Below are 72,089 nucleotides of genomic sequence, written 5' to 3' on the forward strand. Positions count from 1 at the left end.
GGTATTTCTGGAATTTACCCATAATAATGGAACATTTTTCGGTTTCACTGTATGTCCCATAAAATCTCTGTCAATATCAAAGCTTAGTTTAAGACATTCCAGTTTTAAACATTCTTAGTTTTAAACATTCCAGATAATTAGATATTTGGAGGGAAGTATTTTTATACTTTTAAAAAACATTTTCATACTGTACTGAAACTTCATTTAGAAGATTCTTAAAACAGGTAACAAAAGTTAGGTAATGTGGTTTTAAGACAGTAAAATAGTTTTAAGGCCAGTTAAGACATAGGCTGGAGGGCCAGACACTGGTGCAAATTTAGATTCTGATGATGTGTAACTATGTGACCTGGGACAAATTATTTAACACTAGGTGCTTCAGTCTCCTCTGTAAAATGAGGACAAAAATAGTGGCTACTTCACAGGGTGATTAGGAGAATTAAATGGGTTAATATTTGTAAGTAACTCAGAATAGTGCCATGGTAAGAGCTATGTAAGTGTATGTTAGAGGAAATAATCATCTTTTAAGAAATTAAAAGCACACGATGAATACCATATTATTCCAAATGTGGTGGAATTGAGGGACAGTAAGAATGGGGAACAGTATACTTTTAAAACACTGTTTCTCTGCACATCAAAAATTTTCATCGAAATCAGCTGGTGTTTCAAAAATGCAATTTCTTAGACCCATCTGCACTCCCAATCTTACTAACTTGAATCTCTCAGTGAGCCACACTTGTCTACACGTGGAGCAAGCTTCTCAGGTGATTCTTATGCCTAGTAGAGTTTTGAGGAACTTTACAATAAACAGCATGGTAGGCTGAAAAATGGCTTCCCCCTCAAAGATATTTACATCCTAATCTTGAAACCAGTGACTGTTAACTTATGTGGCAAAGAAAAAAGCCAGGGAAAGGGGTCTTTGCAGATGTAATTAATATAAGATTCTTGAAATGGGGAGATGTTCTTCGATGGTCTGCATGGGCCCTGATGCGATCACTTGTGTTCTTATTAGAAGGAGGTGGGGGGAGGGATGTTCCTTTTTCTTAATTTTTATTTTTATTTTAAGTTCCGGGGTACATGTGCCAGGTGTGCATGTTTGTTACATTGATAATCGTGTGCCATGGTGGGAGATTTTCACACACGCTGAGAAGGAGAGAGAAGATGCAGCAGAGGGAAATTTAAAGATGCTAGCCTTGAAGATTGGAGGGATGCAGCGACAAGCCAAGAAATGCCACCAACGGCTGAAAGAGGCAAGGGCAGTTCTCCCCAAAGCCTCTGGAGGGAGCAAGTTCTTGCCAACACCTTGATTTTGGAATGGTGATACTGATTTTGCATTTCTGGCCTTTAGAACTGTGAGAGAATAAATTTCTGTTGTTTAATATCACTAAATAATGGTAATTTGTTACAGCAGCCACAGGAAAATAATACAAGCAGCATCCTTTGTTCGGTTTACACCTATAAATAAAATATTTTGAGCACATGATCCAAAATATGTTGAATCATAAATATTTTTATATTTATTTATATATTATATATAATATAACGCTTATATATAAGCGATATATAATATATAATATATACTGTATAAATTATATATCACTATTATATATAATTTATACATTATATATTAATATATACATTATATAATATATACATTATATATAACATATAATATATAATGTATAAATTATATATCAATATATAAATATATAAATAAAGCTATATATAAATATATACAAATATATACATATATTTTAATTATGTGAACCCGCTTAGCTTTCCTTCAGAAAACTTCCTTGTTCCTCTTCCAGCCTAGGTTTCATGTATTCTCATATTCTTATAATGTATAAATGTACCAATTTATACAATGTATAAATGTACCAATTTATACAATGTATAAATGTACCAATTTATACAATGTATAAATGTACCAATTTATACAATGTATAAATGTACCAATTTATACAATGTATAAATGTACCAATTTATACAATGTATAAATGTACCAATTTATACATTATAAGACACACAGAATAAAAATTGTAAATGAGGCACTAAGAAGGGAAGTTAATATCTAAAAGTAATTTTATATTACTAATGATATTAAAAATCTTTTACTCCTAAAAATTATTGTTTTACAGTGAAAGCAATGTGATAGAATGTGCTACATTCATTTGAAAAATCTTAGTTTAACACTTTCTTAAAGATAGCTTCAAAGTTTGGCTTATCTAGATATTTCATTCTAATGATTATATGGCTTAAAAAGATACATTATGAGGCCATGCAGATTCAAAATAAGTAGTACATCCTTGACTATCCTTACTAAATCAGGAAGTTATTTTATTTTCCAATTCCATTTGCAAATTATACAAATAATTTTTTAAATCACAATCAGTGAATACATTTCTACCTTAACCATCTTGTCAATCAGTTGCTTTTATGAACTAATCAGATGATACAAAGTCAATATACTTTTTTTTTTTGAGACAGGGTCTCACTCTGTTGCCCAGGCTGGAGTGCAGTGGCATGGTCATGGCTCACTGCAGCCTCCACCTCCCAGGCTCAGGTGATCCTCCTACCTCAGCCCTGGCTGAGTAGCTGGGATGATGGGTGCATGTCACCATGCCTAGCTAATTTTTAATCTTTTGTTGAGATAGTCTCACCATGTTGCCCAGGCTAAGTCCATATGTTTTTAACAAATAGATTCAAACCCCATTGAATGTCTTTATTTGAAATATTTAAAAATAGCTCCAAGTTTCTAAAGGAAGCAGATAAGAGAATATTTTAAGTGAGACATAGTGTTTTCTGGCAACAAGATCACGTAATCATGGAAATATTTCCAGACATCTGTTTTCAGAGTGTTCTCTTTTTTAAGTGATTTTTTTGATTCATTGTAAAAACACTCCTCTCTCATGGAAGGAAATACTAAAAAGGGGGAAAAAAGAATTAAATCTTTAGAAAGTTAATTGGTGGATTTATTTTTTCAAAAAATATCTTCTAGATATCTTCCAGGGTTGGTAATCTCTTGTATTATATAAAGCTTTATAAAATTTGAATGTTTGTATTTTTCTAAAAGAATATGAAACTCATCTTTAAGTTTAACAACTCTTCAATACTGTCAAGAGATAGCTGATGAAACTCTTTGGAGTACATGAGTTTCATATTTCATATTTCATACAACCATTCCATTGCAAAATACTGTAAGTATTCTACTACTTAAGATAAAATAATTTATAAATCTACTTAATGAGATAGATACTTGCACTATGTTGAAAGCAAATCAGTGGTTAAGGATGGCACTGCCAGCTCCTCTGAGCCTGAGACTTCCATGATTCTCGGGGTCCCTCATTCACCATGCCCCATATTTAACTTTTGGATATACAGCCAATTGTGAGAATGTGCCACTGTCATTCTGTATATACGATATTAGTCAAGCTTAATTTCTTTTTTAGTGTTTGGATAAAAAAAAAAATAGAAATTCCAATATTTTTTCTGTCATGAAGTGATGAATACTTTTCAGACTTTCTGGGATGCTGACGACTTTGAAGACTATAGCTTCAAAATGAGAAGAGTTTGCTGTATAGATTATAGAGAACAGAATGGGATTTGTCAAGATGGTACAGAAAAGAAGGACCTGAGACAAAAATGGGAAAGGCTCAGGAGAATGGGTGACAGAAAGGGATAAGAACCAACATGGGAAAATAGAAGTAGTTGTGCAAATGTCCTGGTAAGGTTTCCCCCAAAATAGACTGAGATAGAGATTGGTATGCAGCAAGTTTATTAGGGAGTGCTCTGGAAGTCAAAACCTTGGACAGAGGGAGAAGTTGGGTGGTTATTTGGCCTCAGCAAACTACACGGGTTACTTTGAAAATGGGATAGCTTTTGTGAGTTGTTTCATGTTCGGGTGGCAGGGGGTGAGCTTTTAGAGCCCACATTGACTAGTCATTGGATACAGACTGGCTTGGAAAGAATGTGGCCTTGGGTGAGGCAGCAGTTCCCTGTGAGTGTTGGGAGCTGAAGGCGTCCAGAGCCAAGGACATCAATGAACACCCTTCCCTGTTGGTAGGACAGTGAGCTAGAGCTACTTCTCTAGCACAGGCCTTCCTGCAGCAAACGTTCATTGCTACCACAAAGACTCTGAGTCTGAGGGAACTGAATAGCATTCTTATAAATCAAATAAACATTGAATTAAGATATGCAGAAAGTAAAATTTAGTTTTAAAATATTACATTGATTAATTGCCCTCTCTAGGCCACAAAATCTCACCAAGGGCCACATCACCTTCTAGAGGCTGAAAATTGTTTCTTGGGGGTAAAACACACACACACACACACACACACATATGTGTATATACACATATATATATACACACATATGTATGCATAAAACACAGACATATAGTACATAACAGTACCACCATGTATTTGTGGAGTTAAAATGGCTGAGAAACAATGCTTTAGACAATTGATGGATAGTAATTGTGTGAGTATGTGTGTTGGAGAAGGAGGAGGGCAGTCTGAGTATTTTAAACAAAATATAGAGAACTCAGTTCAAGAAAGACATATGTAAGAAGTGGAGGATCCTTCTTTCCCCACAGAAAACCAAGAGGTCTTTAAATAAAAGCCATTTTTTCTCTCATAATCTTTAGATCCTGTCAAAGTCTGGGCATTTCTAAACCAAGCCCTTGAATCTTCTTCCTGATGCAGGTGATCAGTGTAAAGGGCAGGTGGCCTCTTGTTTGTAGCCCTGGGGTGGGAATATCAATTACTTATTAGGGAGAAGGAACTCAAGGCCCAAAGGAGACACTGGATCCACCAAAGGTCACAGGAGTCCATGACAGCTTAGGACCTAGAACATTAACTGAAGCTTTATTCACTTGAAAACCCAGTTTTCCAGGACAGAAAGCCAGCTGGTTTTCCCTCAGAGATGGATATTTCTCTGTGGCATCTGACACTCCATTTTTCTTAATTACATAGTTGTGGTGCTCAGGAAGATATGAGTGTCTTTGTGGGACTGAAACAGAAAAGTCAGACTGTTCAAATATGAAGCATTGCATAAACTGAAAGGGATACATTATGATCAACAAACTGTTAGAAGAAATAACGAGGAAAAATTCCATTCAAAGAAAACTAATTCTTTACCGAAAAGAACCAGAGTTTCCAAATACAGTGCTGTGCTGTGTGTAAACAAGACTGAGCCTTAACCCACATCTTTCACAGGGGTATGAATGGCACCTCTTGATCTGTACAGTACAGAAGTCCTGATCCCCTGTGAGGGCAGTGCCAGGTGCATAGTAGATGTTAAATAAATATTTTCTGGATGGGTAAATGTGCTGTCAGCTCCCTTCAGCTTCCATAATCATTTTCCTACTAGACTCTAGCAAACCTTCCTCTAGTTGTCCTGGTTGTGACATTGAAACAGGGGTGGAGATGTGTGACATGTGTAACGTGATTGGTGCAATTATTATCCTCCTTTTACAGAGAGTGTATGAATAAACAGTACATAGAGGCTTTAGGAACCATATATCTCAGGTTTAGTTTTTGCCCTCTGGCCTGATTTGCTCAGTTGTCAAAATATAGGGAATTGCCCTGGACCTACAGAATGCGTAGTGGCCATCCAAGTAGCCGTTCAAGAAGCATTTTTTGAAAGCCTCCTTACATGCCAGGCCCTGAGCGATATTGGAGAGGTACAAAGATAAATGATATAGACTGTACCCTTAATTAGTTCATTATTTAGTAGATGGCAGCCCCTAGAAGATTGGGGTTGTGAGAAGAGGGCAAATTCACTAGTATACAAGTTGCCCAAGGTATTTGTACTTGAGAGAAGGCTGTGCTGTTGGCATATTTTGTGGGCCTTTTGGGATACCCCACCCCAGGGCCTATGCTTGGGGATACCCCCACCCCTGTTCCCCAAGCGTAGGCCTTGGGCAGCACCCAATTTCCCTACATAGGGATGCTCCTAGACAGATCACAGTGGCAGCAATCTGAGAACAACAAGAAGGAGGGTGCAGCTGAAGTTTGAATTTTAAAAGATGGGCTTGGAGGCAATGGAGTAGTGGTAGTGAGGCTGGGGAGGAAAGTCTGTGTGTGAATGATGCAATTCATAGTAACCAATGTTTATTGAGTGCTCACAATTTGTTAGGCACCGTTCTCAGCACTCTGCATGTGCCGATTTCATTGAACCTTCACAATCATATGTGGTTGATATCATTAATTATTATTACTGTGTTTTTCAGATGAAGAAACTGTGGCATAGAGTAATTAAGCTACTTGCCCAAGGACACACAGTTAGTAAGTGGCAGAGACAGGTTTTGAATTCTTAACCACCACTCTGTCATGCACTGGACTTGATAGATTGGAAGTGAGAAGTGCGTTGAAGGGAGGGCATAAACCACTCCTTATGATGTCCTCACTATGATGGGGAACACCAGAGGGAAAAAAGATTTGGGATGCCAGGAAGAGTGTGGTTTGGGACAATCTGGGAACTGTAGGTAGAGATGCTCAGTTAACTGATGGTATATGGTTCTGGAATTCAGGAGAGAAATTTGAGCCTAAAGGAAATTGAACTATATCAAAACCAGTCAATCCACATGTAGCAGAGAACTAAACAGTTTACATAACATTTGAAAATCTGATCTTGTACTTTGAGAAGCTGATCTCCAGAGTCACCAGATATCCTCTTCCCTAGCATTTATACAAAATAAGATTTTATACATAAAGTTGATTTCTCTGGCCTTTCTCATTGGGAGGCCAAACTCTCAGTGGCAGCAGTGATGGATTTACAACTATTCATTTGCAGTCTTTCACCCAGCATTTGTGACATCACTGACTGGCATTGTTGGTTTAGTTTGTGTCCATGGAACAATTTCTGTGTGAAACTAATTGACATATATGGACATCGGATGCACGACATTGGTCCCATTGGCACCATGTACCAATCAAAGGAGCTGACTGATAGCAACATCAAGAAAGAGGGGAGATGCTGCTGACATTTTTATGAGTCTACAGAAAATGTTTCAGGGCTTATGTATTCAATAAATCTACTTGCAGAACTGATGGGGAAGATAAATTATGCCTGTGCAGTTCTTTGTTCCTTGTTCACCAAAATGGGGCTGCCCACGTGCAGCTGTTCGAAAACAGGAAATTGCTTTTCAATCTTTAATGAAGCATGTTCTTCAAGTGCAACAAGTACACCCTCTCCAACCCCAAATCAGAATATGCCCCCGTTTTTTGCCCTTTGCGGAATGCCTATCATGGAATCCATTATATGGAGATCTTAGGTGATGAGTGGTTTAAAACCAAAGATCTTCAGCTTTAGTGTAGTGATGGCTTCCTGGGGCAGAAGTTATTCACGTAAATTCACAAAGCTTCTTCTCTCTGTCCTTCCCTTCTGGGGATGGGAGTAGGGAAGGACGCTGGCGCTGCTGAACGGGAGAACTCGGAGCACGCTGCGTTCTCACTAGTCAGAAAATGGACAGAAACTTGAAAAGGAGAAAGAAAATAGCAACCAATGCACAGTCACTCTGAAGAAAATCTGGGCCTGCGGTTTTTCTGAATAAACAGGATGATTGGTGCCTCTAATTTTCTGTCTTTAATAGCAGTTGACTAAAGGACCATTCCTTCTCTGTGTAGCCAGGACGGGGTTGCTAAGTGAGTCCCCCTATGTGAGAAATAAGTGTTTCTTGAAAGGAGTTAGCATGATTCTCACGCTCTCTTGTTAAACCACTAGTCTTTAAACTTTCACAATTGTCTTCCCCTACCAATACTGGAAACGTCAGTAAAGACTCTTAATAAATGTATGTATTCTTAAATTATGTGTGTGCACATGTGTGTAATACTCTACTTATAACATGAACATTATAAAATTCTATCCCTTGCCATGCAATTTAAGCATACTGGAATGCACTTGCTTGAAAATAGCATTATTTCAGTTATTGGTTATTAGTAATTATTGGTAAAAAGAAAAATTCCTTATCCTACAATAGGCCCACATGTGTCTCAATATCCAAGCCGAAGAAAGCCTGAGTTAGAAAGAGAAAAAGATTGAAGAGAATTCTGCTAGAACCTAGCAGGGAAGGGATTATAAAAGGATGTTTGTTCAGCAAATATCCGCTGAAGGCCTATTTTGTGCCTTTGAACAAGACAGGCCCCTGCCCTAACAAGCCTGTGTTCTTCTGAGAGAGTCCAGCTGCCCCATTACATGACTCAAGAGGGTGCATTTACATAGACTTCGTGGCTACCCTGTGAGGGGACGTGTTGATGAGGGAAACCAGCGAACATATGCTGTGTCAGATAGAGGTAAATGCAATGAGGAAGAACATGCAGGGTGAAGGGGTGGAGTATGAGAGAGGCTGATCTTTCCCAGGGGGAAATCTGAGAAGGGGGATTTGGGGCTTGACCTGATGCTGGGAGGCAGCTAGTCCTGTGAGTATTGGAGGAAGAGCATTCTGGGTATTTATTTTGGGTCTCATCCTTGCATCCTTGGTTATAGGTGACTCAAGCTCAGCAGGCCCGAGAATGACCTCCTGAAGGGCTGGCTGGCTCCTGGGGAACAGGAGGGCCCATCCTCGGCAGCTGTGAGCTGCCACATAAATAAGGCCCAGGGCTTTGTTACAGCCAGTCTGCTCCCTGTCAGGCCTGACAAGGCAGCACCCTTTGTGTTTGCTAATAATGGATATCCTTTCTGAGGCACCATCAGGCTCTGAAAACAGTAACTGGGTTGGTAAGCTGGGCTCCTTTTTTCCTACTTCTCCCTGTAGAAGACTGCATCCTCAGAAGCTCTTGCAGCCATTTATGAACATAGATTGCCATTGTCTTGTACAAAATGAGTTTCTAAACCATGCAAGCAGTTAAATCACCAGCTGGCTAGACCCTAGACTGTAGTTACCAAGTATTTTAGAAAAATGGTCTTTTATGACACTGCTAGTAAGGAAGTATGAAGTTTTGCTGTAAGGGTAATGGGGAGTTTTGGGAGTCTCTTTCCCCACATATTTCTACTGAACTTCTTTTTAATTATAGAAATAACACATTTTTAAAACAAGTCCAACAAGGCAATGGTTTAAAAAAAATTAACAATCTCCAACCCTGTTCTTTTCTAGTAACATACATGGCAGAGGCCAAGAGTGTAAGCTCTATGCCAGGCTGCCGGGTATAAATCCTGCTTTCCACTTGCTAGCTGTGTGATCTTGCACGAGTTCTTTCACCAGTTTTGTTCTCAATTTCCTTATCTGTAAAATGAGACTGTAAAATGGAACATTCTTTTACTCGTCTTATGCAGTTGTTATAGTGAATGCGTAGTACATAATGCACTTAAAATAATACCTGGTACAAAGTAAGTACCATTCTCATATTAGCTCTTACTAACATAGCTATAGTGAGATGCTATTTTTTTTCTTTGTTTTGTCTTATATCATTATATAGAACTTGGCAACTCATTTTTTTTTTTCACTGAATCCATCAATAGGCATCCTTCTAGATTCAAATCCAAGCATATATAGATATTATTAATTTTTAACAGCTGCCTAATGCTGCTTAATAGGGATCACCAGTTGTTTGAACACTACATTTTTAGTAGGCATTCAGTTGTTTCTAGGCTTTTACTCTTACAAATAATACAGCAATAGACTATTGTACATATATACTTTTTATGTTGCTTTGTTTCTAAGTGATAAATTCTTTAAAGTGGGATTGCTGGATCAAAAGTCATGAGATTTTAAAATGGTAATAGATATCCCAAAATATCATAGCAATTTGCACTCATACCAGAAATATATGAGTGCTCATTTCCCCATGTGCTTACCAGCAGTGGATATTTTTAATCTTTAATTTTTTTCCAGTCCAGCAGGCAAAAAATAGAATCTCATTGTCCTTTCAATTGACATTTCTCTGACTGCCAGCGAGGTTGGGTACATTGAAAGGTTCTAAGTGGGGGCATTAAATAGTAAAATTTCCAGTTCGAAAGATTGGTAGGGTTATAATATGGAAAACTAAGAAGGGTGGGAGTGGGAAAGGTTGATCTGGACTAGGGAGGATCGTTAGGAGGCTGTTTCTGTTCTTCTACCTTTACCACTATTTTGACAATAACCTCTATTCCCAAATGTCAACCTCTAACCCTTGATCTTTGTTCTGGATTTCAGCATCATGTTTCTTTTTCTGTCTCAGAAATGGAATGCTAGTTGTGGAGGCCTCTCAAACTCCACATACCCTGAACACATTCCTATTTTTTATGTCCTGTCTCTCCCAAATCTACCCTTTCTCTTATTTACTGGATTTATCTAATGACCTCACTATCCCTTTCACTAAATATAGGGGTGTTTAGTTTATCTTGCCTACACTACAAAACTTGGGGTTACTGTTCAGTCCTTATCCTTTGCCTCCCACAACCAATCAATCCCTAAATCCTGTGATTTTACTGCTTGTCATTCAAGTCCCCCCTGCCTGTCATTCTTTCTTTTGTTGCTATTGATCACAGCCTCATCTTTTTCTAGATTATTGTAGTAGCTTTGTGGGTTCTAGCCTGATCCTGTTCCTTTATTCTATTCTCTCTCTCGAAATTTTCTTCCCTCTTTTGCCCCCGATAGTGAAATGAAACTTTCTCCTAAGCTCAGCTTGAGTGTTCCTTTTTCGGGGAAGTCTCTTGTTATTCACATTCTTGCTCCAGGCAGAGCTAACACTTCCTTCTCTCCTGCTCCTGTTGCATTTTGTACATTCTTAGGTTTCAAAACATATTGCATATTATCATAATTTGAATCATAGCACTTCTTTTTCCTTTGAATATCTGTGACTTCCTTGTGAACATGGCCCATTTTTTTCATATTTACAAATATTTTAATTGGCACATAATAATTGTACGTATTTATAGAGTACAGCATGATATTTTGATATATTGATATTTAATATATACAATGTACACATGATCAAATCAAAGTAATTAACATATCTATTACCTCAAACATTTATCACTTTTTTGGGATGTTGGGAACATTCGAAATCCCTCGTCTTTTTATCCAGCACAGTACCTGCTGAAAGGTAATATTTAACAGTTTGTTGAAACAAGAAAACCAGACTGGTTTAAATTTTTGCTGCTAAGAATTAAATTAATTAAAAAGGTATTTTCTTTTAAATTTTAAAAATTGTAAAGTAGCGCCGGCTCCTATTTATAAAAAATTTGGGAAAAAATTGAAAAGTAGAAACCAAAAAAATAATAAAAACTCATCCATGTTCCCATTTATAATTTTATCTTGATTTTTCCTTCTTAGTTTAATGAACACATAATAACCTGTAGTGGGATGAGTTTATTGCCCTCTTCTACAAGTCCCCATTCCTATAATTTGGGAACCCTGTACTAAACTAAAAAGAAAGGAGCCCGAGGCCGGGCGCGGTGGCTCAAGCCTGTAATCCCAGCACTTTGGGAGGCCGAGACGGGCGGATCACGAGGTCAGGAGATCGAGACCATCCTGGTTAACACGGTGAAACCCCGTCTCTACTAAAAAAATACAAAAAACTAGCCGGCCGAGGTGGCGGACGCCTGTAGTCCCAGCTACTCGGGAGGCGGAGGCAGGAGAATGGCGTGAACCCGGGAGGCGGAGCTTGCAGTGAGCTGAGATCCGGCCACTGCACTCCAGCCTGGGTGACAGCGCGAGACTCCGTCTCAAAAAAAAAAAAAAAGAAAGGAGCCCGCTGTAATGTCAATTAATAGTGGGAAAGAGAAGGGTAATCCGTTAATATAAGAAAACATAAAAATATCTTAACAGAAGGTTGTCCTTCACTGTGTTTTGATAGATGTAATATTTTTTCACACTGAAGCCAGTATGGGGCCCCAGGGGTCTAGAGTTAAGTCCTTGTGGGAGTTGAATTTGGGGGTGAATTGAATTTGGGGGTGAATTGAATAGACTGTGAGCACCCATCTTGAATCCCACCACTTGATGTGTGTGATTTGTTACTCTCTCATCAGCATATATTTTTTGTCTTAATAGTAAAGTTTCTCTCGTGAGATTCTGCTTCTCTACCTTACTCATTTTCACTGACCCCTAAAGCAATCAACAAACCAGTATTCTGGTCTACTTTGCGTTAGAGCTTGAAAAAGATGAGGTGGGATAAATCTTATCCCAGTGAATCTTTATATCATTAGATCATTTATATCACAAACTTCCTTTGGGATTTCAGATGTGTGCCTGCTTCATCAACTAGGACAGTAAATCTGTTTTGCATACTGACTCTTCTTCTCTCTTCTATGATGAGATGTGGTTACAATTTTTATTTGTTATTTATAATGGCATAATTTACATACTCAGTCCTATATTGAGTTTATGTATTGAACATTTAAGTTTTTAAAATGTTTAACTATTATAATTGTTGTAATTAATAAATACTTGCAGCATTAAGCATCTTTCCTCGTCCTTTTGGACAAAGTGTGAAAAAAAGAAAAAAAAGCCAACATTTTCCCTGTATTTTAGTCCTATGTCCTTAAACCATTTCTAGATGTAGAATTACTGAATCAAAGTATAGTAATAATTGGAAGCTCTTCAAACATTTTGCCAAGAGTTTTTCAAATTTACACTCTTTCCTGTTATATATGAAAGTGACCATTTTGTTACACCATTTCCAACAGTGAAGATTAACAAAAAATAAGTCCCCACAATTTGCTAGGTGATAGGCAGTTATAGAATTTTTACAAATTGTTTCCTCACATCTTCAGGAAATCAAGATTGACAGAGACTATTCATCTGTCTGGAAAGGTTTTAACTGTACTAAAGTCTGTTATGGATGACTTTAAGTGTTCTGATAGTTCTGTAATTCTAGGCTACTCTGTGTATTATTCCCGTCTACAAGGTGCAGGATTGTGTTTCAAAAATAGACAGTTATAAATAATACGTGCTGTGTCATCTTTATGTAGGAGGAATGACAGACATCTTACAAGAGATATAGCAGTTGGGGGCCCCTGGGAGAAAGGAAAGGAAAGATTTAATTAAGAAGTAGGATGGGTGGTCTGGAGAGGGAGGAGCTCACTAAAATTTGCTAACTATGCATTATAGTTTTATGAGCAAAGGACTGTTAGAGAATGTTACATGGAGCTTACTCTCTTTTTCAGTTAAAACACACACATACACACACACACACACGTGCATACTCATCTAGGTTAAGGCAGAAGATGGGAAACAGATGGAAAGGCACAACAAAAACTTTAGGAGTCTCAGCTACCTTTAAATCAGAACATTCTGCTTATTGAGAGTTCCTGTCTTTCATGACATTTGGTTGCCTTTGTATAGCCATCTGCCTTTCTTGAACTTATAAGCTGCAAAAGGCAAGACTTGGATTTCAAATCACTGTTTGGAAATCATAACTTCAAAGTCCCCAGAGTAGGAAGTGCTATTTGTAGCAAATGCTCCTCAAAGTATTTTAGAACTTCACAGATATTTTCTCACTAGTCATCATATATTTTTATTGTTGTTGTTCCTTAATAGAGAAATGGGACTGGTGATATGAGCTTCTGCCACTCATCCTTATTCATTCTCAATGCTCAACTAAAGAAACTGACAAATATATATTTGTCATCTACTTCATATAGAGCTTTGAAAAAGACAAAGAAAGCTAGTTAAATCTCATCCCACCAAATATTTCTGTTTAGAAAAAAAAGACTTTAGGTGATGAGTGATGAAATGAAGATCTGTTTTCAAATGTATCGCAGTCAAGTTTGGTGGAGATACATGTCTTTCAGTAGTAGAATGGTTTCAGTAGGTAGTGATTGGGGTAAATGCAAAACCAAGGTTAAAAAATAACTGAACTTCTATAGAGTCTAACAATTTAGAAAGAACTTGCAAATGAATTATTCTTCCTTGAGCCTCACCAAAGCCCCATTTAGGACCAGAGTCTTCATTTTACAGCTATGGAAATTGAGGTTCCTAAATGTTAAATAAATAACTTAAGCAGAACCCCATGAGTCCAAACATAAACAGTGATAGACATCACAAGTTCACGATTGAGTGAGGAGATTCGCCTGCTTGGATCCGAAGATTCTACAAAGTAATTTGCAAGGAATAAGATTTCAGAGGTAGGGTAGAGCCTTTGGAACTAAATTAGATAAATTGATTTTTTAAAATTGTGAGCAGGAATGTGATACATTAAAAATGATGCCTGGCCTAGGATGGAGGTTAAACTGGGATGGGGAGAAGTTTAGAGAGGCTGACTAAATTGTGTTGTAATAGCCAGTGTGTGAATTTAAATGTTGGATAAGAGGACCATGTAAAATGGAGAGGTAAAGGTCCAAACGAAGGACATATCAATAATCCCAGCAAGTTGGGGGGCTGAGGCAGGAGGATCGCTTGACCCAGGAATTGAAGACCAGCCTGGGCAAGATGACAAAACCCCATTCCTACAGAATAATCTTTTAAAATGTAGCTGAGCATGGTGGTGCATGCCTGTAGTCCTAGCTACTCAAGAAGCTAAGGCAGGAGAATCACTTCAGCTCAGGAATTTGAGGCTGCAGTGAGCTATGATCATGCCATTGCACTCCAGCCTAGGAGACAGAGTGAGACCCCATCTCTAACAAAAACAAAAACAAAAACAAAAAAACCCCCACGGAGGTCTTAGTAATTAAGTGGACATGGTTGATAATAAACAAGGGGATAATACAAAGTGATCGGTTTTGAGACTGGATGGCAGTTTAGTTGACACAGACTTGGCTCCTTGAATTCTCAGACAACCAGACAATTCTCTGAAAGCATTTGCAGTGCTGGAGGAACACAGAGCTAGAGGGTAGTTACAGAGCAGAAGTTTTCTGACTTGTGTATAATTATCAAGTTAATTTGATGAGGTGAGCTATCAAATAAGAGATAGGGAGACTACACACCTGAAGAGTGGCTGTTATCAAAGCGATGTTTCCTGTGTTGATCAGTGTGTTTCTCTGCTACAAGAACAGCAGCACCAAACCACTGGATCTAGTTTTCTGCCTTGTTTGGTGACAGTGTTTTTTCCAGCTGTACCATGGGACAGGTAGGGACTAGAGTTCTTTAGTAATGAAGATTTCCATTATGAGGATGTGTAAAGTTTTCAATCACCTTACAGAAAAGTAGTTATCACTATTATGACAATTTGTACTACCCCATCTTAGCCTGACTAGCACAAATTCTGAAGGTACCTTTCAAACCTGTTACTGCTATTGTAGAAATGCGAGGTTTGACCAAGTCAGGTCTGTGTGTGTGTGTGTTTTGTGTTTGTATCAGATCTACTGTTAAAGAGACAGAGACAGGATGTAGTGAAGACACCTCAACTTAGGATTTTCACCGGGATTTTCCCAACCTACTGTGAGGCTTTGTCTTGGTTGTCTGACTTTGGGCAAATCCTTTGGTTTCTCTATACCTGTGTTCCCATCTATGAATTAACAGCTGGGCTAGAGGCTTTTTATAATCTGTGCCCTTCCTCCCAGTTCCAGCATTCTATTGTTACATTCTATTTAACATTTGCTAGGGAAAAGTGGTATAACTCCTATACCTTCAGTGTGCCTAATAAATTGATGTAACTATATTACATTGATAACATTAGCAAAAGGTAGTTTGCTAGCCACTCAGAAACACATTGCCCATCATTGCAAAATAAATAAACTTGAATAGATGATTTGTGTAATATTCCCTTCACAACTCTTTTAACTTGGGAGTTTCATGTTTGGAAAAGAAGGGTAACTTTTTTGAAAAGAAATAAAGCTCCAGAGTTTAAACTCACTGTTTTATTACATCTGCTATCTGGAGGCAAAAGAATTTTTTTTTTAATGGAAAAGTGACGCCTTTTATTCAGTAGGTTAATATGGGCACCAAATATGTCCATGGTGGGAATAGGGTGGTTATGTTGGGCAGTAGAGTTGAAGGAATACAGTGCAGAGAGAACCAGGTAGAAGCAAAAAGGATACTAATCAAGTCCATATTTCTTTTAGGGGAAAGAAAGACACAGTTGCTCCTACGAATCTAAAATTAGAAAATAAAGAATTGTTTAATTATTCAGCTACATTCTCCCCTGTAAATGATGAGAGTGAAGGGAACTGAATAATCTATTTAAGTTACATTGTCACCCTGCATTTTTGGGGGTCTCGGCTACTTCGTCTCGCCCTGGAAAGTTTACTCTCTGAATTGCCATCAGCCCAGTCCTAAGGATCACATCGTCCTTGATGGTAGTAGTGTACTTTAGGTGTAGCCAGTGAGTGCTGGGTGGCGAGGGATGGAGGGAGCCTTGAGACACCTGTGTGTATCCTCCCAGACTCCATCAGGGAAGCACATGCCTTGTGAGAGGGCAGATCCCTGCCTTCCCCTGTAATGTATTGTACCCTGTAATTCTAAGGCAAAATCACAACTCCTTTGGTTGCTTTTGAGACCTGTGCTTTTGAACCAAAGTTGGACTGTTCCGTAAGATTCCCTACCCAGAGTTTAAAGCTCGCTCTGATCTATCCCCAATTCACTGCAATCTTTTGTTCCATTGCCTGGGTTCTGTAGCCTTCAGTTACAGGATGCAGGTGCAATTTTGCTAGCAGCTAAATCTGGTCCCTTGATAACTACCAAAGGCAGTGGCTTCCAACAGGGGCTGTATTGGCCTTGGGCCTGCTGTGTGGTCAGACTGCTAATGACTGCATCTGATATTTGTCACAAATGCCCAGGAATGAAGATATTCTAGTCTAACATTCTTTTTCTGCCTCTCTTGTGAATTTGAAGTTTCTCATAGCTGGTATAAAGAAGAACAAGTGAGTTGCCTGCTACTAAGCGGGTTGCAGTTCCTCCCTGGTCTCACCTTCCTTATCTGATAAATGAGAAAGTTGTCTGAGGTCATTGTTTACTCCGACACACCAAGACATCACAATATCCACATTTTATTACTGTTTTCCTATCAGGTTCTTCCTTAAATCCTATCCACTGCAAGAGACCTCTGTGGTCAGACTATCCTGCATCCATCAAATTTAATTTCTTTGTGATATTGTCTCATGGTGTGTCCTATGGTAACCCTTACCACAGCCTGCTTTGTATTTTAGGCCTTGGATCTGTGTCTGTCTCCCTGACTAGACTGTTAACTCCAGGGTATCAGGGCTGCTCATGTCTTATTTATCTTTTCATTTCTCTTAGTGCTTTCTGCATTGTAGGCAGGCACTCAGGAAGTGTCTGAGTAGTACAGAACTCCTCACTTGTAGTCATAAAGAAACAATCTGTAATGAAGTCCTTAGGAATACAACAGGTAGAATCTCAATTCCTATTAACCTCTTTAGATGCTTAGCAATTGAGGAGGTAGTTCGTTTCTTCTCCCAGCCCAAAGTTAATTAAAAGGACAGCTGGCTCCAAGAATTCTAGTTCCCTAATGCATTTTTAAAGTTCTATAGCAAATAAGGTTATTTCAATTCCTGCCAGATTAATGACCCTACAGAGAAGCAGCCTGTACTAATATTCTAGAGATAGCAAGTCTCAGGATCTGTTGAGAGCAGAGACCAAGCTGTGCTCTTTTTCTGCCCTGTTGGGGCAGGAAATTCAAAATGGTGCCATTCAGTGTATTCATCAAGTGTTTATTGAACTCATAGGATGTTCATGGCAGGACAGGACGTACTAAGCTGAAGAGAACACAGCCTCTGCGGTGAAGAAGCTCGGGGTTTTATAGGTTCTAAGAAATCACTCGCATGACTCTAATGTGAGGCTGAGTTTAATAAGTGCAATTAGCAAGTGAGACAATGCCGGCGTGGGATTCAGAGAAGAGAAAGCTCCCATCTGACAGAAAAAGTTCACAAAAAGCTTATTGGACAATGTAGAATTTAAGAATGGCATTGAAGGATAAACAAGATTTTGGTAGATAGAGGAACTGTATGAGCAAAGGTGAAGAAATGGGAAATCCTGGAGCATAACTTTAAGAGTCCAGTTTATTCAGAGTGGAGATTACCTGTGTAGTCATGAGAAATAAGAGGGCTCAGGCCGTGGAGGATATTGGATTCCAAATGTATGGCTTGTCCTGAAATTTGTAGGCATTAGGGTGCTAGGAAAGGATTTTTATTAAGGGAGTGAATATTTTAAACCAGGGGTTGGCAAACTATGGCAGGTGGCCCAAATCTGAACTGCCATAAAGTTTTATCAGAGCGCAGCGTGGCCTATTCATGTATGTAGTATCTATGGCTGCTTTTGGACTACATGGGACAGTTGAGTAGTTGTGACAGAAACACTGTCCATGTGGCCTGCAAAGCCTTAATTATTTACTCTCTGACCTTTTACAAACAATATTTGTGGTCCCCTGATATAAACATCATTCATTCATAGAACGATTTATTCATTTCTTTGTGATTAATTTAACAAGCATTCAGCATTTACAAAGTGCTAGGGATATGCTTTGGTATTCTTTTCCCTGTTATTTAAAGTTGTGTCTTGGCCGGGCGCGGTGGCTCAAGCCTGTAATCCCAGCACTTTGGGAGGCCGAGACGGGTGGATCACGAGGTCAGGAGATCGAGACCATCCTGGCTAACACGGTGAAACCCCGTCTCTACTAAAAATACAAGAAAATTAGCCGGGCGAGGTGGCGGGCGCCTGTAGTCCCAGCTACTCGGGAGGCTGAGGCAGGAGAATGGCGTGAACCCGGAAGGCGGAGCTTGCAGTGAGCCGAGATCGCGCCACTGCACTCCAGCCTGGGCGACAGAGCAAGACTCCGTCTCAAAAAAAAAAAAAAAAAAAAAAAAAAGTTGTGTCTTTATTCAAGTTATCCTTTAGAATCATTCAGAGAATTTGCATTTTGTGTAATTCATTATTTGACATGCAGCTTCTTCAAATGCTATGGGAAATGTTCCTTTTTCTAACACTCTTGGCTAATCGTATCAGGGCTAAAGTTCCTATATAAAGTAATGTTTATATCAATGACTCAGGTACAAGGAGAAGTTCCTATATTGTCAATTAAAGACAGAGAGGTCAATTATACTGTATACATAAAAGTTAACTTGGCCTCTTTATCAATAACTGCTTGCCTTACGTTTCCTATGGAAAGATGGCAACAGCAGGGAAGAGTGTGGGCAGGTTTTCCCACAGCCGTACCCCCACCATCACCTCTACCCCTGCTCCCGTTCTTGTGCTGTTCAGCTGTGGAGGATGAAAGTATTCCTATGGTGACTGTATTAGTTTGTTTTAGGGCTGCCAAAACAAATACCACAGACTGGGACATAAACATAGAAATTTATTTTCTCGCAGTTTTGGAGGCTGGTGGTCTGATATCAGTGTGTGGGCAGGGCTGGTTTCTTCTGAGGCTTCATTCCTTGGCTTGTAAATGGCCATCTTCTCCATGCATCTTCACGTGGTCTTTCCCCTGTGCATCTGTTTTGAGTCAGCTCTTTTCACAAGGACACCAATCAGATTGGATTAGGACACACCCATATGACTGATTTGTACCTTAAGTACCTCTTTAAATGTCCTATCTCCGAATACAGGCATATTCTGAAGTACTAGGGTGTTAGGACTTAGACATATGAATTTGGCATGGGTAATAGAATTTAGCCCATAACAATAAATAATTTGTAGAACATGTGTTTTATTTTTATATTTGAATTTAATTTAAATGATATATCTTTATGAGAACCTCTCACATTTTAAGAACCACACTTATCTTTGTCCCATTTATGAGCAAAAAATTGTGACACTGTGGCTGTGGAACAGACAGCAAGCAGTTCATATATATATCAAGCTAGGGCTTCCATCTGTTTACCACCATCCTCTATCCAGCTGACCTCCAGCAGAGGGAGATCTCCAATCTCCTCACATCAGTGCTGCTGAATTCATCTTTCTAAAGGACAGCTCATCATGTCTCTTCCACTACTGTGGGCATTTTAAGGGAAGGGATTGTGTTGGATTTACCTATAAACCTTAGGAGCCTAGCTCATTGCCTGGTGAAGATCAGATACTCAGTACATGTTTATGGAAATGAAAGGGAGATGCAAATACATAAAGCTGGTGCTGTTTCAGTTAATAATTTTCATAATAAATGATCTCAAAATGTAGTCATTCAAAGCAGTAACTATTTTCTTATTCACTGGTTCTGTGGGTCAGAAATTCCAGCAAGGCACAATCAAGATGGTTTATATTTGCCGTACGTATCCAGAGCCATGGCTGAAAAGAGTTGAAAGCTTGGAATGACTTGATGGCTGAAATTTTTTCACTCACATACCTTGCACCTGGTCAAGGCTGCCTCAGCAATACCAACTGGACCACCTATGTGCAGGCTTTCTATGCGACAGTCCCCATTAGACTTCTTTGCTGCTGGCTTATGACTCCAACCATGACTATTGCAATGAACAGGGCAGAAGCTGCGTAACATTTTATTACCCAGCCTCAGACATAACACAGCCTAATAACCTATTGCATAGGCTATTACAGCATATTGTACTGACCAAGGATTCACAGGACTGCCCAAATCCAAGAAGAAAAGAATTAGATTCCTTCACTTATTGAGGAAGTAGTACTCATACATGTTATAAAAAAAGTATAGGATGGGAGTTATTGTTGTGGTTGTCTTTGGAGAATAAGAGCTGCCATTAACAAAAATCAACCCAATCAACAGATATTATACAGAATTATTTTTGGTCATGAAGTGTCAAAGAGGCTTGGGGATGAATACTATTATCCGTGTGATGTCAATAGAGAAATGGTTAAATAAACCATCTCCTTGATCTTATCCAGCCATTGAAAAGTTATTTACAATGATGTGTAATAACATGGAAATGTCAGTTACATTACTGGTTAAGCTAAATTAGAGGAAGCAGCTTGATATATGGCCACAATCAGGCTTCCTATTAATTCCCTTCCTAAATTAAACTCTTCCACTCAGAATTATAGGCCATCCTCTTCCAGCAGTCTTTCTTCACAGTGGAGCCAGCCTACATGCTTATGCAGGCAAACAGATCCCAGAGAAAGGCCACTGTGTGATGAAGTTTTTAAACTGTTGATTTCACCCGAATGGATATGTGGACCAGTGAGTGGAACAATGGATGGCAGATTCACAATCTCCACAATCACATACATTACCCTTTCTGCCTCAGAGATAGAGTGATACTGGAAATGTTTCTCCTACGTTCTCCCCTGTCAGGAAGAACTTCCCTCTTAAGTGAAGTATGAGTGGTGTGAGTGTGTTCCTAAACTAATGTTTATGTAATAGGTGAAAAAGCATGTTACAAAAATATGGGATTTAACTGTATACACATATAGCACGCATACACTTAAACTTTACATATAGAAAAAAAGAGACTGAAAGAAAATATGCCAAAATAAGCATTACTTATCTTTTGGTTGTGGGATTACCTTTTTCTTTTCTCTATGTTTTAGTATTTATCGAATTGTAATTAATATGAATTACCCTTTAAAGAAAAAACTGGGCTTACTAAAATTAAAAAAAATATTAAATTATCTATCATATTATGATTCATAACAGAACAGTGGACACTTCCTAATATCTCTTTTGGAATAAGCCCTGCTATAGGATTACTACAAGATTTAGTAAAGCACTTTGAGAAGACACATTCTAAGAACAAATTTCTCTTTCTAGAAACTGAAAAAAAAGTCAAATCTAAAACTTGACCAGTCCTTGAAGAAGTGAAAAAAGATGGTAATATAAACCAAAAATAAAATTTTAAGGCCCCTCCAATAATCTGAATGGACCCCTCCTCTCAGCCAAGGGCATTCCAAAATTAACCTGAACAACTTGTTTAGGTTAATAGAAGGAGGGGCGAACATTCCTCATTATACCTTCCTCCCGTTTGGAACTCAGGAACATCTAACCAGCATTAACATCAACACAGATCTTGAGTCTGATCAGAAACATTTACAAGCTATTCTCTCTGAATTCTGTTACATGGAGGCTTCATCTGCATGATAAAACCTAGGTCTCTACAACCTTTTATTGTAACCCATACAGTTCTTTCTATTGATAATAACTCTTTCAACCAATTGCCAATCAGAAAATGTTTAAACCTACCTGTGAACCAGAGCTCTGCTCCTTTAAGTTATCCTGCCCTTCCACATCAAACCAATGTAAATCTTACTTGAATTTGATTGATGTCTCATGTCTCCCTAAAATGTATAAAACTAGGCTATGCACAAACCACCTTGGGCACATGTTCTCAGGATCTCCTGAGGGCTGTGTCATGGGCCATTGGTCATCATATTTGGCTTAGAATAAATCTCTTCAAATATTTTATAGAGTTTGACTCTTTTTGTCAACAGCAATAAAAATATCAGAATACGGAACTGGTAAAAATTCAGAGTTCTAAACATAAATGTATTTCAAATGTTATTTATTACTAGAAGGATTCTGGTAATATGGCAACATTAATTGTCTTTGGGTCATGGACTTATAGGAGTGCCTCTTTTTCTCTTATTAACACTTTTCTGTATTTTTAGTCGTGGGTATAAATTACTTTAATAATCTGAAAAAAGAGAGAGAGGGTGAGTTCAAGAGCTGGCGAGCCAGTGAGACTAATAGGTCAAATCAGGGTATTGACTTGGACTTGGGCTTGGGCAGCATAATTTTTGCTGGTAATGTAAGGACATTTCTTCCAAAAGAAGAGGGACATTGACATTTTTTCTTCAGCTTTGAGCTTTGTTCTGGCCTGGATTTTGGCTCAACCATCTAGAGCTTCTTGAAAGTGGATGACAGTCATTGTCCCCACAAAGGCATAAGGCAAGATTCACCAACAGAGGCCTGTGGAATGCAGACAGTGGGCCTGAGCAATGAATTCAGACTACTTGTGTTTTCTTTGGCATGAATAATGTTTTAAGAAAACTGGGAGACTTGGAATAAAAATCTAGAATTTTGACTTCTAAAAAATGTGAAAACATTTGGTGTTCATTCCAGTATGGACACCAGATACCAGAAGGGGGTTGTAGCTGCCCTTGGTCCCTGTTATTTCCCCAACACTAGTATAGCATTGTGGTTACAATTCATCATCACACCTCTACTGCTTCTTTGAATAGAAGAGAACGCCAGGTCACAAGGACCTAGTGTTTCAAGAAAAGTGTTTTCTTGAGGAAGAGGTAAGAAGTTAAGAAATGTTTGATATGCAAGCAATGGTCTGCTTATTCATTTAGGTCACCTGCCTGGGCTGGAAGTCCTTTGAAGTGGTGACCTTGCTGGGGACTTAGAAGAGTAATGCTGAGAGTCTCTCCGGGCGTCACAGAGTACAAAGGAAATGGATTTCACAGGCCAGGACCAGGCTGTGTGAGACTGAGGGGAGGGTGAAATTATAAGGATAACATGTACCCTCTGTCATCCTCCCAGAAGTTTTAAGGAGGTCTTTACCCTGGTAAAAATCTGAATTAGTCAGAGAGGCTAGGTGATGCGATGGCTTCCGTAACAGACTCCAAATCTCAGTGTCTTGAGGCAGTGGGTTTTATTTCTTCCTTACACTATATGCACATTCATTGTATGTGAGCCAGGAGCTCTGCTTCATGGCATTATCACTCCAGCACTTCAGCCAACAAAGTAGACACCACCTGGAACATTGCCAGTAGCTGTAGTATAGGGAAAGAAAGCCGTGGCACACTGCTCACTGGCTCTTCAAACTTGTGCTCGGAAATAGCACACATTATTTCTGCTCACATTTTGTTGGACAAAGCAAGCCACATGACCATGCCTAACTACAAAGATTACACTTCTTATAATTAAATCATGCCCAAATGTCATAATTGGAAATGTTTGGTAGATGGCTCTAAGGACTACAATATAAACTTCTAGAATCTCTCTTAATTTATTGGTCCTATAGAAAGGTATTTGAATCAGTCTACCTTGAACTAGGCTCATGCTGACTTGACTGTTTATGTTAGCTGTATTAGGGTTCTCCAGAGAACAGAGTCAACAGAAGAGAGAGAGAGAGAGAGAGAGAGAGAGAGAGAGAGAGAGAGAAAGAATGTGTGTGTGTGTGTATAATATATATGACATAATACATCTATTTTTATATATATTCTATAGACATCACTAACCCAGCACACTTGACTGGTTTGCATTTTCCTAAGGGAATGCATCAGTATTGTTCCCTGAAAGATTTTAATGGTTGCTCAAAGGTATTCAAACAGACATTCTAGTCTTTCAGGGGAATTTTAGCCACTGAAAAGTCACATCTCTTGTCAACAAGGTATACACTGCTTTTTATTTTTAAAGTACCTCCATATGATTTGTCTTTGTGGAGAAAGGGAGGTTATTTATTAAACATTTTTATACAGATATTTCCATGTTTGTATTGCCCCAAAATGTGACCTGCAGCTGGGAGTTGTCTGGTCTGACTGGACATTTATTTCCTTTTATCAAAGAGGGGTGATAAGAAATATTTCTGTATATTAATTAAATAGAAGACAGGCCGGGCGTGGTGGCTCATGCCTATAATCCCAGCACTGTGGGAAGCCTAGTTGGGCGGGTCACTTGAGGCCAGAAGTTTGAAACTAGTCTGGCCAACATGGAAAAACCCCATCTCTACTAGAAATACAAAAATTAGCCGGGTGCGGTGGTGCATGCCTGTAATTGTAGCTAGTAGAGGGGCTGAGGCACAAGAATCACTTGAACCCAGGAGGCAGAGGTTGCAGTGAGCCGAGATGATACCCCTGCACTTCTGCATGACACGGTAAGACTGTCTCAAAAAAAAAAAGAAAGAAAAAAAGAAAAAAACACATTACTAAAGTCCACATGTTGGGGGAAATAAATTCGAGAAAAGCTCTATATTGTTAGTTAATGTGTGATTTGCAGTTTTTAAAAATTTTCATCAAGGAATGCAAAACCTTTTTGTGGGTCACTTCATGTTTTACTTAGCCTGTTAAATAGGAGAAATGAAAAATATTGTTGTAATTTCTTCCTTACAAATGTCTTCTCTTCTTGAATATGGAATCTATAGTGGCATAATTATTTGCTCTCTCCAAGTTAGGATCCCTGAAAGACCCAGGCTCAGGGCTTAGAAAAGCAAACTCCCAGCTCATTTGGTTGGTCATCTCATAATACATAAAGGGTCATACTCTGAATTGTACTTACTGGTGGATTTCTAATGACTGGTTTTGTGTAAGTGTAAACTGTCTGGATTGAGAGCAGAAATAAAGGTGGCCTCAACAAAAAAGAGTAGAATCAACTGTCTCTTTGAGAAAATAAAATATAATCCCTGAGTGCCAACAAACTGTCTTCCAAACGTCCTTATTCCAGGAGCTTGGCTGCTCTGAGCCTTGCCTTCTGTAGGGCCATCCCTTCAGTGGCCTTTATGCAGGACAACTGGCACTTTATTTTCCCCCAGAGAAAAGCAATTCCATTCTCCCCAGGTGGCAGGAGCCTTCATTTCTTCTTGTACCAGTACGTGCCTTCTTTTCATTTAAGGATCCCTGAAGGGTTTTGCAAAGAATGAAGAAATACTTGTAGATAACAGAAAGCATGTTATCCCATTTTACAGATAGAGAAGCCAAGAAAGAAAGACTTAAAAAGCAAATGAACAAAAAGCCATTTTTCAAGTATAGCAGGTGATATTTTCAGGCAGAAGACAGAAATCATGGCTGTAGTTCTAATGGAGTGATCAGATTAAATTACTACTCATAGGCACATTTTATTAGCGTCTTCAAAATTAGACCTGCAATTAAAACATAATTATACTTTGCTCTTTAGGGGTGCCTTTCACCCAGGGAACAGAAAGTATTTTACAAACATTAATTAAGCAGCACAACACCCTATGAGGAAGGTAGGAATTATCCTGCTCTTAGATATGGTTTCATTGAAACTGAAGAATTTAGTAATTTATCTATGATCACCATGGGAGGTGTCATTCAGTATTCCATAGGGCTGAAGTCTTTCTGTGGTCTTATCCTTCACTTGGAGTCTTTTAAATGCCATGATAACCTTTTATGAAAGGTATTTTCAACAACTTGTTGTTTTCAGCATGTTGCGTTTTTAAAATTTTTTATCTGTGCTTTTGTGAATACTTTTCATTATATATTTATTATAAATTTTAAGTCAGAGATTAAACATAGGGAACTTTTTGGTATGTTTATTCATTATACTGCTCTAAATATCTAAGATTTCAATGTTATCTTTTATTAAATTTTTTATTAAACTATATTAAAGTAACACAGAAAAAGTACACAAATCATAAATATAAAGCGTGATACATACTCACAAAGTGAACACTCCTATGTCCCATCACAGAGCATTACAAGCACCCAGAACCCTTTCATCCTGTGTCCTCACTTCCAGTCACCGCCCTCTCAAAGGTAACCACTAGCCTGCATTCTAGCAGCATAGATTAGTTTTGCCCGTTTTTTTACTTTAGGTACGTGGAATTCCACTATATATGATGGTTTTTGTCTCTTTTCTTTCATTGAGCATTATATTTGTGAGATTCATCCATGTTGTTGTCTGCAGTTATACTAAGTTCATTCACATTGCTATAGAGTAGTCAATTGCTTAAATACTCCACAACTTCTTTCTTCTGCTGTTGATGAACAACTGGGTTGTTTCCAATTTGGGGCAATTTAAGTATCATTTTTAATGGTGTATTTTTGCACACACTCTTCATCAATTAGGTTGAAATAAATCAAGGGTATTCTTTTCACATGCATTATCATTAAAACGAATGTCTCAACTGGTCATTGAGAAAAATGAATGATGTGTAATAAGGGGTTGCTAGATGTCAACTATGCTTCTAATAAAGAGGATTGAGAGTCTTATAAGAAGCTGTTTCCCAATTGCAGCTTTGGGAAGAATCCTAACATTTTTCTCAAAACCTGAAAATATCATCTGACTTTATTGGTTGGTTGAATTCACAAGAGGCAGCTCTGAGAAGTGGGAAGAGCACAGGTGCCCGGTAGGCCTGGGTATGAATTCCAGCTCCAACACCTGCTAACCACGTGACTTTGGCCAACTCAGTCTTACCCAACTCCACTTTTCACAACCTGATATCAGATGGTCTCTAGGGTTGTTGAAAGACATAAAATTAAATACATAGCACTAAATAGGAACTCAGTACATAGCATATATTATGAGATATTTTCTGACCCAGTTTAAATCCTACTGGATTGTAGTTTGGATTATTAAGAATATTTATTTGAAAATTTCAATGAATATTTGTACAGTAAGTGCAGACATATTTATATTCTAAGAGACCCCCAATAGTAAAGGGACCTCCAATATTGTTTCCTTATTTCTTTTTGAGATATATCAATGATGAGTATACAGTGGTCAATTAATTCAATCTTGGCATCTCTGAAAGATTTTATAATAGATGGAATAAAAAAGCAGATCAAATATCATTACAGACATGCTCCTTAAACCGCTTGACTTAATGTATGGTTTAGCTTAGAACATTGTTGGTTTTTAAGGCTCAGAATTCTGTGGAAGTCGAAGCTTGGGCAGGAAATTGCTGTGAGACCATGCATTTATTGGATGCTATATCAAGAGCTTCATCTTAAATGGTATTTTAGAGATGATAATGATTGGAGTGAACTGAATAGGAGAGATGGATATTCTTTTGCTTGATTCTCATAGGGCTACTTACCAATTAACTACATTTCTCATATTCCTGAATTGACATTAGAAAGTCATTTGTCTAAATCCATTATCCCTTTGTCACCACCTTTTCCTATTCTGTCTTTGCCTATCTCAGGAAATGGTACACAATTGCTCAGGCTAGTGAGCAACACTCAAGCCTGAGTGTTCTTGACTCTTTATTTTCCTCACACCCAATCTATCAAAAAATTCCTGCCAATGCTGTCTCCTAAATGTTTTGTGAATCCACCTGCTTCTCTCCATCCCATTGCCACTATCATACTTGGGTCTACCAATATCATCCACCTGGATCACTTCAGGAGCCTTTGATCAGATCTCCTAGCATCCGTTTCTGCCCTTTTACCATTCTACTAGTGTGTTGCAGCGAGAAGTAATCTTCTAAAACAACAAATCAGATCTATTTTGTTTCTGCTTAAAACCCTTTAATGGTTTCACATTGAATTTGAGGTGAAGTCTGTAATCCTTAACTGAGCCTTTAAAATGACCCTTTTCTCTTTTGCTTCTCTGCCTTAATGATTTCATGCTTTAGCCACCCAGACCTCCTTTCTGGTCCTTGAATATATATGTCTTTTTTCACATGCTTTTCTCTTTACCTTCTCTTCCCTAGCAAACTCCTTCTAATTCTTCAAGTCTCAAGTTTAACATATTGCTTCAGGAAAACATGATCTCGTGAGTTCATGCGTTGAATAGGGTTTCTCTACTGTATCCTCTCACAGCATCGTCTACTTGCATTTATAATATTGTTCATACTTCACATTTTACATTTAATGATTACTTTCCCTAGTAGTCTGTAAGCTTTATGGGAGCAGTGGTTTTGTCTATTTTGTTTATTTATATATGTCTATTGCTAAGTGATCAATAAATATTATTGACTGAATCATGTATTTCTATAGGATAGGATTAAATTGTTAACGTATCTCCAAAAGAAACAGTGGACAAATTTTCTCTCTTGAGAAATGCTATAATGGTATTTTAAAATAGTGAAGTCAGTGAAGGAAATTATATGTTGTTTGTGAAACTAAGGATGGCAAGCCACTCAAAAGAGACTATAAAAGTTTCATATTGATACTTATGTATACCATTTTTCTTGATTTATTTTATCAATAAATAGAGCTTAACTTAACAATATAATTTAAGCAAAAGCTACAACAAAATACAATGTATATGGTCTTTGGTAACTCAGTAATGACATGCAGCAGAAAAATATACCCAAAGGAACTCCTTTTCCAGACTACCTATTCTAACCTTGTAGTGGCTTTTCTTCTTTATATATTGAGCATCTGCAAGATGAGAGATGATGCCTCTTTTGCCCCTCTGCTGCATCAGCTGTGTGCAATATTTGTTCCTTATAGTAGTGCACAGGAATCACTTCATTTAGTATCTCCTGGGGTTTTGAGTACCAGTGCAGATTCCTGCTCCCATCAAGCATTTAGTGAATTAAAATCTCCCAGGGATGAGGACTAGTGAACCACGTTTTTAAGAAGAACCCAACATTTTAAAATTGTCGACTTAGTGCTTAATCATTACAGCTATAGGAACTGACAACAGGCAAAATGATTTTAACTTTGGTGAATACAGAATTAGAATTTTTTCATGCCTTCATCAGTAAGGTCACCGTGTCAGCCATAACCTTGAAATAAGCCTGAATCTCTAGCATGGTAGGAGTCATAGAAATAATGCTGAAAGGACCTCAGAAGATCATTTGGTTAAGCTTTGAGCTTCAGACATATTTACACCCAAACCACAAATGATTGTTAATGGTCTGTTTCCTTACTGGAGATGTTTAAGGACAGAGAACCCATTAATATATCTGGGTTTTATCACTGAGACAGTCAGATAATCCCTAGGTGATCTTCTTTCAAGTCAACTAAAACCTTTGGGCTTTATGTTGGATTTCTTTTCTTTTCTTTTCTTTTCTTTTTCTTTTTTTGGTTGGTACTTAGTAAATATGGAGAACAACTAACATAATCATGATCTAAAAATACTTATACATAGACGTCTTTTCCTCCCTCAGGACCGATGCCAAATGGTACTTCCTATCTCAGACTCGTTGAATTGGAGGAAACCTTAGACGCTACTTAAGTTGAACTTTCTCATTTTACAGACAACTAAACAAATGCACAGATTAGCATCATTCAGTTATAAATCTGATAGGTTTGTAGGCATATTTCAACACCCCAAATTAATTTTTATCCTGGGTTATATTTTTTCCATGGTGCAGTTGGAAAGCATCTGGTTCAAATTCTTCTTTATCACTTACTGCCAGTATGAGTTCAGCACATGATTGGACACACCTGAGCTTCATTTTGTCATATGGCAGATAAAGAAGATAAAACCTACTGGGTACAATTGTATTGAGAATAAAACGAGATCTAGCACAGTTCCCAGAACATAATAGGTGCTCAGTTGAAAAATGCATGTGTTTGTTATTGGTACAATTTTTTGGAAGGCAGTTTGGCAACATATATCAAAATGTAAGATATGCATTCCCTGTGACTTGGCAATTTCACTTATTGTAAACTAGGTTCCATATGCAAAGTTCAGAACCCTCCTATAGAGTAGCTCACTATTAGTTACACGTGGGACAGAACGTATTTACTCAAGGAAGAACAGAAAGTAAAGTCTTGATATAACCCATATACTGTAGAACAGTGATATTGTCCTTTGACAACCTCTAGAGGAATTTAACTGCATCGAATTTAGTCATAAGAAGAAAAGTAGTAATGATAAATAATGAGAGGTAGGTAATAGTTTATTTAATGTGTATGATGGCCAGCTCTAAGCTTATTTACTTAATCTCTGCGATAACTGTTCAATGCAAGTATAATATTAAACATATTTCAGAGAGATAAAGCAACTTGTGCATCTTGTGGGGAACAGTGGAGTGGCAGGGATTGTCATAATTAGTGATTGAACAGATGTTGGTTTGATTCTGCAGCCAAGTGCTCAAATCTGTAACTCAATTCTGTGGAGATTTAAAATAAGTATGTTTGTGCCAAGGCCTGATCCCAGACTTTCTGAGCTAAAAACATGAAAGACAAGCAGGGTTGAAAACAACTGTCATAACCATTAGCTTCCTGTCTCTGTGTGCCCTTACTGTGGTCTACTTATTAAAAAGATACAGTCAGCCCTCCACATTCATATGTTCTTTACCCATCAAGTCAACTAATTGCAGATTGAAAATATTTGAAAAAAAGATTCCACGAAGTTCCAAAGAGCAAAACTTGAATTTGCTACGTGCCATCTACTATATTGAATCCACAAAAATGAGGTGATGTATAGACATTGTATAAGGCATTATCAGTCATCTAGAGATGATTTAAAGTGTGTGGAAGGGCCAGACACAGTGGCTCACTTCTGTAATCCTAGCACTTTGGGAGGCTGAGGTGGGTGGATCATGTGAGGTCCAAAGTTTCAGACCAGCCTGGCCAACATGGCAAAACCCTCTCTCTACTAAAAATACAAAAATTAGCCTGGTGTAGGTGGTGCATGTCTGTAATCCCAGCTGCTCAGGGAGCTGAGGCATGAGAATCGCTTGAACCTGAGAGGCAGAGGTTGCAGTGAGCCAAGATTGTACCACTGCACTCCAGCCTCAGTGACAGAGCAAGGTTCTGTTTCAATAAATAAATAAATAAATAAAGTATATGGAAAGATGTGCATAGGTTATATGCAAATGCTATGCCATTTTATAGAATGGACTTGAGCATCCATGGGTTTTGGTATCTGACAGGGGTCTTGGAACCAGTCCCCCACGAATAGCAAGACAGTAGTGTACACTACTGTACACATGATGACCATCAATTGTTCTTGGTCTATTTTCACCCATCAAACTCTTCATACAGCATCTTCAAATTGCCTCAGAGAGTGAGGTCCCCATGTGAAAGACCTTGATGAAGAAAACTAATTAAGTACAGATGCACTTGAATATTTGTTTTACTTACTAATGATTGGGTATAGGTTTTCTTCTTTCCCCTCTTCAAGAAAGCTGGGGTTTTGAGGCAGCCACAGACTGCAATATAAACGAGGAAGAAGGGAGGGAAAATCTTGGAAAACTCCAAGGCCTGACATTTCCCAGACATGCCATAATTTGCTTTTGACCTTGCTCCAAAAGGCGTGGTTTCCATAACAGAATGTGTGTAATGTAATGTGACCCTACTGGAGCAGTTCTGCGTTAGGCTTCAGCCTTTCCTTTCTTGCAGCCTGGGACTGCATTTGTTGGTTCTACCTTGCTAACTGCTAAGAGAGGAACTGGTGCCTGGGCCCTGCAGTCTCTGCATACTACCCGTCTTCATGGCAGCTCCAAGTTTCAATGCCACTTCCTTCTCTACCAGTATCATAGATTGGGTGGAAGTAATGTGTGCCCCACGTTATATGTGTAGTTTACAAATGTTCATGAATTATATCCTTCTCCTTCTAACCAGTTCTGCCTGGTAAAGAATCAGGGACCTAGAATAGTTTTTCTTTACATTTGGTAGCAGAAAAGATTGAGCAAGATTTGGGAGGTGAAGGAATCACCCAAAGCAGCATGGAGATGCCCACAGAGCTAGACAGAACTCAACTCTCAGCAGTTCCAATCTATCAGGCATGATTACCTCCCCATTTGCCTTACAGGCGGTCTCACTCCACATGAATCTTCTGACCCGAGCTCCCTCCTGAAACAGACAACAAGGTTGGAAGAGGGGTCAGCTGTCTGGGTGACTTGGCAGTGCCTTTCATTAGGACTGCTTCTTTCTCCATAATGATGAAATTTAATCTCACAGTTTAAATGCTTGTTCCAAAATATTTCGAAATGTGAAATACATACGAGCCAAATGACAAAAATGTTTTTTTAAAAAACAAAAACATGGGCTTCTTGTCACCCACCACACTAGCTGTTTCAATGTCTGTTCAGTCAGTACATTATTCTTTCTGATCTTCATTTCTGATGATATCCAGATGGTCTAAAAGTCAATCTTTTCTGTGAGAGAGAAATTCTCTGTGAAGTTGAAAGTGAGTAGCCGTCATGTTCAGATGGTGTGGATGGGAATTAAGTGGAATGACATAAGGGTTGTCTGTATTCAATTAATAGTAATTGATATTTAAAAAATTACAGTGACTATATATTCACCTTGGAGTTAGACTTTATCATTAATGTTCTTAACTCTTAAATGGAAACTATATCTTTCTTCTTAAATTATAAGATACTTGTAAAAGCCAAAACAGCTGATGTTAACATTTCTTCCTATTTCCCGTAAATCTTCTGGAATTAAAATATTGTTTTGATGGGTTTGAAGACATTCTGTAGGAAGCCTACGACAGGTGGATTCTGAGGGCTTGAAGTGGGTCATGTTGTCAATTATGGTGTTTAAGGTTTATTCTCTTTCCTTTTAAATGTAACCTTAAAATGGCTAATTAATAATAACTTATAACGATAATATGATTTTTGTTTGTCATCATCACTTATACTTTTAAAAGAAAATAATGATTTTCATTTTTAAAATGAAAATATCAATGTTAGCCTCTATCGATTCAGTGTCTACCCAGTGCTAAGCACTATGATAGACACTTTCATGTATTATTTCATTTAGTTCTTTTTAGAACCTATAAGATGGAACATAATTATCCATATTCTATAGATGCAGAAATAGAGCCTGAGAGAGTTTCAGTAATTTTCCTAAAGCTACACAAATTGTGAGGATGAAAACCCAGAAAAGTTGGACTCCAAATCCTGGCTCTTTCCACTTTGTTGCATAGTTTACCAGATTAAAAAACCTCCATAGACTATGTTCATATGGAGCGAATGAAATGGTGTAAGAAGCTTTCTTACACCAGTTGCTCGTTTACTGCTAGAATCCAAAGGGAAATAGGTGATGCTTCACTTTCCCTTCCCATACGCAGATATGTTCACACCATGTTCTAGAGTGGGGATCCCCAACCCCGAGCCATGGACCAGTCCTTGACCTGTTACAGTAGGAGGTGAGGAGCAGGCAAGCCAGCATTCCCACCTGAGCTCCGTCTCCTGTCAGATCAGTGGCAGCATTAGATTCTCACAGGACTGTGAACCCTATTGGGAACTGCACATGCGAGGGATCTAGGTTGTGCGCTCCTTATGAGAATCTAATGCCTGTTGATCTGTCACTGTCTCCCATCACCTCCAGATGGGACCGCCTAGTTGCAGGAAAACAACCTCAGGACTCTTACTGATTCTACATTATGGTGAGTTGTATAATTATTTCATTACATATCGCAATATAATAATAGTAGAAATAAAGTGCACAGTAATTGTAGTGCATTTGAATCATCCTGAAACCAACTCCCCATCCCCAACCCCAGGGAAAAATTGTCTTCCATGAAACGGGTCTCTGGTGCCAAAAAATGCTGGGGACCACTGTTCTAGAGAACAAGTGTTAAATAAAATTATAGGATGCCTTTTTTTTTTTTGGACTGAGCTCCTGTACCATACCCCAACAGACCAAACCAAAATGGAGTCACTCATGCTAAGTGGCATATGACTAAACTGAAATTTCAAGGAAGCAGGAAAATCCTTCAACAGACTAGTTTTTTTGTAAAAACAGGAGATTCACAGCAAACAATTGGAAAGGGCAGTTAACCTGAGCCGGCAGAGTATGGATGTCCTCTCTGCTTTAACCTTTACAAGAAACTAACCTGCTATTAACCAATCCGCCTTTAGTATTATTCTATTTCCTTGTCCCTGCTTAAGCTGCCTTATAAAAACCAACTGTTCTGCCATGCTTATTGGAGCACTGACTTTTTTATGGATGAAGTGTTGCTCAATTCATTAATCATTAATACAAACCAATTAGATCTGTAATCTCTGTTGAAATTTTGTCTTGATATAGGTTAGTAGTTGTTGATTTTCTCAGTGGCTAGGGTGTGGGAGAGAACCTTACATAATTGTCTATTGTATGGCAATTTCAGAAACGGAATTTCACAAATGCATTTAGTTATAAAAATTGTAATATGAGGATTTGAAAAATACTCTAGGGGGAAGAAAACTGCAAAATGGATGCTGTCATAGAAGAACGGACTATGAATGTCTCTAAAGACCTAAAAACTCGCACTTTGCCTTTTCTGTCTTCCCCACACGGTCTCTCCCCTTTTCTCCCTCTCTCCCATGCTTCTGTTTTTATTCTCACTCCATTTCTATAGCTTTCTCATTATAAATAATTTTCTTTTCTAACTCACCAGAAGGATTTAACACACTCCACCAGTATGAGAACTCATGACTGCAGTAAAAGGAGGTGGCCTTGGGCAGGAATACAGAGTTTGTAGTTGCTTCCTAGATCCTTCCTGCGATCCCCACAGTGTGGTCTATGAACCAGCAGCATTTGTCATTACCTGAAAGCCAGTTAAAAATGCAGAATCCCAGACCTCATCTTAGACCTAAAAAATCAGAACTTGCCTTTTCATAAGACCCTGAAGGAATGTACATGCATATTAAGTTTGAGAAGCACCACCCTAGCTGAGACTAATGGGGTCTTTCCCTCTAGAGAAGAATCACTACTTTAAAGGCAGAAGGGATTTGTCTAATGACATTGGTTTCAGATCCTTCTGTAGTTAGCTATGGTTAGGACTGGGGCTGGGGAGACATGTGTTACTGCAGGTTATAGAACAGGACTGACAGTGCACAGGTAAAGCGTCTGATGGGGATTCTGGTTACCATTTCACTACCACCACTGATAGGATTTCTATAAAGCAGGTCCTTTGGAGCCTGGGCTTTTGTAGCAGTCATGTGCTCAATTCTCCATCAATAGATACACACACATACACATGCACATATACATGTATCACATATACATGCTCCTGCCCATGTCAAAAATAGCATGTGTGCTCCTAAGGGAAAAGGAAGAGAGAAATCAAAATCCATTATGTATCTGCTACATGCCAAGCATAGCAGTAGGTGCTTTCACTATAAAACTAGAGAGAAAATATAAGGTTATTGTGAGCATGCACTCAATTACTAGCCAAACTTCATTAAGCAGAACCTCTGCATATTTAATAGATCTTTAACTGGTATTTTTAATGATAACCTCATTAAATGATTAAATTAAATGATGAGATCCTAAAAATCTAAGTCATAAAAAAGTAATTAAATTATATTAATTAGAACATTCATGTTTGTAATATCATCTTAAAAGTCAGTTTCCAAGCAACTTCAAATGCAAAAAATATTCTAGCCTAAACATTATACATTTAACCCCAGCGTTAGTGGCTTGAAAGGGACCCTCTTTCCCAAGAGTGGTTTTCTGGAGTTGGCGACAGTGCTCTGAGTACTGTAATTTAAACAGTTGTTCCTTTACCAATCTCTGGGAAGCCTGTCTTTTACAGTATTTCTTTCTTACATAACAAGTAAAAGTTTCCCAGTACTTACCCTCTGCAAGAACCAGTATTCCTAGCATGGGATTGAGTAATTCTCATATTCTAATCCTTTTACTGCTCTGACTGGCTGGGTGATTTGGGGATGTCACTGAATCCCTTTGGGTCTCAATTTTGCCCTCTGTGAAATGTTAAAGTGGTGGGTTTGACTGGCTCTATGTCCCCTTTCATCTCATACATATATTCTGGAGTATACGAACAGGATATTATAAAATAGAATATGTCAGAGATTTAAATGGATTCGGCTGGGTCTTCCCACATGCTTCCAGCACTTCCATGCACCCAGAGTCTTCATTTCCTAAAACACCCCTCCTCTTAGAGGCTTGGCCTGTGTTAGACATCAGCTTAGCTACTGGACAGGAGCAAAACAGCCTCCTAGTGGTGAGGTACTCATGGGTGATCACTGAACAAAGAATCTTGTTTTCCTGATGACACCATGGCTTCATACATAGATTTGTGTGTCTATAGTCAATTAATAGGTGGCACATTCAACATGTATTTTTGTTTTTAGAATGTTTACCATATATTCAGGATACAGTATGTTCTAATTATTTGAAACTTATAAACCCATTGATGGTATAGGAGCATAACTCTCTGCCGTACCAAATTTTTGATTGGCAACACAAGCAAGAGAAAGAACATAAGCTTTGAAGTTAGAGGGATGTGTGTTTAGATAAAGCCCCTTACTAGGTGGGCAGCTCTGGTCATGACAATTAAATTCTCTGAAACTCAAATTCCCAGTCTCTTAAGTAGGGGTAATGATACCTACTTTGTAGAGTTATGATAAGGATTCAGCATAATGTATACAATGCTCCTGTCATGTAGATGCTCAATAAATGTCCGCTATTGTTTGCAACTAGAACCATGGTTCTCAAGGGCGAGTTTGTGAGCCAGTGTGATCTTTGACATCATTTTCACCATTCCAATAGTGTAAAATATTTGCAGGGTATGTAGTTTTTCACAAATTTAAATTTGTATCATGTTTCTTTTTACGTATTGATATTGAGAGTAGCAATTATTGTTTTTAACTTATTTAGCAAAAAAAGAGGTAGTTTTAAGACAGCTACCCACATTTTGCTTGTCTAATTTGTCTGATCTATGAATCCAAAATCATCACTCATTGAATTAAGACATCTTAATCATAGTGAATATTAAGATCTTCTGAATCAGATGATTTTCACAATTGAATCATTTTAATGAGGGCAATAGAATTCCCTAGCTACTTCATGCTACAGCCAGTTACCATCTCCTGGTTTCCTGTTACACCTGTCATCAGGATAACAGTTCACACTCGTGTGTGTGTGTGTGTTGTTAGCACCAGTGCTCAGTGTAGCCTCAGGTTCTTGTATCTTCTCAAAAATATTTTGGAGTCAGACACAACAATGCAAAGAAGGCAGATACTGTTGTGATAGAGTCTGGACCCTGCAATCAAACTGCCTGGATTCAAGTCCTAGATCCACCACTGGCTAACTGTGTGACGTCTAGTAAGTAATGTACCTTTTCTGTGCCTCGGTTCTATCATCTATCACATTCTGAAATTAACAGTACCTATGTAATAGGGTTGCTGTGAAGGTTTACTAATATAATCCATGTAAGCATTTAGTATAATACCTGATATGTAGTAAGGACTCAAAAAATAATAGCAAAAACAACAAGCAGATAAAGAGAAGCAAATAAAACACTTGAGAATTGGGGAGTTGGACAGGCTTAAGATCCACCCACTTCTATCACCATCCCCTCCTTTTTGATTTCATTATATGACTTTAGGCAAGGTAGTTAGCATCTTTGCATCTGATTTTCCTCATCTGTATAATACCTACCTCACACGTTTATTGTTAGTCTCAAATAAGCTGTAATATGAAAATTACTTAATATTGTGCTTGACTCATAGTTTGCACAATAAAAGCTTTATCTACTCCTTTTACAAATGTGTATTTCACACAGCCCTGCCTCTGTACTTTTTACATAGTAACAATTAATAGGTATTTCTTACAGCTCTGTACCCATCGTTACCTCATTGCCTCTCACCTGCATTCTCAGTTACTCTATGAGAGAGAGGAGAGCCTGATACTGGTTGTGACCAAGATTAACTAGATCTGTTGGCCATTCCTTTGCTTTAGCCAAAATTACTTCCTGATAGACTTCTCTGATCACAAGAGAGTTTATCAGGAAGGACAGTGGATTGGGACAGTCTGCGATAACTTGTTAAAGTTGGGAGGCTCATGGGCCCACATGACCTTTTAAAAACATGCCATATTTTAAGAAGAATGTGTTTGAAGTTTCTCTCTTCCCTGAGAACTCCAACCTCTAATTCTTCCTTTATGTGATTCTCACATTATCTGTTCGTGAGGCCAAGGTGGACTTCCCTATTAGACTTTACCACAAATCCTGGCATACATGGGGAAAACTTGTGAGACATATTTTTGGCCTTAAACTGATACATTCCCTAAGTTAAATAAGTTCCAGGTTCTTAAGGGAAAAAAAAGTAATGCAATTTTAAGAACCGTTTTGGAGTGAGATAAAGTTTCATTTGCCCTGCTGGAATTGAGGGAATAAAGGAATGAGTGATTATAGAATAAATAGCTAAAATAGTTTTAAATATGTTTAAAAACCTCTGCCTTTATATGATGTTCTAATATATAAGGATACAGCATTCCTTACTTCAGCCCTCTTCCTGTACCTTTTCATTTATTTATTTATTTATTTGTTTTCGAGACAGAGTTTCACTCTTGTCACCCAGGCTGGAGCACAATGGCTTGATCTCGGCTCACTGCAATCTCCACCTCCTGGGTTCAAGCGATTCTCCTGCCTCAGCCTCCCGAGTAGCTGGAATTACAGGCGCCCTCCACCACGCCTGGCTAATTTTGTGTGTGTGTGTGTGTGTGTATTTTTAGTAGAGACAGAGTTTCACTATGTTAGCCAGGCTGGTCTCGATCTCCTGACATTGTGATCCGCCTGCCTCAGCCTCCCAAAATGCTTGGATTACAGGCGTGAGACACTGTGACTGGCTGCCTTTTCCTTTTCTTAACCTCTTGTAACCTGGTGCCTGCTTCTTTTTCTTTTCAATGAAAGCAGCATTTAAGGGGAGACTCCTTCCAAATATGAGAATGTAAAGAAACAGTTAAAACTCTGACTCTTTGCAAATTGTACTATAAACTCTGACTCTTTGTACTATAAAAGGTTTGGGGTGAAAAAGTGGCAAGCATTTTCTGTAGAGGGGCCAAGCAGTGGTGGGCTTCCCATCAGGCAGCAGATGACATCTTGCCAGGAACAGAAAAGGACCAAGTCCTGACTCCCATGTTCACTTGAGCATCTTTACTGCAAATGTGTCACACCTCAGGACCCTTGCTCAGAATAGAACATATGAAGACAAAGAGGAACAAGAAAACAAACATTTGTTAATATCAGCCACATGACATCGGCTTTTCCCAAACCTAACTTACTCAAAGACCATTTATGATTTTTTTCCATGTCCATATATTACCTCTTGTATTACTTCCAGGATTTCTTCTTTACATGAATGGACCTTAAAAAAACATATTATAGTTTTGTCTCAAGAAAGAACATCTAAGAAATTACGGGTTTTATGTTCTAGTTTCCTAACACATAAAAAAGAAACCCATGACAACTAAAATGAAAATTTAAAATGTGTGTATTACTTAAAATCATCTTGTGTAACACGAGTGATAAGCATAGTGAACTTTGGGAAACATTGAACTGGATTGTCCTGCTGTTGAAGTTGCAATCAGGAATCCTGGCCACATTTCTTTTTTCTTTTTCTTTTTTTGAGACAGAGTCTCACTCTGTTGCCCAGGCTGGAGTGCAATGGCATGATTTAGGCTGACTGCAACTTCCGCCTCCTGGGTTCAAGCAATTCTCGTGCCTCTGCCTCCCAAGTAGCTTTGCCCAGCTAATTTTTGTATATTTTGTAGAGACGGGGTTTCACCATGTTGGCCGGGCTTGTCTCCAACTCCTGACCTCAGTTGATCTGCCCGCCTCGGCCTCCCAAAGTTCTGGGATTACAGGCGTGAGCCACTGTGCCCAGCCTTGGCCACGTTTCTAATGTGGTATTAGGAATGTGGAGGATAAGTTGCAAAGCCAAAGTTGGTAGAAATACCTGTAGATGTGCCCAGACATTCAAACCCTCCTTCCCTTTATGTCTGCTCTCAACTTCTCCATTCTAATCATATATGCCTGAAAGTTAGGGCTTCTCTGTCTTTTGCCTTCTTGACCTCCATAGTTAATTACTATTTCTGCTTCATCAGTGACTGTGGTCTAGGGTTGTCAACCTCAGACTGATGATGCCTTCATGTAGAGATTTCCTTTGCATTGGTTTCCTTTCGACTCTGGGCCTTTCCTAATTTTTATTATTATAAAACTAGTAACAGTAAATTAGTACAAAAGGGCTGAAATAGCTCTGGGAAAAACCTCGTCTGGAAGGATTTTTTTTGTGACCGGAAATGGGGCTATTATCAGTTAAAAAGCAAATCTTGTAAGAAGAGAATTTCTGAGAAGCTTAAAACAAAACACTGTGTCTGCCTATATCCCTCATACACATTTTATATCTTAAATGTGAAAAATGTGGACCACCCTCACTGGTCCTCTCATTATCTCCTGAGCCAAAATGGTGTTTAATGTTGTAAGAAAGTAATGATCTCCAAATATTCTTAAACATGATTTCACTATTCTTCACATGCATCCCCAGAGACCATGGACAGTTTTAGGGCTGGATAAATACAAGTTCAAAACCACTGAGGAAATTTACTAGTCTAAAACTCAATCTCCTGCCTCCTGGTTTAGTACTCTGCACTGAACTCTGTTTTCTCTCTCTCTTTTCTTTTTTTTTGAAATGGAGTTTCATACTTGTCGCCCAGGCTACAGTGCAATGGTACGATCCTGGCTCACTGCAACCTCTGCCTCCCAGGTTCAAGTGATTCTCCTGCCTCAGCCTTCTGAGTAGGTGGGACTACAGGCGTATGCCACTCACCCAGCTAATTTTGTACTTTTGGTAGAGATGGGGTTTCAACATGTTGGCCAGGCTAGTGTCAAACTCCTGACCTCGGGTAATTCGCCCTCCTCAGCCTCAGAAAGTGCTGGAATTATAGGCGTGAGCCACTGCACTTGGCCTCTTTTTTTTTTTTTTTTTTTTTTTAGTTTAAAATTATAATATACATAATCTAGCACAAAATAAAAATATCTAAAATATAAGAGGACAATGAGAAGGCCAGAGAGGCTGGTCCACCCTTTACCAAGATATTCTCTGAATGAAATGTGGATTATTTTAGGGACAAAATTTGTAAAATAGCACTAGTAAGTTATATTACCACTGTAGTTGGTTTATAAAATTCACAATAATTCCATTGATAAAAATGTCAACTGAATGTTATGTTTCTAATAAATGGTATTAATCTGGGGCCATGAGGCTGTACTGTCTACATTCATAGTTTTAACCAAGAGTCTTATTTGCAGTCATCCAATTCTTCAAGTCACCTGTTGAGTGAAGAAGAGTCACACCATCTGCTGAAGCATTAAAATGGAAGAATATGCAGAGACCTCAATGTTTTTGAATTCTTCTTCCTCTAGAATGTCTGAATTTCAGCTAGGTTTTCGAAATATGAAATTCTGGGGTCGTATTTACCCACATAAACAAGTGTCAAAATGGCGCATCCAAAATAGGCTTATTGCCAAGGGTGGAGGTAGAAACCAGGTCAGTGTCTCTGAGGCCAGAACAGGGTATTATTCTATTCACATTGTGTGGGCAGCTGTTACGTTGAAACTCTTCTCAGAGTATTGCTGTGCCTGCAATACTGACTCCTTTTCTCTGTCCCAACCACATAGTTGCATGCATCTGGTAGTTGCAGACCTTTTACAATGATACCTAAAAATTATTGCTCTTGGGTTTGCTGGATGCATGGTACTAGTCCCTCCTTATCACATATGAATGTCTTGAAACCTAAAATGGCCAAAAAAAAGAAAAAAAAAAGCATGTTACAGGACAAGTAGAAATAGTAATGTCACGCCATGTGTTTCTAATGGTTGTTTTAGAATTGCTAGAAATATTGAAAGTGTTTGCTAACATTGCTGAATCTGACCTTTAGATTAAGAATAACAGAATAACAGAGGCTTGGACTTTGCTGATGAAACCTACTCAAAAAAAGAACATAGATAATACTTCCAACAAAAGCAAGGCCAAATTTCCCTCTTTACCACTCTGCATTTCTATATCCTATGCTATTTCTTCCAATTCTCTACATATCTACCTTGTGTCTTCACAACTTGTAGGACAAGGATAAGCCTTTAAGATTAAAATGATTTGTTTATTCATAATTAAATTCATAGCTCTGTGAATTTAATAAGTAAATAGACTAATAAATAATTGCAGAGTTCCTTAATCCTAGAGCTCTGTCTTTAGCCCATTTAATTTCTTCACTTGACTTTTATACCATAAACACTGATAATTCATGCATGGAAAGAAAAGGATGTTGTTTGACTAAAGCTTTTTGCTGAGCAACAACACATTGCCAGTTCCATCTACCAGATGTCTGACATTGCCTTTCAGAAAGAGTCTGCCCTGCTGTTATCCATCAACCAGATCCTTAGACCTATGGCTGGGAATTCAGCTTGCATCAGCTCACAGACCCAACCTTCTGTGCCCTAAGTACGGTAGTGCATCACAATAGAAAGAGCACTGGAAAACTTATTTTCAAATCTTGGTTTGCCATTGTGACATGAAGCAAGCTATTTAATCTCTCTCGCCCTCATTTTCAATGAAATAAAATCAGATAAGATCTGGACTTATCTCAAGTGCCAATTCAGATTAATTGATGGTGGTATGCTGGAGAGTGTGGAGAAAGATTATAAGACTGAATCCAGGCACAGTGGGAATGAAGAGCCTCATGGATTGATTCAGATCCAGGCTTATCCTAATTGATTAGCTATGTCTGTCCTGGACAGGCAATGACAGGAATGCCTTTTATTAACCTTAGCAAGAAATATACTCTATGGTACATTTCATGTCTATTTTAGAGAATTGTAGTACATCTCCTTGAATAAGCTGCAAGAGTATTCTGTAATTTTCAGAAGCAGAAATAGAAGTTATCTTGACCAAGATAGGTTTTTAGAAACTTGATTTTTTTTAATGCTTTGGTCTAGCCTCTCATAATCTGCTTTTGATTATCCAAAACCAGTTGGAACAAATGGCCAGATGAGACACCCTGTCTGGGGAATGAATGGAAGTACCCATGCATTACTTCCTTACTCTCATGAGACAGGACTTGGAAGGTTTACTTTGTTTATCAGTCAATCAACTCATAATACATTGGTATGAAGTGCTTAGAGCTAGTTTTAAACTGGAAACTTTATAATTTTCATTTGATGGGATCGACTCTGAGAGGTCTTTAAATCAGGCAGAAGTCATACAATTATTCAAGGCTATACAATCTTAAGGAGAAAGTTTGCCATATAATTATAATGTTGACTTCTATCCTTTGGGATTTATGATAAGTACCCTAAAGAGTTTCAGATACACAAATCTGTCTTTTGTTTGCTCATTTAATAGAGAATTCTAAGGTCCTAAGAACCTCAGAAATTTGAAGATTTGAACCATTGTTTACTTATCCATGAGGCTAATTTGCTTGAATTAAAGCTGGGGCTTTGGAATCACTGTTCATTACCATCTGACAGTGTACTTTATATTTGAGTAGGAGTTGGAATTTGGGGGTTCTGGACCTATTTTTTTAACTGGATCTATTCCTAAATTTAGACAAGTTGCTAAAGCATAATATATCTATTTTCCTTCCCAAACAATGGGATATTTAGTTCTGCCCTTTGACTGTACCTCAAGAATATTCTAGGAATCATAGACACTCCAGGAGATCCTTCAAGGCCATCTGGTGAAACTCACTCATGTTATTAGCATTGTTGATGTTAGCTAGGTTGTTACCTACCCTGTGCTTTTATGTTAAAGAGACTTAGGTATTCTCTGAAGCACAGAGATACCAGTTATAGTCCCCAAAATCTGCAGAGACTCTGAAGAAGTCATTTTGGATGTGAAATACTATGTGATTTTTTACCTAAATCCACAAAACAAGTTCATCCACTTTGGGATTTCTCAAATATCTGGAATAACTTAAGCAACAAAAACCGCTGCCAGGGCATAAGTGTGTGTTGGCAGGTGACCAAAGCAGACTTTATACCCTTCAAGCCTTCCTTACTGTCTTCTCTGACATTCACTTGTTTTGTAAAATGCGAAAACAAACAAACAAAAACAGGAGTCATGTGTCATGGTTGCACTTTCCTTAAAATCTGTTAACTTCCAGAGGCCAGATCTGCACATCTTCAGAAAGAATATGATTTTATTGTAACTGATCCTCTCCTAAACTATGAATTTAGTGGACTTTCTTCATATAACTAGAACTGGTTTACTGTTTTTCTGTCAATGTCTCTTCTTTCTCCTTCTCAACCAATTTTCCCATTCTTTATTCCATACAAGCAATGGGGTAAGGGCGCAGATTTAACAACTAGATTTCCAAAGAAAAAAAGGAGCCCTGATTTGTGGGGTTTTCCAGTTTTTATGGGGTGAATACTCTCTCTGTGGCTGTTTTCAAGCTGCCAACACGACAGCATGAAACACCAGGTTGAGATGAGAAGCCCAGCAGCACACCCTTTTATAGCCTTACCATCACACAGAAGCAGTATATGGAAGTAAACTTAAGAAAATAGGTAATAGTAAAATGTAGCAAAATAATTAGGAAGTGATGAGTTTTGAGTATATGTTACCTGTTTACACATAATTCATTTGTTTGTTCTTATAGTTTAATTTTTAGTAACAGTTATGTTTAGCAACTGGGTCACAAAGTTCCTGAAAATTTAACAGTTGGCTCTTATGAGCTGGTATGGACTGGTTCCAGCACACCATTGCACAAGATTTTCAGGACTAAAGTTCATTAATCCCCTGGGAATTCTTGAAAAACTGGACAGGGAAATGTAAGTGATTGTAAACTCTTACCCTGTACAAAATAAATTAAAGAGCAGGGATGTGTCCATTTAATGTGCTTTATTTGGTGCCAGGTGAAAGCCCTAGCATTTGAGCACTTAATGCATAGATCATATCAACAGCAAAGAGTGAGAAGACCAGGCTTGCCAGATAGGCCGCTCCTGAAAACATCAAATAGACTCAAAACTTTTCAAAAGAAAATAAACACAACTGAATATGAAACCAGAAGAATTTGGAGAGATACATTTTTACAAAGTTAATCTAGACAATATAAACACAGAGAGATAGTATTAAGTCTGTCTGGGAAGGCAATACTGTAGGTATCATTGTTCATTGTGTGTGAAATGAAAGAAGTAAAGAAGAAAGGCCAAATGGAAACAGAGCCTTAGGGTTTGATGTATGTAGGTAGATTAAGAAAATATAATTTGTATTTACCTTGGCTACAAGTGAATGGGTCTGAGACCACCATAAGTCAGTCTTCAAAGCCTGACTGATTGGTGAGAATAGCTCGAGGTGCTAGGAGGGAAGATGAATTTTACTGTGTCTAGCAACAGTGGGATAAAAAAGTAAAAACCTTTTTCTATTCTCTTTCTGCAGTAATTGCCTCCAATCAGCATACTTCCTTACTCCCCACATCTTTGTTGATTCTGCTTTCTCTATTATAACCAAGTGTTTACCTGGAAATGTCCTTATCCATTTCTTGCATAATCCCCCTCACTGTGTCATCTCAACTTCTGCTGTCCTTGGGATTACAACTTGAGTATCAGTTCCAGGAACCTTCCTTAATCCCCAAGTCCTAGGTGGAAGACATACTGAGTTGAAATTGCTCACTAGTTTGTCTCAGTAGACTTAAACTCATTGTAGATGGAAGTGTCTTGTTCTATTTTATTCTATGTGCCTAGGAAAATCCTGATTATGTAATAGGTGCTCAATAAGTGCTTTTTCTAAATTAGTAAAATAACGAATCAATGCCCACATTGACAACCGGATCTAACACAAGCCAAGATATAACATTTAAATTTATAGTGCACCTGATAACTTGGCAGAACAACTTGGGTGCTTCTGCTATATCTCTTTGAAACAGAACTCAAGGAACCTGAGAGTCTTTCCATTGTTTAATATACGTGGTAACATTTACATTACTAGATGATAAGACTGTCTTTGCTGCTCTTTCTGAATAAATGAGAGGGACAGTCAATTAAGGACCTTCTTTTGATGAACATACCTTCTGTTTGGCCTTCTTTATGTCAGTCCCTGTTATTCTTTCATCAGCTCCATTAATAATCCTTTTTTTCCTCCTTTCTCTAATTGCCTTTTGGGGATCCTTGCTAACCATACCAAGTATAATAGATAGTCTTTAATTATCTGGGTGAAATGAAGAAGGACAGTTGATCCCAATGCTAGCACTCACCATCTTTGAGCACCTCCCTTCACTTCCACCTAAATAATTAAATGCATGCTCCTTTCTCCTGCACTTTAGCACTCTGGCAACCACTGTTATCTGCATATTCATGGAGACAAAATAAAATGGAGTAAGAAAAAATTACAGGTTAGACAGGTGTCTGGTGATAGGCTAAATTATTATCTGTGCAGAAAGCAAAATGTTGACATAGCCCTATTATACATTTCCAAAGACGTGAAATTCAGGTTCTAAATTAGAGGCAGAATTCCATTATGTAGCTTGATAATTTATTCTCAGGTGTGTGGGAGGTGTATGGAAGTAAAATCGCTTTAGCACCTGTAGAGTGGAGCTATTTAAGTTGGAAGATATGTCACATGTATGATTTTAAATGAGCAGTATGCCTTGTGCTTTGAGTTTTCAGAGATTTACTCCCTGCAGTCTATTAAACTAAACATGGGTGTTTGTCATTGCCCTCTTGAAGCAATGTAGGCACAACTGATGACAATCTGTCAAGAGTGAGAACTTTTGCTTCTTTTGTGACTCCACATTCCCTATGGAATGCCCCGTTGGCGTGGATGAGATGATCAGTCTTGATCTGCACTTTTTCTGCTTTATCTTATTACCTCTACCAAGTATGAGAGTCTCAGGTGCCCTCATTACTTGTTCAAAAACTTTCAGAACAACATGAGCAAGCCTTCAGTATTGTGTTATGTGTTGTCTCCTTAGTCATTGGAAATGGATATTTTGGAGGCCTGGGTATTTGTTAATGGTCTCTTCTCTCTTTGTTGAATTAAACAGCAACTTTTATAATAGTCAATAATTTAATACCTTGAGATTCCAAAATAAGTTTATATTCAACCTCTTAAAAAGATCAAAAATCTTAACTCTCTCTCCTATTTTGCTTCATGTAGAATTTTATCTCCGTCAATCCTTTAGGACTCCACTGAGAAGTTTAAAACAGTTTACACACATTGTGTCCACTTAAATCTCAGGAGTGTTGGTTCAAAATATTTTATTTGCATAAAAGTCATTAATAAAATCTGTGGTAATTATTTTCAATGCAGCCTTTAAAACATTGTTTCTTAGAGCATGGGCCAGTCTTTTTGCATCTTACCTGGAGAACTTGCTTAAAATGCAGATCCTTGGGCCTCACACTAGATATTCTGAATCAAATATCTAGAGGTAGGATCTGGGAATCTACATATTTAACAGGTTCCTAGATGACACTGATATACTTTGTAGAAGAAGGACCATAAATTTAGAATATTAAAAAAAGTAAAATGCAAGAAACAGAGCTTTCCCCCATTGCTGCTATGAGCTGAGAAAAGTGTATTATTGGGCAGCCATGTAGGTAGGTATGTGTGGCAGAACCTGGGATGTGGTATAGCAGTTTGGGACAATCTCTAAACATTGGTAGACTTATGAATCAATAGCAGAATGGCCTACAATTGAACATTTATATTGTACAGGAAATGGCCTATTGTAGAACAGTCAGACTCAATGATAGAGATGGGACAGAACAAATAAGTTTCCTCGGCCCCAAGTAATGTGTGCATTTCTTCTCATGATGTGTATTGAGTAGGTGATATAAGGACCAGAATTTCTTAGACCCATGCATGCATTCATTCATTGACAGATAGTTTATTGGGCACTTACTTTGTTTCAGGTGCTATGCTAGAATTTGGTAATATACATGTGAACAAAATATGTATGTTCTTTGCCTTTATGGGGCTTATAGAAGCATGGGAGGAAGATATTAAATAGCTAATATCAGAACCCTAATAGACAATCTATCTATTAAACAGATAATCTTAGAATAAGTACATAGTGACAACTTGTGGTAAATGCTTTGAAGGAAAAGTACATGGTGCTAAGAGCTTATGACAACAGGATCTAATACAAGCCAAGATATAACATGTAAATTTATAGTGCAACTGAAAACTCAGCAGAGTAACTTGGATGGTTCTCCCACATCTCCTTTTTATATATAACAAATATCATCAAAATAATAGCTACCTTTATTGAGTGCCAACTATCTGTCATGGTACCATGGAAAATTTTACAAATGTTTTCTCAGTTATCCTTCACAATGACTTTATAAGGCTTCTAAAGCTATTAAATGCTTCAACTGGGATTCACATCCAGTCTCTCTGATCCCAGTGCCTATATTCTATTCACTGCAGTACATTAGACAAATATCATAGATTCATAGAGTGTTCACACTGGATAGCACATCAGAAATCATCTGGCCCAGAATTCAACTCTTCATTTTATAGAAACCAAAACAATTATTATGTAAATGGACTGAACTCCCCAATCAAAAGACATAGACTCTCTGAATGGATGAAAAAAACAAAACCCATTGATCTTTTGCCTACAAGAAACACAATTTGCTGGGCGCGGTGGCTCACGCCTGTAATCCCAGCACTTTGGGAGGCCGAGGTGGGCGGATCACGAGGTCAGGAGATCGAGACCATCCTGGCTAACACGGTGAAACCCCGTCTCTACTAAAAATACAAAAAGTTAGCCAGACGTGGTAGGGGGCGCCTGTAGTCCCAGCTATTGGGAGACTGAGGCAGGAGAATGGCGTGAACCCGGGAGGCGGAGCTTGCAGTAAGCCGAGATCGCGCCACTGCACTCCAGCCTGGGCAACAAAGTGAGACTCCTTCTCAAAAAAAAAAAAAAAAAAAAAAAAGAAACACAATTTACCTATAAAGACATACATAGAATGAAAATAAAGGGATGGAAAAAGATATTCCATGCCAATGGAAGCCAAAAAAGATCAGGAGTCATTATACTTATATCAGAAAAAATAGATTTCAAGATAAAAACTACAAGAAGAGACGAGGTCACTATATAATGATAAAGGGGTCGATTCAGCAAGAGGATATAACCATTTAAATACATATGCACCCAGTACTGGAGTACCCAGATATATAAAGGAAATATTACTAGAGCTAAAAAGAGAGATGGGCCCTAATAAAATAATAGCTGGAGACTTCAACATCCCACTTTAAGCATTGGACAGACCTTCCAGACAGAAAATCAACAAAGAAACATCAGACTTCATTTGCACTATATGGATCTAATAGATATTTACAGAACATTTCATTCCAAGAGCTGCAGAATACACATTATTTTCCTTGACACATGGATCATTCTCAAGGATAGACCACACATGAGGTCATAAAACAAGATAAAACATTCAAAAAACTGAAATAATTTAGAATTAAGAATAAGCATCTTCTCTGACCACAAGGGAATAAAGCTAGAAATTAATATCAAGAGGAAACTATACACATACATGCAAATTAAACAATATGCTTCTGAATGACCAGTGGGTCAATGAAGAAATTAAGAAGGAAACTGAAAAATTTCTTGAAACAAATGATAATGGAAACATAACATACTAAAACCCATGGGATACAGCAAAAGCAGTACTAAGAGAGAAGCTTATATACCAGTGCCTCTATCAAAAAAGTGGAAAAACTTCAAATAAACAATCTAGTGATGCATCTTAAAGAGCTAGAAAAGCAAAAGTAAACTGAACCCAAGATAGTAGAAGAAAAATAATAAAGATCAGAACAGAAATAAATTAAATTGAAACGAAAAAGAAAATACAGCAGATCAATGAAACAGAAAGTTGGTTTTTTGAAAAGTTAAACAAAATTGACAAACCTTTAGCTAGACAAGGGAAAAAAGAGAGAAGATCCAATTAAAACCAGATATGAAAACGGAGACATTACAACTGAGAACTGCAGAAATTCACAGGACCATTAGTGGCTAGTATGAGCAACTATATGCCAATAAATGACACATAAAACCTTCCAAAATTGAACCAGGAAGCACTCCAAAACCTGAACAGACCAATCATAAGTAATGAGGTTGAAGCCATAATAAAAAGCCTTCCAGTAAAGAAAAGCCCACGGACCTGATGGCTTCACTGCTAAATCCTGGAAAACATTTAAAGAAGAACAAATACCAATCCCACTCAAACTATTCTGAAAAATAGAGAAGGAGGGAATCCTTCCAAACTCATTCTATGAGGCCAATATTACCCTGACAATAAGACCAGACCAAAGACTCATCAAAAAAGAAAACTAAGCCAGGCATGGTGGATCACACCTGTAATTCCAGCACTTTGGGAGGCTGAGGCGGGTGGACCACTTGAGGTCAGGAGTTCAAAGACCAGCCTGGCCAACATATTGAAACCCCATCTCTACTAAAAACACAAAAATTAGCCAGATGCAGTGGCACATGTCTGTAATCCCAGCTACTCAGGTGGCTGAGGCATGAGAATTGCTTAAACCCAGAAGGCAGAGGTTACAGTGAGCTGAGATCATGCCCCTGCACTCTAGCCTGGGTGACAGAAAGAGATTCTGTTTCAAAAAAAGAAGAAAAAAGAAAAAGAAAACTATAGGCCAGTATCTCTGATGAATATTGATGCAAAAATCCTCAACAAAATAGAGCAAACCAAATTCAACAATGTGCTAGAAAGATCATTCATCATGACCAAGTAGGATTTATCCCTGGAATGCAAGAATGGTTCAACATGTGCAAATCAATCAACATGATACATTATATCAACAGAATGAAGGATAAAAACGCTATGATCATTTCAAATGATGCTGAAAAATAATCTTCAACATCCCTTCATGATAAAAAAAAAATACCCTCGAAAAAACTGGGCATAGGTTGAGTGCAGTGGCTCATGCCTGTAAACCTCAGAGCTTTGGGAGGCCAAGGTGGGCAGATCACTTGAGGTCAAGAGTTAGAGACCAGCATGGCCAATATGGTGAAACCCTACTTGCCTCTAGTAAATATACAAAAATTAGCTGGGCATGGTGATGCATGCCTGTAATCCCACCTGTTTGGGAGGCTGAGGCCAGAGAATCACTTGAACCCAGGAGACAAAGGTTGCAGTGAGCTGAGATCATGCCACTGCACTCCAGCCTGGGTGACAGAACAAGAGTTTATCTAAAAAAAAAACTCGATATAGAAGGAACATACGTCAACATAATAAAAGCTATATATGACAGATCCACAGCTAGTATCATACTGAATGGGTAAAAACTGAAAGCCTTTCCTCTGAGATCTGGTACATGACAAGGATGTCCATTGTCACCACAGTTATCCAACGTAGGACTGAATGACCTAGCTAAAGCAATCAGACAAGAAAAATATATAAAGGAACATCTTGGAAAGGACAAAACCAAATTATCCTTGTTTGCTGATATGACCTTATATTTGAAAAAATCTGAAGACTCCACAAGAAAAGTACTAGAACTGAAAACCAAACTCAGTAAAGTTGCAGGCTACAAAATAAACATACAAAAATCAGTAGCATTTTTATATGCCAGTGGTGAACAACGTAAAAAAGAAATTTAAAAAGTAATCCCATTTACAATAGCCACACGTAAAATTAAATACCTAGGAATTAATGAAAGAAGTGAAGGATCTCTATAATGAAAACTATACAACACTAATGAAGGAAATTGAAGAGGACACCAAAAAATGGAAACATATTTCCAATCTACAGATTCAATGCAATCTCTATCAAAATACCAATGACACTCTTCACTGAAATAGAGAAAACAATTCTAAAATTTATATGGAACCACCAAACAGCCAGAATAACCAAAGCTATTCTACACTAAAAGAACAAAACTGGAGGAGTCACATTACCTGCCTTCAGATTATACTGTAGAGCTATAGTAACCAAAACAGCAGGGTACTGGCAGAGACAGACACAGAGACCAATGGAACAGAATATAGAACCCAGAAACATCTACACATCTACAGTGAAATCATTTTTGACAAAAGTGCCAAGAACGTACACTGACAAAAGACAATCTCTTCAATAAATGTTACTGGGAAAATGACATCCATATACAGAAGAATGAAACTAGACCCCTATGTCTCATCATATACTAAAACAAAAATCAAATCAAAATGGATTAAAAACTTAAATTTAAGAGCTCAAACCATGAAACTACTACTAAAAAAACATTGGGGAAAATCTCTAGGACACTGGTCTGGGCAAAGATTTCATGAGCAATACCCCACAAGCACAGGCAACCAAGGCAAACATGGACAAAAGAAATCACGTCAAGTTAAAAAGCTTCTGCAAAGCAAAGGAAACAATCAACAGTTAAGAGACAACCCACAGAATGGAAGAAAACATTTGCAAACTATCCCTCTGATAAGGGATTAATAACCAGTGTATATAAGGAACTCAACTCTGTAGGAAAAAAATCTAATAATCTCATCAAACAATTGGCAAAATATTTGAATACAAAAGAAGACATAGCTGGGCACAGTGGCTCACGCCTGTAATCCCAGCACTTCGGAAGGCTGAGGTGAGTGGATCACCTGAGGTCAGGAGTTCAAGACCAGCCTGGGCAACATGGTGAAACCCCATCTCTACTAAAAATACAAAAATCAGCTGGGTGTGGTGGTGCATGCCTGGAACCCAGCTACTTGGGAGGCTGAGGCAGGAGAATTGCTTGAACCTGGGAGGCAGACATTGTAGTGAGCTGAGATTGCACCATTGCACTCCAGCCTGGGTGACAGAGCGAGACTCCCTCTCAAAAAAAACAAAAAACAAAAAAACCACACATACAAAAGGCAAACAGGCATGTGAAAAGGTGCTTAACATCATTAATCATCCGAGAAATGCAGATCAAAACTACAATGAGATATCATCTCACCTGAGTTAAAATGGCTTATATCCAAAAGATAGGCAATAGTGAATGCTGGTGAGGATGTGGAAAAAAGGGAACCTTTGTAGTAGATGATACTAGACCCCTGTTAGTGGGAATGTAAATTAATACAACCACTATAGAGAACGGTATGGAGGTTCCTCAAAAAACTAAAAATAAAGCTACAATATGATCCAGCAGTTTTACTGCTGGGTATATACCTCAAAGAAAGGAAATCAGTATATTGAAGAAATAACTGTACTCCTATGTTTGTTGCAGCACTGTTTACAGTAGCCAAGATTCAGAAGCAACCTAAGTGTCCAACAGATGAATGGATAAAGAAAAATGTGGTACAAATACACAATGGAGTACATTCAGCCACTAAAAAGAATGAGATCCAGTCATTTTCAACAACAGGGATGGAACTGGAGATCATTAAGTGAAATAAGCCAGGCACAGAGAGACAAATATCACATGTTCTTACTTATTTGTGGGATCTGAAAGTCAAGTCGATTGAATTCATGGACATATAGAGTAGAAGGATGGTACCAGAGGCTGGGAGGGAGAGTGGAGGTTTCAGGGAGGGAGATGGCGATGGTTAATGAGTACAAAATAAATAGAAAGAATGAATAAGACGTAGTATTTGATAGCACAATAGGGTAACTATAGTCAATAATAACTTAATTGTATATTTAATAATAAAGAGTGTAATTGGATTATTTGTAACTCAAAGGAAAAATACGTTCTCCAGGATGTGCTTATTTCACATTGCATGCCTGTATGAAAACATCTCATGTACCCCATAAATATATATATCTACTATTTACCCACAAAAATAAAAAAATACAAATAGTGTTAAATGTATAATGAGGGAAAAAACACAAGGGCTAAGCACCTACCAAAATTCATATCCAAACTAGCTGGTAGCACATCTGGGTCTAGAACTCAGGTCTTGAGTTCCAATCCAAAGCTCTTGCCCTGCTACCTTGTTGCCTCTGTATATCATAATTATTTGTATCCTGCTGGGAATTGAACATTTAATTGAGTCTCTGTGCTAGGCTTTGAAAACTGGTTTAAGCTGCAGAAATAATTCCCTGTCATCAACATTTTTGCTCTACTGCTCTTATTTACCGTTGTCTCTGTAGTCACCTTCTAAGTGTTCAAAAATCTACCTTATGAACCTTAATAGAAATGTACTCCTTTGTTGTTGTTGTTGTTGTTGTTGTTGTTGTTGTTGAGACGGAGTCTCGCTCTGTCGCCCAGGCTGGAGTGCAGTGGCGTGATCTCGGCTCACTGCAAGCTCCGCCTCCCGGGTTCACGCCATTCTCCTGCCTCAGCCTCCTGAGTAGCTGGGACTCCAGGTGCCCGCCACCATGCCCGGCTAGTTTTTTGTATTTTTTAGTAGAGACGGAGTTTCACCGTGTTAGCCAGGATGGTCTCGATCTCCTGACCTCGTGATCCGCCCGTCTCGGCCTCCCAAAGTGCTGGGATTACAGGCTTGAGCCACCGTGCCCGGCCGAAATGTACTCCTTTTTAAGTGAAAATAATACCCTGTTGGCACACCCTTTGTAAGAAATGTACTTTTTAGTTATATTTTCCATAGTGGAAATTGACATATTTTTTCTGTTTTTCACCCTGGGGTACAGCAATCCCAAGGGCAGTGACAAGGTGCCTAGGACCCATAGGCTAGCAGGAGAAACATGACACATCTTCCTAGAGCATTAATTTAGTCAATGGCAAGTGTTTTTAACCTCTTTCTTTAACATTATAGCAAACATCAATATTTATAGAGTAGCATGCAAAATTAGAATAAAATTGTTAAGATAAATAGAAGTCTTCAAAGAAATCACGTGCTTGCAACCAAGTGCTTCAGACTAACATCCTCAAAAGCATACTACATCCTTTTCATTTCCAACATGCTCATTCACCCACTCTCCCAATACATTCACTCTTCTCTGCCTATAAAGGTAACTTGATGAAAACAATGAGATAAAATGTGCCTTAACCTTTATTACACTCTCTGGACTTTTCTGTTCCTAAAGGTGTCATGTAGAGGAAACATCTTGGGGTTTGGAATCACTGAGACTTGAGTTTGAAACTTAAGACCAAAACTTTCTGGATGTGGGACTTCCATACTGTGATCCTCAGGTTTTTTTAGCTGTGTAATGGAGATGTGATTGTGTACACCATAGGGTATGTTAATGATTAAATAGGAGTCATGTGAAGTACCAAGTGTGGTATCGGGGGCATAGGCAGCATTGGAGACAGGACAGTTGATTATGATCACATAAATCATAATTACTTATTTGTCAGATGGCAGGCAGAGGGCAGGGGCATGGGGTGTGGCCAGGAAAAGAGAAAGTTATTGGTCCAAGAAGGGTTGCCCCAATGTCTTGGCTTCTGTAACATTGAAATAAGATGTAAGAGTGAAGGACACATATGCACACACGCATAAATACACATGCATGCATGTATACACACATACACACACATTCACATACCTGCATTTGTGGGAAGAGGGGAGAAGCAAATAATAGGTGGGAAAGACTGGATCACGGGAGAGAGGCTTGAGAAGCTTGAAGCTTTTGAGACGTGAGGAGTATGAATCAATCTGTCATGAGAAGACCAAGAGTCACCTTTCCATCTTGTTTTTTCCCATCAAACTCTACACTAGTTTATGTGTAAAAAAGTTAAGGAAACAATTGGGATATGATTTTTTTTTCTCCCACAGACACTTTATGTTAACTCTAGTCTTTATTCTCAAAACAACTGCTGCAAACCTGATTATTTGTGATGTCAAGATCAGAAAATACATAATGCTAAGAATTTTCGTGACTCTTGGATTTTGCCCTAACTTTGAACTTTTCTGTTTTCCAGTTTGTTTCCCACTTCCTGTTTCCATGGCCAAGAGCTTTAAAAAGATCAGAAAATAATTATCACATAATACTAAGCTCATCGGAAAAATGGTTTTATGAGTCAAGTGCAAATTAATCAGAATTATATGTCTTAAAATACTTTCAGAGGCTATATATAACTTTTCAGGCCAAAAAAAAAAAAATGGATTTGGTTCATCTGAGCTGTAGAAACTACTGTCAGTTGATGAAACCAGCCAGCAAATTCCTATACTCTGTGTGCATTGTTTGTAAGTGTCTCCCACACACACCCACAGTACAGGAGGCCCAAACAACAGTTCTATGTGGATCCCCCTTCAGTCTGCCTCTTCCAGGGAAAAATTGAAGAGAGGCCAATTGTTCTGAAGATCAGAAGGGGGTTGTGCTTGGCTGCTGGCCTGTGGAAGAGAGAATGAATTCCATACCCTCCTCCAGAGAAGATATTCCGCCCACCTCTGTTCAGCTGCCACCTGCAGCTCATGCCACTGATCTCACCACACTTTAGGAATGAGAAGATAAGCATCCCAGCATCACCTCCTCTAGCTATGGAGAAGATGACTTCATTCATTCTATCTTTCAGTAACATCTCCATGAGTTTCTTGATTAAGCCTATAAGGAGTTTTGAGATCTTTATACTTAAAAAATTTTTAATGTTATTTCTAAAAATAAAAATATCGAAGATAAGTGAGAACCTCCCTGAACAGCATCCCCTCATGGCTGTATCCTACTTTTCACTCAGATATCCTTGTCTAGGCCTCTCCTCATTATACCTTTTGAGAATATTCAGAGATATCTATCCCTTTAAGGAACTGGAACTGGGTGGAGGTGACAAAGCTCTCAGAAATGCTTACTTTTTTTTCTTCCCTGCTAAACATCTCTGAACATTGCATCACAGCCAGATCTGCCATGGTACATTCTTACCTAGCTTAAAGGCATCATTGCTGGCCTGCCTTGGAGAGAAGATCCACTGATCTTCTCAATAGTGTATGACTAAAGCATAGAGGAAGGAAAATGTTGACAGTTGTGAACAAAGATAGGGGTGATTTGAACTGGATGCAGGTAATTGTCAGGGCTAAAAGCTTAGGCTCAATGAATCATGCTTTCCTCAAAGAGAAATCATGAGGTATGGGGCCCTTAGGAACTTGTTCTACTTTATGGCACCAGGATAAGGTGAAAAGAGAGGTATGGAAAGGGGAACTAATAAGTACCTTTTGAGCATTAGCTTCCAAAGAAACTATTTGGTTTCACGTAGTAAAGAGTGTAGATAAATTTGCTTCTCTACTGAATTGGCTGTCATTTTATAGATACAACCATAATTAGGATCATTTGTTTTCATGATATGTACTTTTAGATGACAGTTGTCTGTCCAGAGGGTCAGTAACTGAGGCCAAGAGCACTTGGCATGTGGAATGAATCATTGGTGCCTATCTCCCTTTTAACAGGAGAGATAAGTTGAGAATTTGAGGCTAAGTGCAGAATTTCCTAAGACTCTTCCTAGCCACGGGCAGTTGCTTACAGAATGTGGTAAGTAGAGCATTTCCTCATTCAACAAGTATTTACAGAGTTGGGCACTGTGCTAGATGCTGGGGGTAAACAGAAGAGGCATATCCCTGACCCCATGAAGTCTATAGATCAGCGGAGGGAGGCACATCAAATATTTTCCCTGGCAGCTGGAACACCCAGACTTTCTGTGGGCCCCCAGCAGCTTCAGTAAGAGCTCTGGTTTCTCAACTGCCTGTCAAGAGTGTCTTCAAAGTCTGGCCCACCGGCCGGCCGTATCATTATCTTCTAGGAAGCTTGTTTACAATGCATATTTCTATGACTAATCCCAGTTTTAAAAAATAAACATCTCTGGCTTTTTAGCAGGCTTTCCTAAATATTTCTGATGCCATAAATTCTATCTTTGCACATTTTGATGATGATAAGGCTTTACAATGTTTCTGCAAGTGGGAACACATGAGAAAGCATGTTGATTTGTGGGGAACACCAGATTTGTGGTTTTCAGACACAACTTTAAATGTTGGTTCCTCTAGTTACAGCTTTGTTTTTGAGTCTTAATTTTTTCACCTTTTAGCTTATTGGAGGGTTCATGTATTAGTGCCAAGTCCAGAGTCTGTGCTTACTTCTTTTGGCTTCTGTATTTAATTAGTAACTAGTTACTCATAAACAATGTTAAAACAGAAGCTATTGACAGGGAGAAGAAATTTGTATTATTTATCAATAATAGATAAAGTACTATTGCTCACAATATATTTTAAAGGAATTTCTACAAATCAGTAAGCCAAGACAAATAACCACCTAGAAGAATGTGCAAAGGACGTGAACAGGCAAGTCATAAAGAAGGCAACCTGAACCAGAACAAACTCAATAATTTACAAGAAGATGAAAATTAAAACAACACAAGACACCTTTTATTGTAATATGTCAGACTGGCAAAAATTAAGACATCTGACAATATTGAGAGTTGTCAGGATGCAGGTGCAATGGTACTGTCCTGTGTTACTCTTGGGAATGTAATTTGATAGACCCGCTTTCAAGATATACTGACATCATCTAGTAAAATTCAAGATTTAATACTAAAGTCTCCATAATTCTACTTCTATGGATATACCCAACAGAAACTTTGGTATACGTGCACAGAGTCATATAATATAGTGGGTATTGTAGCATTGTTTATAAGAGTACAGAATTGGAAACAATATAAATGTCCATTTTTAGAGGAATATTTAAATAAAATGAGTGGTTGAAAGCAATGACCTACATCAACTGGTTATATTTTAAGAACATTATGTTGAGTGAAAATAAGGAGAAAGAGAACACTCGGTATGAATCATTTATGTAAACAAAAAAGAACAAAATTATATATATATTGTTTTCTGATGCATGTTATATGTGTATAATTTTTAAAATTGAGAAAGAATCATACAAAATTTATGATATTTCTTGTCGGAGAAGGATAATGGAAAAGGGATGGGCTAAAAAAGATGTTTGACTATGTCTGGCATTTAATTCCATTAAGAAAATACCAAAACCTGAAAGAAGTACAGTCAAATGTTAACAGTTGTTACATCTGGACCATAGAGCTGCAACTGTTTGTTGTTAGATTGTTCTTTGTAGTTTTCTGCAACATTCGTGCTTTTGAAATTTTTAAAAGGAAATCAATGACGCTTCATTGTTGCGTAGCTGAAGAAACTCCATTTGGGTAGATGAGATGGTGGTTGCTAACCTGGACTGCAATGACTGGTACTGGTGTATCTACTGACTGGGGGTTCTGGGGTTGGCTGGGGAGTATTGGAGGTCCCCAAAAGACTTTCAGGACCCACCCATGGAGAGGAGACCCCAAGAGTATGAACCATGTTGGTAGTATAATTGTATTTGTTTCTAATGCTCTCAGCTACTGTTTATGTAGACAGTGAAATTACCAGTCAGAGACCCAGGGAATAAATAGCTCTTTTTCTTCTCGTCCACACCCCCCGTTCTCACCCTGCGTCTGCCTGTGGTTTGGCAGTCACAGTTGACTGCTTTACAGTTGGCTGCTCCTCTTGGTTTCTATTTTATCTTCCTGTCTGGTAGGTGGTTGCCGTGGGAGTATGAAGGAGGCAAGCAAAGAAGAAAAAAAAGAGAGAGAGAATGTAATTGACTCTAGATAAAGAAGAGCCATTTCTTGGCTTTTCGTTCAAAAGATCAAGTTTTATGATCGGAAGAAAACATGATTTTAGAGATGAAGGTACTGGGAATTCTAACTTCCAGGTGCCTGAGCAGTTTTGTAGTGACCCTTAAGTTCTTTGCAGCCCGTCCTCCAGAAATACTGTTCATACACACACACACACACACACACACACACACACACACATTCCACTCCTGCCTCCTACACTTCAGTAAAACCCCCTGCTTGTTTGGACAGCATCCACATCTGTGAATGGAAACCAGTGTGTTCAAAAGAGTAAAGTAGAGGCACCACATTCATTTTAAAGTGCTTCCTCATACACGCATTTAACTTCCAACCTCCAAATGACACAACTCAAAGAAAAGAAAGGGTTTAGCTATTTGTCTTGACCATTAATGTGTAGTCAAAAGACCTTTGGCATTGATATACCACATAGGTTTTTCACTTCTTCCAAAGAAGGTAGGTGTTTCTAGATTCTGTCCTGCTAGGAAAGAGATGCCTTGGTATAGTATAAAGCCGTGGTTTCCAAAAAGTGTGGTTCTAGGACCAGCAGCATCAGTATCACCTGTGAACTTGTAAGAAACACATATTCTTGGGCCCTGTCTCACATTACTACTGGTTGAAGGTACAACAGTCTGTGTTTTTAACAAGCCCTGTGGGTGATTCTGATGCCTATTAAAGTCTAAGAACCTCTGTTATCAAGAACCAGCACTAAGCCAGAAACCAGAAGAGAAAAAATTCAGGTCTCAACTCCTATACTTAGCATCTGTGCCACCTTGGGCAAATAACTTGTTAGGATTAAGTGGTTTTTATTTAGCATAAGCCCAGCAACTGTTTAGTGAATAAGTAATGCCAATGAAAGTTCTCCGAAAACCATTAAGTCCTATACAATTTTAGTTATTATTGTTGTTATCTCATCTGGGGAGCAGTTTTGTTTGCTAAAATCATCTGCTCCAGTTGAAGCCTCTTTCCTGCTTCTCTTAGAAGGTGTCTTTTCACCATCCAGGAAGAGTTGCCAGCTTTTGTAAATACAAATAAAGGACATACAATTACATTTATATTTCAGATATACCACAAGTATTTGTTGAAACATACATGTCCCAAATATTGAATGGACATCATTGTCCTAAAAAAATGACTTGTTGTTTCTGACAAGTCCTATATTTAATCTGGAAACTGTATTACTGAGGTCTTTTGTTAAGGTTATGGCCCAGGTTTTATTGATTTCAAAATACTTATGTATAAGAATGAATGTCTTAAACAACCAGTAACAGGAAATCTCACAGTGGTTTTAACAAATAGAATTTCTTTGTCTTACACAGCAGGTAGTCTCGCAGGGAGGTGATTCTAGGAAGGATTCAGTGGCTCAAAGACATCAAGGATCTTGTTCTGGGTTCCTGCGATCCTCTTGGTCTTTCTTTCATTGTTACAAAATGGCTGCAGTGGCTCTACGGCTCAGATTCTCACAGAACTTTCTTGTCAAACAACTTTATAATATAGTCAGAAAGAACAGTTTATTTCTAAGAGTCTTTCCAGTGAACTGGAAACAATATCTAGTTTTCCCAGTCTCTAGATTGAAGTTAACCAAGTGTTGTCTTCCAGTGTTGACCCAGCATCTATTAAGTGCCTACTATAGGCCAACCCCTGTGCTTAGTGTTAGAGAGACAGAGATGTGTAATGCAAAGTTCTTATCCTCCAGGAGCTTATAATTCTACTCAGGGAGGCAGAAATGAGTCAAATGAATTGATATTGCTAGATACATGCTATGTTAGAAATAAGTTCCCTGTGTAATGGAAACTCCAGAGAGCGCTTTCCTCAAGCCAGGAGTTTAGGAAAGATCCCTTGAAGAAATGCTACCTAGCCTACAGTAGATGCCTGGGATTCTGTGAGAATGAGATCGCCTTATATGTAGTTTCTGGCACATAGTAAGGAGCAATGGATGTTAGCTCTTGTAATGATTAGTATCCTTATGGAAGCTGGTGGTTGATGTGTCACGTGGGTGTTCATCTTTTATTGGCTGATCTAAAGTAGGGGGTACAACCAGTATTACCTTTCACAAGGTTAGGAAGTTGGACAAGGAGTGGTGAAAATGAGTAGAAAATAATCAGATGGCGGAACCAGGGGAACTAAAATCCATAGATCTAAAGAGCCACCGAATCAGTGCTTCTCAACACTTTTATAGTGTATGTTCCTTTATATATATGTGTGTGATCCTCATATGATTATTAATGTATTAATGCTAATTGAAATTTAAAATAAAACCAAGACTTTGACTAAAACAAGTCAAAACAATGGGAAAATCTGTTTTGTTTTCAACCTGTAACACAGCTTCCCTCACTTCAAAAAGCCCATTCAGATACCCTCCCTTCTGCCTACTCTGTAAATAAATTATTGCTTTGGAGATCAGATGAATTAGCAGTTTTTTTATTCTGTGATTTTCCAGGTCCCTGGAGGGTGCCATAAAGGCTACTGAAGGGAAGGCCCAATTTTCTGTAATTTGATGTCTAAACAACGTTACACACCTCCTCCCGCAGTACATACACACACACACACACACACACACACACACACACACACACACACCCCAAACAGGACTTTTATTTAGCCAAGGCAAGAGAGTCAGATTATCTGTCGTCTTCTAGCTGTGTGGACTCAGGCAAGTTTCTGAACTTCTTTGTGCCTCAGTATATTTTTCTGTAAAACAGGAATGACAATAACATTTCCTATTTTATAGTATTATTAAGAATGGCAATTAAATGAGGTAATTCACCTAGAGTACTTAGCACAAAGCCTGGCAGATTCTATTTATGTAACAGCTTTGAATTATTAATAGTACCATTTTGATTATTAGATATTGGAGGTTTGAATATGATTTATCTCAACAACAAAGAGTTCCACTGCAGGGGAAAAAAATAAAAGGCTATGGTTGTAGTCAAATTTCCTTCTATTGCTGAAGCCATTGAGGTTAAAGATGTGAAATGACTTGTCGAAGGTCTTTTGGTTAGTGGTAGACTTAGGTTCAAACATCAGATCCCAGACTATCACTGCAAAGCTTGTATAAACTCACAGTTCACAAGGCTTCACTGCTCAAAACAATTTTCACTTGAATTATTATAAACTAGCACCAGATAGCAACAGCCCATAAAAATATATTTCAAACCACTGGTTTCTATGCTTTGAGGTCTGATGTAAACAGTAGATATACCTACTATCTAGATAATTATATAATAATTAATATTATTATATTAATTATGGGTAGACATTAATATGTCTACACATTAACAGGCCCACCAATAGGATACCCATCCAAGTCTCTTTTCAATTACTACCCCATTCTCAGTTTCACTATCATCATCCTAGAGAACAATCCCTCCTCCTAACAGACTGAACTCTTGCTAATCCACTAAACACATTTTGAGAAGTGGGTGATATGATTTGGCCATGTCCCCACCCAAATCTCATCTTGAACTGTAGCTCCCATAATTCCCACGTGTCATGGGAGGGACCCAGTGGAGGTTAATTGAATCATGGGGGTGGTTTCTTCCCATGCTGTTCTCATGATAGTGAATAAGTCTCATGAGATCTGATGGTTGTATAAATGGGAGTTCCCTTGCACAGGCTCTCTTGCCTGCCACCATGTAAGACATGACTTTACTCTTCATTCACTTTCTGCCATGATTGTGAGTCCTTCCCAGCCATGTGTAACTGTTAGTCAATTAAACATCTTTTCTTTATAAATTACCCAGGCTTGGGTATGTCTTTATTAGCAGCGTGAGAACAGACTAATACAATGGGCTTAAAAAACTAATAAATTCTCTCCAAAGGAGAAAGTCACCATACTCCTCATAGGTATTTCCATTCTCATGGGCTCCCAGTTTAGAAACCCAGAATTTATCTTTAACTCTTCTTTCTCTTGCCCACGTTCCTGCATTACTTTCTACAGAATGTTCAAAGATTATTTCCTAGACCTGAGTCTGCTTGGTTTCACTAACTTAATCTCCTCCATTAGTCAGGTCATTCTCCTTGCTGGACCCAGTGGGTAATAATTTCATCCAAACTGGGCTTAGACAATAGGAGCTATTGTGTCACATGACAGGAACCCCAAGAGAGCACTTATAGAGTTGATTCAGTGGCTCAATATCATTAATGGTGCTGGGGCAGCTTCTCTTTAATTTTCTTGTATCTCCTTCATGGTACAAAGTGGCTACCGTAACTCCAAGGATATGTCCTTTCAGAATAGAGACCTAGTCCTAGGGAGAACAGACCCTTGTATATTGTTCCTTATTCATGATAGAGGAAAACCTTTCTCAGAGTCCATCAGTAGCCTTACCCTTTTGTGCCAGGATGGGTGCAGTTGTCCATGCCCTGGTTTCAAAGGCAACTGGGAGACTCCGTGGTGGGAGATGGGCTGTGCCAGGTAGGCAAAAGGGAGGGAGGAATGGTTGTTCGGCAGGTATGTTAGCTTACTAGGGTTACCCTAGCAAAATATCACAGACTAAATGGCTTAAACAGCAGAAATGTATTTTCTCACAGTTCTGGAGGCTGAAAGTCCAAGATTAAGATGCCAGCAGGGTTGGTTTCTTCTGAGACTTCTCTCCTTGGCTTGTGGATGTTCCTCTTCTCACCCCATATGGTCTTTCCTTTGTATACGGACACCAGTCAGATTGAATTAGGGCTCATGGCCTCATTTTAACTTAGTCACCCATTTAAAGGCAATATCTTCACACACAGTCACATTCTGAGGCACGAAGCATTAGAGCTTCAATGTATGAATTTTGAGAGGAGACCCAATTCAGTCCATAACAATAGGCAAACAGCTTTGCTTGTCATACAGAGACAGGTTTCCTTCTACCCACCCTTGAACCTTTGTGTGTGCCTTCCTTCCTATAGAGAATCACCTTCTCCTCTCTAGGTATTTAAAATACACTCATTATCCAAAATGGATCCAAATGGGACTACAGGAGTCCCCGCCTTTACCTTTCCTCATCTTCCCCAACTACTTCGATTGAACTCTGCCTCCATTCATATGCATGTATGTTTATCATTGAAGATTGATATGCATGTATTGTATATCTTTATCATTGAAGATGATATGCATGTATCTTTATCATTGAAGATTTGTTAGCCTAGGAAAATTTGATTAGAGCTGAACAAATTTATAGACAAATCATGACAAATCACACAGTATGAATGCTTGTTTAGACAAAACCTAGGTTTTAATTTCAATGATCTTTGGCTGAAGTTGGGGAAAGCCTCCTCATGCTGAGATGGGAATGTGATCTGAAGTCTACTAAAACCTGCATGTTAATTCATCAATGTTACATGCTGAAGTGGGAACTTGAGGAGAACTTGGAGTTCAGTATGGGATCTCCTAAAGGGACTTTAGAATATGAAGCTGGAAAAGGAGTCTTTAGTTCAAAGGGAGAATTGATTGGATACTTTTTTGTATAATGTTGGATTCCTGATCAGAAGATTCTCAACAGGCCGGGCGTGGTGGCTCATGCCTGTAATCCCAGCATTTTGAGAGGCTGAGGGTCATGGATCACTTGAGCTCAGGAATTTGACACCAGCCTGGGCAACATGGCGAAACACCATCTCTACAAAAAACAAAAAATTAGCTGGGCATGGTGGCACTCACCTGTAGTCCCAGCTACTTGGGAGGCTGAGGTAGGGGGGGATCATCTGAATCCAGGAGGTTGAGGCTGCCATGTTCGCACCACTGCACTCCAGCCTGGGTAACAGAGCAAGACCTTACCTAAAAAAAAAAAAAAAAAAAAAAAAAAAAAAAGACTTTCAACAGAATTATGGTCACATGCTATAGGCTTCCTCCTTTCTACCTATCCTCTTTCTACTGTGCTAGTATGAAGATGGGAGAGTGGAAAATTCAAGATTTAAAAAAGCTCTTCTACTTTTATAGTGGCAAGCATGCCTGAATTTGATTTTCAACTATGTGTTTAACTTCTTAGTCTTCTATAAAAAGAGTATATTTCTCAGAGGCAAGATCTGGAGTCCCTTACTGATACAATCCTCTTGAGTATGGAATTCTTATTTGTCACAGCTTCTCTTGGTAACTTTTAAAAATTGACTATTGCAAGGTTATTTTGAATCTGGAATTTTTTAAAGAAAATAAGAGACTGTGACTATGTGAGCCTGCTTATTAAGGCATCATGCTTTCAAGTCCCCTCTGCCTGTGCAAAGGTCTTTTTATCTCTGATCAGTGGTGGACTTCAAAGAAAGGGACAATTTTGCACATCTTCCCTTTCTGCCAGTTCCTTTCTATGCAGCTTTTATTGAAAGGAAGCCAGCACACACCTACGCACACGATATGTACACAAAATAACAGGTTTCTAGGGCCAGGGCCTTCCAAAGGCTAGCCCTTAACCCGGTGATGTTCTGATTTGTGAAAATTGCCTTTCACATCAACAGCACTTTGTTTTCAGGCTCATAAGGAAAACAAAGTGCCAGAAGTTGTTGTTTTTTAATGTTTGGATGATCCACTATTTTATAACATGCACACTTATCATGCTTTTTAAATTTTATAACATGCACACTTATCATGCTTTTTAAATTTAAAATCAACAGAGGCCTATCCACTCTAAAACATTGTGATAAGCTCTAAATGATTGGCACAAATAATGGACAATAGGAACATGAAGCGAGACACCATCAGTTCTGCCTGATAACGGAAGAATCATAGATGAGGTAAGAAAGGAGGAAGCCTTGAAAGATGAATAGAGCAGAATCTTCTTAGATTGAAGGACAGGGAAATCTGGGCAAAGGCAACAACACGGAGGGGTGAAAATGATGGGTCTGTTGAAGGAATGACTTTTCTAGTGGCAACAAGTTAGAGGCACCAGGACAAAGGTGAGTAGACAAGATTTCAGAAAGAGGAAACACATTCACAAGTTAGGTTTTAAAGGATGCAAGGTACTGAGAAGTCAGTAAAGGGAACATAGATGGCATAACAAAGTATAGAGGAAAAGATCTTGGCGCTAATATTTTACACGGTTGGAGGGACTGTAGACCAATACTTGTAAAGTAGTTAGAGAACAAGCACAAGTTTTGTAATATCATGTGCCCAGCTCAACTGTCTGGACTATAAATGCATACTTAGATGCAGAGTTTGTTCTGAGGTTGGTGTGTTTAAAAGAAGTCTTCCTGGAGTGGGTAGAGATGGGGCAAGGTCTGACAGGAGACTTGAACCATTAGAGGAAAGGAGAAGGCATTCTCCCTGAGCAAAATCTTAACAGAAGGATTAGCATTGTGGGAAGAGAGGTAGATATGAAGGACAATAGAGATTAGCCCAGTAATTATGAGGTAGGTTTAAGTTGTAGTCAATTGGTTTATATCAGTGCTTCCCAATCTTGACTGTACATTGGAATCATTTAGGGAGGTTTAAAAAATACTGATGCCTGAGTCCCACCCCTAAGGATTCTAAATTAACTGGTCTAGAGTGTGGCTTGGCAACGAGACTTTTTAAAGCTCTAGTGTACAGACAGATTTTGAGGGTATATTAGGGAGACCCACATATGCAAAGCCAAGGAATTTAGATTTGGTTCCATAGGCATTGCCTAATCTTAAGTGATGGAGACGTAGAATGGAAGTGATCTGTAAGAAAGAGAGAGCAAGCTGGTAATGGAAAGTGGATTGGAGAGAGGGTAGAGCTCCTGGAAATGAGTGGGACTAGAAATCCATAGAGAAATCTTGGCATGAGTTTTCAGAGCAACAGGATAGCATTGTTCCCATAGGAAAGGAAAGAGGAGGGCAGGCCCCAAAGATGCCTTAAAGAATCATCCCAAGAACCTGATAAAACAGACAGCATGATTTAGCAGAAAGAATGGGGATTCTGGAGGTGGATGGAACTGGGTTTGAATTTCAGCTCTGTGCAACTTCCAGCATGATGACCTGGGCAAGCACTCTAACTCCTCCTTTAAATGGGATCTCCATGCTGGAAATAGAGATAATAATACTGACCTTGCAGAGGTGTGGTGAAGAATAAATGAGATCATGTATAAAAGTACCTGGCTGGCATGGAGCAAGTATTCAGTAAAAGCAATCTATGTGTTCATTTCTATAGAGAATAAAAAAGCTGACTGGTTAAGAACATCTGCTTTGCAGACAGACTAGTGATCTAAGCCTAGCTCAGCCCCTTGATAATTGTAGACTTTGCATAAAGGGCACAATTTCTCTAAACATAAATTTTCCCATCTGTAAAATGGGAATAATATACCCTACCTCATAGGGCTCCTAGGATCGTGCTTGGTACATAATACACACTCCTTAAATGTTTGTCAAATAAAATATTTAATGAATCAAAATTTTTGAGAATAATAGAAAACACACAATGCTTATTATGTGCCAGCCAATATTCTCAGTGCTCTCTGTATATTAACTCCTTTAATCATCACAAACCCATTAACATGGTACTCCAACTATCCCCGTTTTATAGATACTGAAACTGAGTTCAGTAACTTGCTCAAGGTCACACCACTGGTTTATAGTAGGCCAAGACTGTTTGGCTTCAGGTCTTACTGTTAACTACTGCTTCACACATAGTGTCTAGCTTATAGTAAGCACTAAATTTGTTATTAACACATTTCATATACAGAATTACTATTATTGGTATGTACAGAACAAAGGAGAAACAGAAGCATGGTGGTGCCATCTATAGAAATAGGAGAAAGAGATGAGAGGACAGAAAATCATAATTCTTCAGGAAACTCTCCCATATTAGGCCTTGCTCAAGAGCATTCTTACTTCCCTTAAGCCCATTCTAAAACTAGACTTCTAAGTGAAAGAATTCCTCAGACACCTGATTTTCTAAGCTAGAGTTCCCCTTGAGAACCTGTGTTAACCTAACCTCAGTAGGACATAGAGTCACTGAGACAGGGCTGTTGTGTGTGACTGTTCATATCTTTCACTGTGCAACTGCACGCACCATCCACACCATGATCTATGGCAACCCCTGGAGTTTTGCTGTGCACAACTTGCAAGATCATACTCTTCCTGGGCAGGGCCAACTATGTAATTTGCTGAGCCTCGTGCAAAACGAAAATGCAAGAACTCCATGTTCAAAGTGCAGGGGAAAAGTGCCAGTAAAGGCACACATATTTTAAATGTTTAAAACTTTTTCCTTTCTTCCACATTCACTCTCTCATCGTAATGTTTTATTATTACTATTATTTAATGTTGCAATCCCTTGGGCATGGGAATGAAGGGCAGTACAGACCCTCACAGGTGCCCAGGGATCCCACCCTGCAACTCAGCTCACCAGCTACCAGGTTTCCTCTCTCTCCGGATGCCAGACCCGCCAACAGGCTGTGTCCTGGCAGAAAACTGGGGGTTGAAGGGTGAGAGGGATCAATCTTCCCTTCCCATGGACCAGAACCTCCTGGGTTCTGGTGATTCTCCTGCCTCAGCCTCCTGAGTAGATGGGATTACAGGCTTGTGCCACCATGCCCGGCTAATTTTTGTATTTTTAATAGAGACGATGTTTTACCATGTTGGCCAAGTTGGTCTTGAACTCCTGACCTCAAGTGATCCATCCACCTCTGCCTCCCAAAGTGCTGGGGTTACAGGTGTGAACTACCATGCCCAGCCAGGAAGACATACATTTCTTAATTGCTAACATTGCTAACATTTATTGTTATCCCTGTTTTTGATTATAGCCATCCTACGATGGTGTGATGGGGGTAATGTGGTACCTTGTTGTGGTTTTGATTTGCATTTTTCTAATAGCTAATAACATGGGACATCTTTTCATGTCCTTACTAACCATTTGTAAATCTTTCAAATCTAAATTCTAAGCCCATTTTACATATATATGTAAAATATATATATTTCACACATATATATCTAATATATATTATATATTATAATATATATCTAATATAATATAATATATTAGATATAATATATATCTAATATAATATGTTATATTAGATATAATATATATCTAATACAATATATTAGATATAATATATATCTAATACAATATATTAGATATAATATATATCTCATATAAAGATAACCCAATTAAAATATGGGCTTAGCCAGTGCTTTGGGAGGCTGAGGTGGGGGGATCGCTTGAGCCCAGGAGTTTGAGGCTGCAGTGAGCTATGATCGTGCTTCTGGATGTGGAGAAGGCATCTGGTCTCATCCCTCTGGCTCTCCTCATTCCAAAAGTGGTTCCTGTGGGTACCTTCCTCTAGCCCCAGCTCTTTGGCTACAACCAGCCTTTTTGATTGGGACTCTGCCAGGCCAGCTCACAGCGGGGAACTTGAGCACAGCCTGAAGGAGAGAACAGCACTCGTGGAGAAGGGAGGCAGGGTTTTCATGAGAAAGCAGGCAGGGAATTTGTGGTCCTACAGCAGGATCTATAGGACAGGTAAGATGAGCTGTGGTGGTGTGGACTCCCTGGGGCCACATAAGGAATAGAAACAGCTTCCTAAATCATTCATTCTTTTCTAACCTTAATGCAATTAAATTAGAACAAAATCTAGGTCCAATGGGGTCCCCAACCCTCAAAATACTCTAGCTGACTTAATAAGAAAGAATGTTGTGGGTTTTATGAGAAAAAACAATTAGGAAAGAATATTTCTTGAGTAATGCTTTTGGCATTTAACATTAAAGAAAACTAGTTTATTACTTCGAAGTCAACAACTCAGGCAAGTTTTTATAGGATTTTATAGATTCTCCACATAATCATTACATTGTAATGGTGCCTACGATATGCTAGGGACACTAAACATGTCTGGATCCACTGATTATTAATTTTCCCCTCCAATCCTTACCAGAGTCCTAAGAAGTGAATATTGATTTCCCTATCTTACACATAAGGAAACAAAGGTTGTGCAACTTGCCCAAGGTCATCCACCTTGTAAGTGGCTGAGATGGAATTTGAACTCAGATTTGTCTGAAGTTCAAGTTTAACGCGTTGCGGTTTGCCTTTTGTAGATGTATTACCAGCCTTGTATGCCAGCTTTTCTTTTGCACAGTGCTTTCACTTCCTCATTCTTTCAGAGGCTGTGTTCTCTGTCATGTGGGATGAGCCAATGGGCTGAAGAAGCATGAGGAAAAGGAGACTCAGGTATGGCAGGTGGCTGTGTGGAGAGGAGGAGGACACTTGGTAAGACCGCTGCCAAGTTGCGGGTGTAAATGATCCGTGAGATAAATGAAAAGCCTTCCCCTGTACGACTGCTTTTCATCAAGCAGAAATGATTGAAAAGATTCTGGGTCAAAGAATTTACCTAAGTTTATTTTTATAGAAATTTTGTGTTTTAGATCCAGAAAAATATTTAATCTGACTCAACTAGGAAACCTGTACTCATAAACAGGTTCTCCTGAACATAATCAAAATGATAATTTCCTCCTCTGAGCTCGACCAGCCCTGGTTGCCCCACTGCAATTATCATCTCTCTGCCAGTCTACTATGCTATTTCATTTTGTCAATCCATACTAGTTTTCAGGCAGTGCAAGGAGTTGTGTGTGTGTGTGTGTGTGTGTGCGCGTGTGTTTGTGTTTTCCCTGCAGCTCAGATCCTCTCTGTCTCCAGAGGAAAGCATGACTGCTGTAAGTCAAATCGAATTTGCAATTCCCATGGTAGCCTTTATCACTGTTGTGCAAACACTGTCCTCTTATCCCACTGTCTGAGGGATAGCATTCGATACCTGTGCATCACCTGACTCCATGAGGCCAGTGTTGAAAAGCTTGCTGTGCTTCTCATCAGGCCAGTTCAAATATGGCCTCGTCATAGTGTAAAATGGCAGTTCTTTTCCTCTGGAGCGTTTCCTACATATGCTGCTTATCAACAGGAGTGGATCATCACTAAACAAAAGAAATGAGCAGGCAGAGGGAGGGGATTGTCAGTGTTCCCTGCAGGTTAAACATTTTAAGTGTGTATGTAAGTGCGCCCAGTTACGACAGAGTCACTTTCTGAATCCCCTCCGCAAACATAGGACAATGTCACGAGGTGTATGATGTAGATAATCACATGGTGTGTTGCAGCAACATATTTAGAGCTTATCATCAAGAGGACTTTTGAAATAGGCAGGTGAAGACTCCATTTCCATTGTCCAGAAAGAGCTGATGAGAGTGAAATTTCAGCATCACAGCCTATGTTCTGTCAACATGGATGTAATAAGCTGTTGATAATTTACAGGCTGTTTTTCTGCTCAGTGTATGAGTTAGGGCCTTTTATTCTGTGATTGACAGTGCTTCTTTCACAAGGCGGGCATGGGGAGGGGAAATGACCATTTTCTGACTCATTTTCAGTGTTACTGAAGAACTTCTTGTGGGGTGTGGAGTATAATCCCCAATAGCTGGGACACCCTGGGATGATTTTTGGATAAACGTGTATTTAACATGTCAGTATCACCCTATTCCTTACAGTTGGCACAGATGAATTTTTTTTTAAAATATGAGATTGGAATTTACATTTCTGTGCCCTAAATATGAGATATAATAGCAACATCCAGGTCACCGTGATTAAAGATCTCACCCCACGTTTGATGCCACAGTCCATGCTCTGCTTTTTGAGACTGGCTCTTCCTCTT

The sequence above is a fragment of the Macaca mulatta genome, chromosome 5 (assembly GCF_049350105.2).
Source record: "Macaca mulatta isolate MMU2019108-1 chromosome 5, T2T-MMU8v2.0, whole genome shotgun sequence".
In the NCBI taxonomy this organism is placed as follows: domain Eukaryota; kingdom Metazoa; phylum Chordata; class Mammalia; order Primates; family Cercopithecidae; genus Macaca; species Macaca mulatta.